At 38.6% G+C, this 72,089-nt stretch overlaps 1 protein-coding gene across 1 annotated transcript; it reads right to left on the minus strand.

The window, feature by feature from the left end:
- Positions 1-462: 462 nt before the first annotated feature.
- LOC127135476 (acidic endochitinase) lies at positions 463-1,377 on the minus strand. Its single transcript, XM_051062169.1, has one exon. The coding sequence runs from the start codon at positions 1,375-1,377 to the stop codon at positions 463-465; it is 915 nt and encodes a 304-aa protein (XP_050918126.1).
- Positions 1,378-72,089: the final 70,712 nt, after the last annotated feature.

Below are 72,089 nucleotides of genomic sequence, written 5' to 3' on the forward strand. Positions count from 1 at the left end.
ATCGACACACAATTATCAGATATATGTGCAGACATAAACGGGCACCTCCAACTCATACCATATACTCTTAGGTAATACTATAGTCTCTAAAGTAATACAAGTAATGGTTTTTCTTTAAAATTTGACTACATGAACATATGGAAATTTTCTCATCAGTATTTATATTTTAGCGTTCCTGACTGAATGAAATGTTCCTAAAGATCGAACCCTATTTACTATCATTTTTATCTGCACAACAATTTTCAGTGCTTTTGATTCAAAAGATTCATTTCTATCTCTATAGCAATTTATCGTTATCTATCAGTGGAAAAAACTTGTTGGCACATTAGTAAGATCATGTTTCTTTAGAAGCACATAACACACGCAAACCACTTGCAACCATGAACAAATTCACAATTTAAAACCTTGCTCCAAACTATACAATATAATTTACATTCACAAACACGAGCAAGCAACTGGATTTCAAACATAGCTTTTAATGGAAGAACTATAACCACTAAGAACATCATAGTACCTAGACCACAACATAACACCCCCATATTTAGCAGAACCTTTAATAGCCGGAAGCACAATTGAAGTAAGATTATCAACAGGTATAAATCCACTCCCTGCCGCCTCTATAGAAGCCGGTAACCCCAAAAATATCTTCTTAACAGGTACATCTAATGTCCACTTCTTCCATGCATCTTCGAAGTTGCTAATTTCACCAAAATTGTATTGACAAGAAGGGTTATTATAGAATTGTACCCAAACATAATCAAAAAGTCCCGAGGAAAGCGCATTTCCTAACCAAGCATCGGGAAACGGACATTGAGGAGCTGCGGTTATGTAAACTTTCTTCCCACTATACCCTTTAAGGAACCTGGCAAGATCACTCCAATGTTGGTTTGATGACCCTCCTTCGATGTCAAAGTCGATGCCATCCAGAATAGCAGGACCGAGAGGACGAGACGATGAGTTTCCGCCTAAATAATTGTTCCAAAGATATGTTGCTACGAGGCTTGCATCTTGTGTGGATTCAAGTGGGTAGCTACCTTTGTCTCCTCTTAAAGAGAGCAATACTTTGATTCCTTTAGATTGACAGAATTTGATGTCTGAGGTTAGGGCAATGCAGCCATTGGTGCTCTGTGGATCACAGTGACCTGCTAAGTTAATCATTGGAATTTGGGTTGGAACAAAGGTTGGTAAGAAGGCTATGATCACATATTCATAGTTGCTTGTAGCACAAGTTTCAGATAAGGTTCCTTCATTACCATTTTGGCCCCAGTAGATCACAATGTTTCCAGCATTTGAACAATTTGCTAGAGCTAACAAGACTAATGAAAGGGTTAAGACTGAGATTGTTGATTTTAGTGCCATTGCTGATTTAGAGAACATCTGATGAAGGAATTAATGTTAGGCTGGTTCTATATATGCCAAGTGTTTGTGAAGAAGGGATTTTCTAAAGTTCATATTTTCCAATCCCTTCCGTTCATTAGTTTCCACATAAAACGTGGCTTGCCAGCCACTCTAATAAAATGTTATAACGATCGATGCTTACTTCGTGTATGGAATGTAATAATTTACCGATCATTTGGCATTATTGATCACATATGATACAATTAAAATAGAAGTCTAATGAAATAGAGTGCCAAACTAGCTAGACATAATTGTTTCTCTCGATAAACTAGACAAAAGAGAAGTCAAGTAAGTTTTAGACTTTTTTTTTAAACATGTAAAAGGGTAATCATATTTTCCTGCGGCGTTTTATGAACTTATACAACCATGTTATTGTTGGGTTTATTTAAGTGGAGCGAGTCACACTATTACAATAAATTTCTTTTATCTCTGATTCGTTGAAAAAGAGATTTTACTTCGGTTTAATATGTGATGTAATGAATGACGTTATGAAAATCTATTATTTTCTCTCTCATGTAAAGTTTCACTGAGGAGAAAAGTAAAACTGATCATGAGTTCGATCTCAGCAATAATATTTTTTAGATTTTCAACGAACGTCACTTCTCCACTAAGTTAGAATTAATACCCGATGGTAAAAATACCATTTTTACATAATTTTAGTTTTAATAAATTTGTTTCGTTTTAATTTGCAAAGTATCAAATTTGTTGACAAATCATGAATCTTCTTGATCATCATCAACAACAACAATAACAACAACAACAATAAATGGACTCACACTTGAGGGGGAGGTTGTTGGTATATCAAAGTGTGAGTTTGAGTCTCACTTTGGATAGAAAAGTGAATGTTGAACATCTTATGAGTGAGAAGACCGATATGCTTAATCCCTTAAGATTTTAGGTTAACATGTGGTGTCTCTCTCACTTGAGTGGTTGTTCCTAAAAATGCCTCATGATCCAACACATTAAACATTTCTAACAAGAAATTAGAAGAGAGCAGATTATAGTAAGGAATCAACCTTGAAATATTTTTCTACTCTTGCAATCTATTCTAGAGAAGGATGTTGTACTTCATGCAACAGATTTCATTGTCATTGTTTTCATTATGTTAAATTTATATTTCATCACCTTGCATTCAAGATGGATAATTGTGGCATTCACCTTCTAATTAACTAGTGAGAGTTTCACCTGAATCACTAATGTATCATGTGGATTGATTAGTTGGATATATCTTGATCGGTGTTACTTTATAAATAGACATAAAAAGTTCGTTACTTAATTTTTTCATCAAGTTGAACAAAAATTATTTACTCAATTGAGACCGACGTAATAAGTCATAAATAAAAAATAAAATAAATACACTTCTTTTCGCCTCAATTGCTAGCTCAACCGAGGTAATAGGTTATACAAAATTTTAAAAAAAAGTTAAAAGGTGCTAAAATGCAATTGTTGAGATTCGAAGATGTGTCTCTTGAATACTTTTCCCCTCTGTTGTCAGCTCAACCAACAAAATAAGTGGTATTTTAAAAAAAATAAAAATGTTACGCGTCTATGGTTTACACCTCGATTGTTTATTGGATGAGGTAAATGCTTTGTAATAGAATGTATTATTTGTAGTACTGTCAATTTAGGATTGGAAGAGAGAGAAAAGAATGCACAAAGATTAGCTTCAAAAGATAGAAAAGATGAGAGAAACCTATTCCCATTTTTCTGCAAGAAGTCTTAATAAATCAGAGATTTCAGATTCGTTAACCGTTGGGCCGAGCTCTGTTTTGGAGGGCAGGTTTGCAACACCTATATCTATCTTTTTTCCGCTCGGATTTTCAAAATAAAGTCTAAGCTGAGAGATATTAGCTTCGCACTGAAGCTGCGAATTTGGGTATTTTCAATTTCTTGTTTCTTATTTGTAAGTTAGTTTGCTTTGTAATTTTGCTGTTAATAGCACTAGTTTGTGAATCACTTTGAGACTATATTGTTCTATATAACAACAAATAGAATAATTCATATCACCTTAGTGGATTTTAAGGGCTCCTTAGTCAGATGTTAGGAATGGTATCAAATTGGATGAGGAACTTTTAGGACTATTTATATTTCTATCTTAGCTAGAGTTTTGGGATACTTTTAGAGTTCCTATCACAAGTTCTGCTCTTAGAGGCGTTATTTTTTAAATAGCTTAGGATGGTATTAGTAATGAGGAGATAAGAAGGAAGACACATGGTTCTTCATCTCAATCTGAGCTACTTGTCACTGAAAATAGGGGGAGAAGTCAAAAAGAGGAACCAAAGGATGGTAGAGAGAGTAACAAAAGCAAGTTGCGATACATGAATCTAGAGTGTCATTATTGTCACAAAATAGGACACATACATAAGTATTATTATTAGTGGAAATGGATAAAAATGGCAAGAATGGTGAGTCTAAACAAACAGATCATGAAGATCATAATGATGACCATGTTATTACTGCTACTAGTGATGATTTCCTTATTCTTCGTGGTCATGAGTTTGTTATTCTTGTATCAGACGAGGACATGTGGATAGTTGATAGTTGTGTTACATGGCATGTTACACCAAGGAAGAAGTTCTTCATATCTTATACTTCTGGTGACTTTGGAGTATTGAAGATGGATAATGATGGTGTATCTAAGGTAATTGGTGTTGGTGATCTTTGCTTGCAAACCAATATGTGAATGCAATTGTTGCTTAGAGGTGCCAAACATGCTCTAGATGTCCTCTTAAATTTGATCTCTGTGCATATGATTGATGATTATGGTTATGTCAATACTTTGGTTATAGAAAGTGGAAACTCAACAAAGGTAGCTTAGTTGTGGCTAGAGAGGAGAAGCTTTAAAAATTGTATTGGACAAAAGCTTTGGTTGTTGGAGAGAGTTCTGGCACTATCGACATGGAAGCATTGAAGGTGAGAAAAATACACAAGAGGGGGTTGAATTGTGTATGTTAATTCTTTTTAACTTCTGAATAACCAACTTCAGAATCTGAACAAGTTCAGAAACTGAACACAGAGTTAGTTTACAGCGGAAAGATAAACAAACATAAGCAGTAAGTAAATCAACACACAAAGTTTATCATGATTTCTCTCCTAAACTATGAGTATTCCAGTCCCCTTCTCACACAAGAGATTTTCACTATAATTAATCGTGATTACAACATTTCTCAATCAATCCAGCAAGAGACTTCACTGCTCAATCAATCCTGGAAGAGACTTTTGCTCAATAACACCTGAAAGATACTTCACTACTCAAGCACACAGGCAAGATACTTCCTTGCTCAAGAAACCTAGCAAGAGACTTCCTCTACTTTAACCAAATTAATTTAGTAGAAATAATTATAATTATACTTTGATAAACAATCATAAGTATATAAGTATTGCAACAACTACAATGTTTCTAAAAACTTAAGATTTATAAAATATACAAAGATAAGAAATCTTAGGAGCTTATGCAAATGAACAGATGAAACTTTAACTCAAAGTTTATTCTCAACGTGTTCTGTTAGTTTGTGTAGTATTTGTGTAACTTTCCTTTAAATTTCTAGCTTCCTTTTATAGAGATAGATAAAAGAGTCGTTGAAAAGTTGTTTGCACAAGAGAAACACTTTTAAATGCAGCAGCTCCAAGAGAGAGTCGTTGGAAGACAAATCATGTTAAGATCTTCAACCAGAGTGTAAAAACATAGTCCATTCCATACTAGGAATAAACCATATGAGGTGGAGAACTAGACAAGTCTCATAAGCTTTTCTTAAGCCTTGCACTAAGGGACTCTAGTTGACTTTTACCCTTAGTCTGGTGTTGACAAGATAGGTCTACTATGGGGACTGAGTACGGACCAGAGGCTAAGATTTTCAAGTTAAGGACTTAGAGTATGAGCTGCCACCAGAGGCAGAAGTATCATGATCAGAATCTGATCCTTCAGAGGCTGCTGATCCTTTTTGAAATCTTGTTCCAACAATCTCCCCCTTTTTGATAATGACAAACAAATGTATTTAAGAACAATGGTTGGTCAGTTTAGTTAACTTGACAACATCAAAGTATGGGGGTTATAAGCTCTCCTTGAGTCTAATAGTTCTAAGATTGGGTTTTGTAATCTCCCCCTAAGTCATATCCAAGTTAATTAAACTTATCTTTATAGCATAAAACATATATGTTCATATTTAAGCAATAAAATAGGTTCTGATGAGGGTTCAGGTAAATAAAAGTATTTAAAAAATACGTTAATCCTCTTAAATACTCGCATAATTTTCTCCCCCTTTTGTCATCAATATAAAGTGAATAAATACATGCTAGTATATATATATATATATATATATATATATATATATATATATATATATATATATATATATATATATATATATATATATATATATAGAGAGAGAGAGAGAGAGAGAGAGAGAGAGAGAGAGAGAGAGAGAGAGAGAGAGAGAGAGAGAGAGAGAGAGAGAGAGAGAGAGAGAGAGAGAGAGAGAGAGAGAGAGAGAGAGAGAGAGAGAGAGAGAGAGAGAGAGAGAGAGAGAGAGAGAGAGAGAGAAGAAATATATGGGAAAAATTAAATCTGATAAAAATAAATAAAAATAGTTTTCTTTTCTCTTTCCAAAAAAAATGAATCAAGATTTTCAAAGGAAAGAGAAATGACTTAGATTGAGTGAAACAATTTCTCCACTTTTCAAGATGGGCAGACTCACGTCTATAAGTTTCCAAGAATATGACCCATCATAAGTAATCATTGCAGTAATGAGCTAGAAGACCTAGAGTATCATTAAAGAGCATATGTTATTTAACCTCCATAGGTAACTTAAGAGACACTTAAGATACTCTATAAAATCACACCTCCATAGTCTGAAATCTCACATCTTCATCCAACTCTTTTCCATCTCAATCAATATGAGCACTCCTTCTAAAGCAGCCAAAATCATTGTCTCATCAGAGACCACAGTGGTTAGAGAAACCAACACTACTGCGGAGCACCACCAACCAACAAATGAGGAAGGCAAACCTTCTAGGTCAACCACATTGAGGGAGGTTCTTAGGGTGAGGGGGGCTTCCAAAAAGAAGAAGACACTCAGGAATAAAAATAAGATGAAGGTGCCAAAGAAGATTGCTTACTTTGACACTAATGAAGGTTCAAATGAGCGAGATATAGACGGGAAGACGAGCTTCTATGCTCGAGGATATTATTCAGATTTAGATAAACTAATGTAAATCAATCCTCTTGTGATTTTCTTCAAAATTAATGAAATATGAATCTTTTCTCAATGATACTTTTTGAATAGTTATATTGTTCCTTATCAAAGATCCAAACATTAGAGAAGAGGAAAAAAAATTCAACCAATTGAGCACAAAGTAACAAAATAGGTTTTAATTTTATCAGAGGATAAAATATTCCCAAATAATATAGTTCACATATAAACATATGAGAAAATGAGAAAAATAAATATATAGTCAATAAGTATTAACATAGATAAGAATTAGTTTCAAGAAGTTGAACACATAAGAAAGTATTATCAATAAATAATATCAGTTCAAGAGAAAGAATAAAGAAAACACAAATTAGGTTCTAAATTCTAAGCGTAAGCTTTCTTAAGAAGATTCATAACGACTTTAAGATCAACACCCATGATTTCTTGTCTGGTATCCATAGACTTCATCCTTTCATTCATTTCAACTTGCTTAATAACCATGGCTTGTTGAATAGCAGCAATAGAGGCCAACTTTGCTTCCAAAAGCTCATGTCTTCTACTAGAAAAGATGACAGATTCTGAAGTGGCATCCTTCATATTCTGAATAATAGATACAACAGAGGTTTGGACAGAATCTCACTTAGCAGTATAGGTTGCTGGGTTAGAAGTATAAGTTCTTCCATCAACAAAATCCCGCATTTTATCAAGAAAGATAGATTTAATTTTTTCCAGGTTAGCTTGGGTAGCAGGTGGAATAGATGAAGTGTTAGTTTGTGAAGGGACAAAGGATTGGTAATATTGGACATTTGGGTTTAGGTGAGTTTCAGGATGGAGAAGGTCAAAAGAGATATGTTGAGATTCAATTCTAGGTTCAGATGCAAATTGAACTAGGGATAGATCCTGAACAATGTGTTCAGTTTCAATATGATGTTCAGATGTAACTTGACCTTGGAGTTGAGTCTGAACAGGGCTTGGTTCTTTATGAGGTGTGGATTTTGGTGTTGGTTGAAGTGGTTGAGTTTCTGATGGAGAAATGGGTTCTAGTTGGGGTAAGGTTGCATGTTCAGCTTCAAAAGTAGAACATGTTTGGTTAGATGGTAAGTTTTGAGGAGAGAAGGTTTTAATAGGGATGGCTTGAATAAGTTTGATGATCACAAGAGAAGGTTTTAAAATTTTAAGGTTAAGGTGAGCATCAAACTAAACTTCATCATATTATGACTCAGAACTAGAAGAAGAAGTTTTCCCACTTGAAACATCTATGGGAGGTTCAAGCATGGTATTAGGAGGTGAGGGTTTTTCAGAAGCAAAAAATTGAATTAACTGATTTTGGACATCAGTGGATTCACCAATAAGGGAGTGAGGTGTGTTTTGGAGAATGATTGGGTGAGGGATTGGGTGAAGGTGTATGAGATTTGTGGTTTAGGGTGGAATAATAAAAATTATCTTCCAAGATACATTTCAAATTTATACCTGTCATCCAGTATTCAGAGTTTCTAAAGTAGCTAGATTTTCTTCTTCAATAGCCTTAGAAAGGACTTCTTTAGGAATACCAGAAGCTTCAGTCTCAACAGACTTTAACCCAGCAATAACTTCAGCAACCTTAACCTCAGTAGTCTCTATAACAATTCAAGTACCAACATCATCTTCCATCATAGTTTTATAGGATTCATGATGCTTTTCTGCATGCTCCAACAGAGCAGAGGCCAAAAATTGGGCACCCCTAAAAAAAGGTTCAACAACATTCTTCTGAACTGCAGCAACTGCATTGACCTTCTATCTCACCAAGGAAACACCAACATTTTCTTCTTCCTCTTCCTATTCAATCTCATCAGGAACAACAATCTTCCTCAATTTCCTCTTCCTTAACATAATATCAATAGAAGAACATTCCTTCTGAGGAGTTCTTTCACTTCTAGTCTTAGAAGGCATGAGCTCAGTAGATGCCATGATTTCTTCAATCTCTTTCTCAATCTCCTTCTTTTTCTTAAAGGGCTTCCGAACTACCTTGTGAGATTCTGAAACAAACTTCTTTCTCTTATTAGAGGATCTGAGCACTTCAACAGGTTTTTCAGGAAAATATTTGTATTTTATAATCACTCCTTCTTTAAATGTTTGTAGAATGTATAATCTGATTACTTTAGGATTGTTCATCTTGGTGATGACAGGATAATCCTCAATATAATTATAATTAGTGCATATAACTAAGAAAGGTACTTTTGAAGTCACGACAACACTTTTCTTTAGAAGCTTCATGTTGGCAAGAAAAGAAGCAGTCAAAATATTCCCATAAATCTCCTTCATATCCTCATTGTCAGGAAAAGTTTTAAGGGCATCAATTAGACGACCCTAATAAAACAGTTCAGACAATAGTCAAATATATTAAGCTTATCTTCATTCTTCAGGTAGAAAATGAAGTGCTTGTGATCCCATGAAATATGATCAGTGCTACCTTCTTTCGAGATCAGATAACTAATAAGAATTTTTAATAAAAGCTTAAAATCCTTTTACATGTTCTTGACCTTTCCAAACTTAGAAGAACATAAATTTCTAGAGTTATCGTACAAGCGTCTTTTGATGCCTTCTGCTTCAGGATTGTTCTCTTTAGTGTTCAAAACAAACCTTCCAGAGTTTGGTACTTTTAAAATCTTAGCAATAGTCTTCTGAGTGATGACAACATCAACACCCATCATTGTTGATATGATTTCTACTTCTTCAAACTACTGCGAACCCATTTCTTCTCTACTCGTCCCTTTCAAGGAATTGTATTATGTACCAATAGACTTAGCTCCGCAGATGCATCATATTCATCAAGTTTTTTAGCTCTAACCCAAGAATATTTTACAAGATAAGGATAAGTTGGTCTATTTAGCATATCAAAGTATGACGACCATTCTTGTACCCTGAAGTAGCTCCATAGGTTAAACCCATTATGATTAAAGGATTCAAAGTCAACAATGTGTTCCACCAAAAGCTTTAGATCATTCTGATTGATGTTCATTCTCTTGGGCTTGATAGTCATTATTTTACCATACTTGACAATCATGTGAGCTTGTTGAGCAGTAGATGAATATTCCATTGTAGAAGGAGTTTTTTTAGGGTTTCTTTTTGAAAAAGGATTTTTCAGAGGAGGTTAGAGAAGACAAGAGTGTGGAAAGTGAAAGAGAGAGAGATAATGCGTGCGTCTGATATGAAGAGTGATTTTGAGTGTAAAATAATTTTAAAAAATATAAATAAAACAAACATGAAAGAAGAATATAAATTGAGACAAACATAATAAAGAACTGATGATTTTTTACCCAAGAACAATAATCCACGTGTCAAAAGACATTCCAGATTTATGACACGTAAGAGGACGGGTGCTAGGGTCATATACAACAATTTTTTACAATAGTGTGCATATTAGAGGCAGTTAACCTTATACTTAGTTTCAGAGGCTGAGATGCTTTAAAGGCTAATATACATCAGATACTGGTTCAGAGCTTGTGATCATAGTAGCTTCTGGACATCATCAGACTATGCTACTGTAAGACCCTAATTTTGACCCTAAGATCCCTCATGGCATCATATCATTGCATATTGCATTGCCTCAAGGATCATAATATCTTGGCTCCTTACCTTTGGGTGGGAACTTTTGAGATTTGGTTTGAGATCACCAAGCATGCTTGAATTGTATATTATTGCTTTTCTTATTTTTATTTTCTAACCAAAAGCACAAAAATATGTCACTAACATCTCTTGTTTGTAGCTTGAGCAGTCATAAGATCCAAAGCTTCTAGGAGATCCCATGTGCATTGTTATGGCCAAGAGAAGATGAAAGCAAGCATGACAATGGTTCACAAGGCTCTCATCCATCAAATATGCCTCCCAAGTGTCTCAATTCACCATTTTGATCAAAGCAAACCAAAGGGTTTGAGGTTTGTTTCCCAAGGAAACCCTAATTCATCTGTGTATCAACTGTGCCTTGCTCATGAAGCAACCTCAACCCATGATCAAATACAATCAAGGGAAGTTATTTAATTCATGATATCATGAATATTTGAACTTATTTGAGTGTCATCAATCATCAATTCATCAAGATATGAGGTTTGGACTTGAGAAGTTGATCAGTCAATTCATTTGACTATTTTGAAATACACTGAGGCCTAACTTTTGATGTGTTTGTCAAATGGAGATGACCCCAAGATAAAAAATGTTCTTACGAACCATATCAACAAATTTAATGTTCATAAAAAATTTATTTGAAGCTTGGAAGGTCATCATCCATTTCAAGACATTATAGGTCATTTTGACTGAAACCCTAATTTTGGGTCAACTTTCCAAGGACATAACTCCTTCATTTTGCATGATTTTGAGGTGGGATTAAATTAATTGGAAATATTAAGATGTCTACTTCAAATGTTATGTTGAGCAAAATTTCAAAATCCTAAAAGAAATACATGTGATAATGCAAAACATTATAGGTCACTTTGGACCAAAGGCATTGAAATGTGAAAAAGTCCAACGTCAAGAGCCCATAACTTCTTCATAAAAAATCCAAATGATGCAAAATTTAAGTCTAAATTGATTGTATTGAAAAGATCTACAACGTTTATGTTGAAGATTTTGTCATTTGAAGCTTGTATCATTGAAACATAAGGGCTTGAACTTTGGCCAATTTTGAAAATCTCACATGTACATGTTTTGCACCCTACACTTCATGACCACTTTTCATCAATTTCCAAGTTTCAAATGGAGTTTTGATCAACATAACAAATGATCCTCATGCAAAAATATTTCCAACCATTACTCATGAGGTGGTGTTTCAAGTTTGGACATGGCATTTTCGAAGACATGAACACATTGGTGCAATTTTTGAAAATCAATTAATTTGCATTGCATGAGCTAAACCTGTACCATTTGCACGTCCAATTTGCATCTATTATTGTTCATCTGCCAAATCCAAGTGGAATTGGGCCCTCCATGCGCCTGTATAGGCCCATGCATGGAGGCCCTTTCCATTCATGCAATGGAATGATCATGCATTTCAGCTGCTTTTTCTATAAATACATTGCTCATGCCTCTCATTTCAACAACCTAAAGGCACCTCAAATGCTGCACAATTGATCCCTCTACCTCACTCAAAAGGAACTCACCATTTTCATTCTCAATTTTCAAATCTGAATTTTAATTTCCTCAGTTGATTTTCAGATCTAAAAGTTCCTAAACCTTGCTACCTAATTCCATAGAACAAACTGCAAGCATTAACACCAAGAGATTATGCCTTCAAACCCTGCTGTCATGCGGTGAACTGACTTTGGTGTGTTTTTGCTTTGGAAAGCAAATGTCGCGGATAGCAAGAGTCGCCACCGACTTTTCTTTTATCCAATAAGGAAAGGTGGAAAAGAACAGGAAAGACCTTAATTAGATTTTGGGTTCGGGAGGTACATTATACAAAGGGAAGGTGTTAGCACCCTTTGTATCCATGGTTATCCATGGGCTCTTAATTGCTTGATCACTTATGTTATTTTTTTCTTGTCTGAAAAAGTGTTTGTGAATTGTTTAGAAAATGTTTTGAAAAGAGAATTTAACTTTGTAATGATTCTTGTATGAATGTATACAAAGTGGTTATCTCGTTTAGTTTTGAAAGTTGTTTAGAAAAATATAACTCGGTAATGATTCTAGTATGAATGTATACCAAGTGGTGATTTTCTAAAAGATGTTTTGAAAGGTGTGAGGTGTGAAAAATGTTTTAGGTTGTGAGTCAGCAATTAAGGGTTATACCTACCCAAGGCCTTTATGGGCATTTCCTATCCTTATGAGGGTAAAACTGTCCTTACTATTGAGAAGTAAGTAGTTTTATCCTTTGGATGTAAAAGGGACATCGTAGGGTCATCGATTGGTCATTGAAGGCAACATTTGTAAGGATACCTTAGCATTCGAAGGGACAATCATCATTTAACCGTGGGCTACAACGAAGGGTCATCGAGGGACAAAATCATATATTCACAGGCAACATCCGAGGGACTATGATTTATTTTATAGGGACATGATGATTTAATCGAAGGGTCTTTGCTAAGTGTGTAACACCCTTCTAAAATACCCCAAATATTTAATTTAAAACAACAAATATATATCAGAGTAGATATGCAATTAAGGGTGTCACACAAACACTTCACACCATTCACCAAAATAACTGTCATGCTCTTTATTTAGTTCAAAACATAAAGCATTGCACAATACGCAGCGGATAGAGATCAAATCAATCATACAAAACATGTAACACATCACATGTAAACTGGTTCAACAACCAACAATAAAACAATTAAAAACATCCCGTCCCGATGTTACATCTACCAGAGCATGACCCACTAAGGAACTACACTAGGCTCCAAGTACTAGCTCCTACTCAATCACTGCTCGTTACCTGAAAAATAGTTGTAAGGGTGAGTTCCTCAATCGATATAATAAGCATTATAAAATATCATGCAATGTTAAGTAATTTAACACATTTCATCACCCTAATCATAACACACATTCAGTAACGGCACATCAACTCAAACATCATACTCAACACCAACATAAAGCACACGTATAATCTCAATTCATACTCAACACCAACACAAAACACACGTATAATATTGGAATACATCCATTCATATTATACGCCATACATACATTATGCAATGAGACTCCATGCATGCGGTACCGACTATTCGTGAACATATAGTTCAACTTCACCGACCAAATCCAGGTACGGCTACCAAGCTCACTAGTCCCACTCATTTGAGACCTAGTGACTCACATCACCAATTCCTCACCATGGGAATTAGCTACCACCCCAAGGGCTATGCTATGCACGCTAATCACCTAGCATGCAAACATCAACAACAGTCCAAAATGACTAACATCACTAATTCCTCACCATGTGAATTAGCTACCACCATAAAGGCCACATTATGCTATGCCAAATCACCTAGCATGCAACATCAACAACAATCCACAATGGACATATGCTCACACTCTAAGCCATAAAACAGTCCATCCACAATTACATACATAATATATACATTCACAACATTATGCATATTTTCACACATCATCAGCATGTTTATCACATAATCATATCATGTCATGCCAATTAATAATCACAGTATTAGCACACTCTACTAATACCTACACTGCTCAAAACAACGGGAAACGATCCCTACTATATCATACATCAGCTAAAATTACATTACTCAGCTGAACAACCAAAAACTGCACAACAACAGCACAGAAAAATCACAATTCTGCCCATACGCGTATTGCCTAGTCCCATACGCGTATGGCCCATTTCTTAGCCAATCCCATACGCGTATTGTCTGCCTCATACGCGTATGCTACGCGTACCACTTCCCCATACGCGTACCAACAGAGACCAAACCACGTTCAAAACATCATCTTCCTCATCCATACGCGTATTGCCTAGTGCCATACGCGTACCAGACCATCTCATACGCGTATTGCCTAGTGCCATACGCGTATGACCAGAAACCAGATTTCCAGATTTCCAGATCTGCTATGGTTTTCTCTACCACGAGATTCTTCAGATCCAACCTCCCACAGTCCAATTTTACACAGTAATCGTTCATATCATCTAACACGAATTATCCCCTATTCGATTTCACAAATTCTAACATTATTACATCTAATTCCTACGAATTCCCTTCAATTATAATCCAAATTTCGTTCATCCAAAAGTTCACAATTTCATCATGCATCATTCTAATCAGAGTCAAATCAATGGTTTATCACTACCCACGACATGCTATCCCATAATACCCATTAAACGACGATAAACCCCCTTACCTGAGTTAATCCGGCAATCCTTTAGCTTCAAGCTTTTCTCTTCTCCAACCTTCGTTCTCTTGCTCTTCCTCTTTGCCCTTTCTCCACTTCTCTGCCGCTTCTATGTTTTCACGTGAAAACCCTCTTTACCAAATGAAACTCTTTTTCTTATTCCAACTTATATATTCCAATAATAAAATCCAATAATATTCTAAATTATTTAATTAAATTAATAAATATAATATTAACTTAAATTAAATAATTATCTTATTTTATCGGGGTGTTACAACTCTCCCCCACTAAAAGAGTTTTCGTCCTCGAAAACATACCTCAAGCGAATAACTCGGGATAAGACTCCTTCATCTGACTCTTAAGTTCCCAAGTCACATTGCCACCTGCTGGTCCTCCCCAAGCTACCTTTACCAAAACAATCTCTTTACCCCGCAACTGCTTCAATTCTCGATCCTCGATCCTCATAGGTGATGTTTCAACAGTCAGGTTATCTCTCACCTGTACATCATCTACTTGGACCACATGCGACGGATCAGGAATGTACCTCCTCAACTGAGACACATGAAAAACCTCATGCAAATTCGCAAGTGACGGCGGTAAAGCGATACGATAGGCTACCTCCCCTATCCTCTCCAAAATCTGATAAGGACCAATAAATCGAGGTGTCAACTTCTTCGACTTCAAAGCTCGACCAACCCCAGTTATCGGAGTAACACGAAGAAACACATGATCTCCCTCTTGAAACTCAAGTGACTTCCTCCTCTTGTCGTGATAACTCTTCTGACGACTCTGAGCAATCCTCATCTTCTCCTGAATCATCTTAATCTTTTCCGTAGTTTGTTGAACAATCTCCGGTCCAACCACAACACTCTCACCGGACTCATACCAACATAGAGGCGTCCGACATCTCCTACCATACAAAGCTTCAAACGGTGCCATACCAATGCTCGAATGAAAACTATTGTTGTAGGTAAACTCAATCAAAGGTAAATAACAATCCCAAGCACCTCCCTTTTCCAAAACACAAGCCCTCAAAAGATCCTCTAGTGACTGAATCGTCCTCTCAGTCTGACCATCAGTCTGCGGATGATATGCAGAACTCAATCTCAGCTTAGTTCCCATAGCCCTCTGCAAACATTCCCAGAACTTCGATGTAAATCTAGGATCTCTGTCCGAAACAATACTCGACGGAATACCATGCAAACTTACAATTTTCTCAATATACAATTCAGCAAATCTCTCTAACGGATAATCCATTCTGATCGGAATGAAATGAGCCGATTTTGTCAATCTGTCAACAATCACCCAAATAGCTTCAAAATTCTTAATCGTCCTCGGTAAACCCGAAACAAAATCCATACTGATACTATCCCACTTCCACTCTGGAATAGCCAACGGTTGCATTAGCCCAGACGGCTTCTGATGCTCAATCTTTGACTTCTGACAAGTCAAACAAGAATAAACAAAACTCACAATTTCTCTTTTCATTCCCGGCCACCAAAATAACTTTTTCAAATCATGATACATCTTCGTAGCTCCAGGATGAATACTCAGGCCACTACGATGTCCTTCCTCAAGAATACTCTTCTTAAGTTCGGTAACATTCGGAATACACACCCGATTACCAAATTTCAAAGCACCATTCTCATCAACTCTGAATTCACCACCTTGACCTTGATTCACTAGAGTTAACTTATCAACCAAAAGCACATCGGATTTCTGACCCTCTCTAATCTCATCCAGAATACCACTCGTTAACTTCAACACTCCCAATTTAACACTATTGTGAGTACTCTCACACACCAAACTCAAGTCTCTAAACTGCTCAATTAAATCCAATTCCTTAACCATTAACATAGACATATGCAATGATTTCCGACTCAATGCATCAGCCACTACGTTTGCTTTACCCGGATGGTAATTCAAACCAAAGTCATAATCCTTCAGAAACTCTAACCATCTCCTCTGTCTCATATTCAACTCTTTCTGATCAAACAAATACTTTAAAATTTTATGGTCACTGAAAACCTCAAATCTCGACCCGTACAAGTAATGCCTCCATAACTTCAGAACAAATACCACAGCTGCCAACTCTAAATCGTGTGTCAGATAGTTCCTCTCATGAACCTTCAGTTGTCTCGAAGCATAAGCTACAACCTGCTTATTCTACATCAAAACACCACCCAAACCCAACAATGAAGCATCACAGTAAACCTCAAATGGTTCCGACGGACTTGGTAATATCAGAATAGGAGCAGTAGTTAACCTTCTCTTTAACTCTTGGAAACCTTCTTCACATTTTGAGTCCCAAACAAACGCTTGCCCCTTTCTAGTCAACATCGTCAACGGTAACGCCAACTTAGAAAATCCCTCAATGAATTTCCTATAATAACCTGCAAGTCCAAGAAAACTCCTTATCTCAGAAACTGACTTCGGAGCTTCCCACTTAGATACCGCTTCTATCTTAGAAGGATCAACAGCAACACCACCTCTTGAAATCACATGACCAAGAAACTAACCTCTTCTAACCAAAATTCACACTTAGACAGCTTAGCAAATAACTTCTTTTCTCGTAGAACTCCTAAAACCACTCTCAAATGTTCAGCATGCTCTTCTTCAGATTTCGAATACACCAAAATATCGTCAATAAACACCACAACAAACTTGTCTAGGTACGGATGGAAAATCCTATTCATATACTCCATAAATACTCCAGGCGCATTACTCACACCAAAAGGCATTACAAAATACTCATAGTGTCCATACCTTGTTCTGAAAGCAGTCTTCTGAATATCCTCAGTTTTCACACGTATCTGATGATACCCCGATCTCAAATCTATTTTGCTGAACACACTCGCACCAACCAACTGATCCATCAAATCATCAATCCTCGGCAAAGGATACCGACTCTTTATCGTCACTTTATTCAGTTGCCTGTAGTCCACACACAACCTCATAGTACCTTCTTTCTTCTTAACCAATAACACTGGTGCACCCCACGGTGACACACTCGGACGAATAAATTTCTTATCCAACAGATCTTCCAACTGACTCTTCAATTCAGTTAACTCAACAGCAGACATACGGTACGGAGCCATCGACACCGGCCTAGTACCAGGTACCAAATCAATCGAGAACTTAACTTCACGCTCTGGCGGTAATTCGTTCACTTCTTCAGGAAACACATCAGGAAAATTACACACCACGGCCAGATCGCAAATCACCAGTTTATCTTTAGCCTCCAAAGTCGCTAACAACATAAACAACTCTGCCCCATCTGCTACTGCCTCATCATAGGGAGTGTAATACTTCGACAACTCTGTGAACTTAGCAGCATACTCAGTAACAGACCGGTTGCCCTGCTTCAATTCTAAGAACTCTATCTCTTTCTTTCCTCTGACATCCTCTGGAAAGTACTTCCTCAGGAATCTCTCTCTGAACACCGCCCAAGTGATCTCAGCACTCTCAGCAGCTTCCAACTCAGAGCGGGTAGCAACCCACCAATCATCTGCTTCCTCTGACAGCATATGCGTACCGAACCTGACCTTCTGGTTATCGGCACACTCAGTCACTCGGAAGATCCTCTCAATCTCTTTCAACCACTTCTGAGCACCATCTGGATTGTATGCTCCCTTGAACATTGGAGGATTATTCTTCTGGAACTCACTCAGTTGACGAGCAGCTCCCAGTCCCACAACATTCGGATTTCCTCCAAGTACTCCAGCTAGCATACCCAGAGCCTCAGCAATCGCAGCATCGTCTCTACCTCTTCCAGCCATCTCTATTCTGAGAACCTAACAAGCTAAAACAATAGGTACGGATAGGGTTACACAACACCTATCACATACAGGGAAACAGAATAATTACGACTCGACTCGACCGACTATGCTCTGATACCACTAATGTAACACCCTTCTAAAATACCCCAAATATTTAATTTAAAACAACAAATATATATCAGAGTAGATATGCAATTAAGGGTGTCACACAAACACTTCACACCATTCACCAAAATAACTGTCATGCTCTTTATTTAGTTCAAAACATAAAGCATTGCATAATACGCAGCGGATAGAGATCAAATCAATCATACAAAACATGTAACACATCACATGTAAACTGGTTCAACAACCAACAATAAAACAATTAAAAACATCCCGTCCCGATGTTACATCTACCAGAGCATGACCCACTAAGGAACTACACTAGGCTCCAAGTACTAGCTCCTACTCAATCACTGCTCGTTACCTGAAAAATAGTTGTAAGGGTGAGTTCCTCAATCGATATAATAAGCATTATAAAATATCATGCAATGTTAAGTAATTTAACACATTTCATCACCCTAATCATAACACACATTCAGTAACGGCACATCAACTCAAACATCATACTCAACACCAACATAAAGCACACGTATAATCTCAATTCATACTCAACACCAACACAAAACACACGTATAATATTGGAATACATCCATTCATATTATACGCCATACATACATTATGCAATGAGACTCCATGCATGCGGAACCGACTATTCGTGAACATATAGTTCAACTTCACCGACCAAATCCAGGTACGGCTACCAAGCTCACTAGTCCCACTCATTTGAGACCTAGTGACTCACATCACCAATTCCTCACCATGGGAATTAGCTACCACCCCAAGGGCTATGCTATGCACGCTAATCACCTAGCATGCAAACATCAACAACAGTCCAAAATGACTAACATCACTAATTCCTCACCATGGGAATTAGCTACCACCATAAAGGCCACATTATGCTATGCCAAATCACCTAGCATGCAACATCAACAACAATCCACAATGGACATATGCTCACACTCTAAGCCATAAAACAGTCCATCCACAATTACATACATAATATATACATTCACAACATTATGCATATTTTCACACATCATCAGCATGTTTATCACATAATCATATCATGTCATGCCAATTAATAATCACAGTATTAGCACACTCTACTAATACCTACACTGCTCAAAACAACGGGAAACGATCCCTACTATATCATACATCAGCTAAAATTACATTACTCAGCTGAACAACCAAAAACTGCACAACAACAGCACAGAAAAATCACAATTCTGCCCATACGCGTATTGCCTAGTCCCATACGCGTATGGCCCATTTCTTAGCCAATCCCATACGCGTATTGTCTGCCTCATACGCGTATGCTACGCGTACCACTTCCCCATACGCGTACCAACAGAGACCAAACCACGTTCAAAACATCATCTTCCTCATCCATACGCGTATTGCCTAGTGCCATACGCGTACCAGACCATCTCATACGCGTATTGCCTAGTGCCATACGCGTATGACCAGAAACCAGATTTCCAGATTTCCAGATCTGCTATGGTTTTCTCTACCACGAGATTCTTCAGATCCAACCTCCCACAGTCCAATTTTACACAGTAATCGTTCATATCATCTAACACGAATTATCCCCTATTCGATTTCACAAATTCTAACATTATTACATCTAATTCCTACGAATTCCCTTCAATTATAATCCAAATTTCGTTCATCCAAAAGTTCACAATTTCATCATGCATCATTCTAATCAGAGTCAAATCAATGGTTTATCACTACCCACGACATGCTATCCCATAATACCCATTAAACGACGATAAACCCCCCTTACCTGAGTTAATCCGGCAATCCTTTAGCTTCAAGCTTTTCTCTTCTCCAACCTTCGTTCTCTTGCTCTTCCTCTTTGCCCTTTCTCCACTTCTCTGCCGCTTCTCTGTTTTCACGTGAAAACCCTCTTTACCAAATGAAACTCTTTTTCTTATTCCAACTTATATATTCCAATAATAAAATCCAATAATATTCTAAATTATTTAATTAAATTAATAAATATAATATTAACTTAAATTAAATAGTTATCTTATTTTATCGGGGTGTTACAACTCTCCCCCACTAAAAGAGTTTTCGTCCTCGAAAACATACCTCAAGCGAATAACTCGGGATAAGACTCCTTCATCTGACTCTCAAGTTCCCAAGTCACATTGCCACCTGCTGGTCCTCCCAAAGTTACCTTTACCAAAACAATCTCTTTACCCCGCAACTGCTTCAATTCTCGATCCTCGATCCTCATAGGTGATGTTTCAACAGTCAGGTTATCTCTCACCTGTACATCATCTACTTGGACCACATGCGACGGATCAGGAATGCACCTCCTCAACTGAGACACATGAAAAACCTCATGCAAATTCGCAAGTGACGGCGGTAAAGCGATACGATAGGCTACCTCCCCTATCCTCTCCAAAATCTGATAAGGACCAATAAATCGAGGTGTCAACTTCTTCGACTTCAAAGCTCGACCAACCCCAGTTATCGGAGTAACACGAAGAAACACATGATCTCCCTCTTGAAACTCAAGTGACTTCCTCCTCTTGTCGTGATAACTCTTCTGACGACTCTGAGCAATCCTCATCTTCTCCTGAATCATCTTAATCTTTTCCGTAGTTTGTTGAACAATCTCCGGTCCAACCACAACACTCTCACCGGACTCATACCAACATAGAGGCGTCCGACATCTCCTACCATACAAAGCTTCAAACGGTGCCATACCAATGCTCGAATGAAAACTATTGTTGTAGGTAAACTCAATCAAAGGTAAATAACAATCCCAAGCACCTCCCTTTTCCAAAACACAAGCCCTCAAAAGATCCTCTAGTGACTGAATCGTCCTCTCAGTCTGACCATCAGTCTGCGGATGATATGCAGAACTCAATCTCAGCTTAGTTCCCATAGCCCTCTGCAAACCTTCCCAGAACTTCGATGTAAATCTAGGATCTCTGTCCGAAACAATACTCGACGAAATACCATGCAAACTTACAATTTTCTCAATATACAATTCAGCAAATCTCTCTAACGGATAATCCATTCTGATCGGAATGAAATGAGCCGATTTTGTCAATCTGTCAACAATCACCCAAATAGCTTCAAAATTCTTAATCGTCCTCGGTAAACCCGAAACAAAATCCATACTGATACTATCCCACTTCCACTCTGGAATAGCCAACGGTTGCATTAGCCCAGACGGCTTCTGATGCTCAATCTTTGACTTCTGACAAGTCAAACAAGAATAAACAAAACTCGCAATTTCTCTTTTCATTCCCGGCCACCAAAATAACTTTTTCAAATCATGATACATCTTCGTAGCTCCAGGATGAATACTCAGGCCACTACGATGTCCTTCCTCAAGAATACTCTTCTTAAGTTCGGTAACATTCGGAATACACACCCGATTACCAAATTTCAAAACACCATTCTCATCAACTCTGAATTCACCACCTTGACCTTGATTCACTAGAGTCAACTTATCAACCAAAAGCACATCGGATTTCTGACCCTCTCTAATCTCATCCAGAATACCACTCGTTAACTTCAACACTCCCAATTTAACACTATTGTGAGTACTCTCACACACCAAACTCAAGTCTCTAAACTGCTCAATTAAATCCAATTCCTTAACCATTAACATAGACATATGCAATGATTTCCGACTCAATGCATCAGCCACTACGTTTGCTTTACCCGGATGGTAATTCAAACCAAAGTCATAATCCTTCAGAAACTCTAACCATCTCCTCTGTCTCATATTCAGCTCTTTCTGATCAAACAAATACTTTAAACTTTTATGGTCACTGAAAACCTCAAATCTCGACCCGTACAAGTAATGCCTCCATAACTTCAGAACAAATACCACAGCTGCCAACTCTAAATCGTGTGTCGGATAGTTCCTCTCATGAACCTTCAGTTGTCTCGAAGCATAAGCTACAACCTGCTTATTCTGCATCAAAACACCACCCAAACCCAACAATGAAGCATCACAGTAAACCTCAAATGGTTCCGACGGACTTGGTAATATCAGAATAGGAGCAGTAGTTAACCTTCTCTTTAACTCTTGGAAACCTTCTTCACATTTTGAGTCCCAAACAAACGCTTGCCCCTTTCTAGTCAACATCGTCAACGGTAACGCCAACTTAGAAAATCCCTCAATGAATTTCCTATAATAACCTGCAAGTCCAAGAAAACTCCTTATCTCAGAAACTGACTTCGGAGCTTCCCACTTAGATACCGCTTCTATCTTAGAAGGATCAACAATAACACCACCTCTTGAAATCACATGACCAAGAAACTAAACTCTTCTAACCAAAATTCACACTTAGACAGCTTAGCAAATAACTTCTTTTCTCGAAGAACTCCTAAAACCACTCTCAAATGTTCAGCATGCTCTTCTTCAGATTTCGAATACACCAAAATATCGTCAATAAACACCACAACAAACTTGTCTAGGTACGGATGGAAAATCCTATTCATATACTCCATAAATACTCCAGGCGCATTAGTCACACCAAAAGGCATTACAAAATACTCATAGTGTCCATACCTTGTTCTGAAAGCAGTCTTCTGAATATCCTCAGTTTTCACACGTATCTGATGATACCCCGATCTCAAATCTATTTTGCTGAACACACTCGCACCAACCAACTGATCCATCAAATCATCAATCCTCGGCAAAGGATACCGACTCTTTATCGTCACTTTATTCAGTTGCCTGTAGTCCACACACAACCTCATAGTACCTTCTTTCTTCTTAACCAATAACACTGGTGCACCCCACGGTGACACACTCGGACGAATAAATTTCTTATCCAACAGATCTTCCAACTGACTCTTCAATTCAGTTAACTCAACAACAGACATACGGTACGGAGCCATCGACACCGGCCTAGTACCAGGTACCAAATCAATCGAGAACTTAACTTCACGCTCTGGCGGTAATTCGTTCACTTCTTCAGGAAACACATCAGGAAAATTACACACCACGGCCAGATCGCAAATCACCAGTTTATCTTTAGCCTCCAAAGTCGCTAACAGCATAAACAACTCTGCCCCATCTGCTACTGCCTCATCATAGGGAGTGTAATACTTCGACAACTCTGTGAACTTAGCAGCATACTCAGTAACAGACCGGTTGCCCTGCTTCAATTCTAAGAACTCTATCTCTTTCTTTCCTCTGACATCCTCTGGAAAGTACTTCCTCAGGAATCTCTCTCTGAACACCGCCCAAGTGATCTCAGCACTCTCAGCAGCTTCCAACTCAGAGCGGGTAGCAACCCACCAATCATCTGCTTCCTCTGACAGCATATGCGTACCGAACCTGACCTTCTGGTTATCGGCATACTCAGTCACTCAGAAGATCCTCTCACTCTCTTTCAACCACTTCTGAGCACCATCTGGATCGTATGCTCCCTTGAACATTGGAGGATTATTCTTCTGGAACTCACTCAGTTGACGAGCAGCTCCCAGTCCCACAACATTCGGATTTCCTCCAAGTACTCCAGCTAGCATACCCAGAGCCTCAGCAATCGCAGCATCGTCTCTACCTCTTCCAGCCATCTCTATTCTGAGAACCCAACAAGCTAAAACAATAAGTACGGATAGGGTTACACAACACCTATCACATACAAGGAAACAGAATAATTACGACTCGACTCGACCGACTATGCTCTGATACCACTAATGTAACACCCTTCTAAAATACCCCAAATATTTAATTTAAAACAACAAATATATATCAGAGTAGATATGCAATTAAGGGTGTCACACAAACACTTCACACCATTCACCAAAATAACTGTCATGCTCTTTATTTAGTTCAAAACATAAAGCATTGCACAATACGCAGCGGATAGAGATCAAATCAATCATACAAAACATGTAACACATCACATGTAAACTGGTTCAACAACCAACAATAAAACAATTAAAAACATCCCGTCCCGATGTTACATCTACCAGAGCATGACCCACTAAGGAACTACACTAGGCTCCAAGTACTAGCTCCTACTCAATCACTGCTCGTTACCTGAAAAATAGTTGTAAGGGTGAGTTCCTCAATCGATATAATAAGCATTATAAAATATCATGCAATGTTAAGTAATTTAACACATTTCATCACCCTAATCATAACACACATTCAGTAACGGCACATCAACTCAAACATCATACTCAACACCAACATAAAGCACACGTATAATCTCAATTCATACTCAACACCAACACAAAACACACGTATAATATTGGAATACATCCATTCATATTATACGCCATACATACATTATGCAATGAGACTCCATGCATGCGGTACCGACTATTCGTGAACATATAGTTCAACTTCACCGACCAAATCCAGGTACGGCTACCAAGCTCACTAGTCCCACTCATTTGAGACCTAGTGACTCACATCACCAATTCCTCACCATGGGAATTAGCTACCACCCCAAGGGCTATGCTATGCACGCTAATCACCTAGCATGCAAACATCAACAACAGTCCAAAATGACTAACATCACTAATTCCTCACCATGGGAATTAGCTACCACCATAAAGGCCACATTATGCTATGCCAAATCACCTAGCATGCAACATCAACAACAATCCACAATGGACATATGCTCACACTCTAAGCCATAAAACAGTCCATCCACAATTACATACATAATATATACATTCACAACATTATGCATATTTTCACACATCATCAGCATGTTTATCACATAATCATATCATGTCATGCCAATTAATAATCACAGTATTAGCACACTCTACTAATACCTACACTGCTCAAAACAACGGGAAACGATCCCTACTATATCATACATCAGCTAAAATTACATTACTCAGCTGAACAACCAAAAACTGCACAACAACAGCACAGAAAAATCACAATTCTGCCCATACGCGTATTGCCTAGTCCCATACGCGTATGGCCCATTTCTCAACCAATCCCATACGCGTATTGTCTGCCTCATACGCGTATGCTACGCGTACCACTTCCCCATACGCGTACCAACAGAGACCAAACCACGTTCAAAACATCATCTTCCTCATCCATACGCGTATTGCCTAGTGCCATACGCGTACCAGACCATCCCATACGCGTATTGCCTAGTGCCATACGCGTATGACCAGAAACCAGATTTCCAGATTTCCAGATCTGCTATGGTTTTCTCTACCACGAGATTCTTCAGATCCAACCTCCCACAGTCCAATTTTACACAGTAATCGTTCATATCATCTAACACGAATTATCCCCTATTCGATTTCACAAATTCTAACATTATTACATCTAATTCCTACGAATTCCCTTCAATTATAATCCAAATTTCGTTCATCCAAAAGTTCACAATTTCATCATGCATCATTCTAATCAGAGTCAAATCAATGGTTTATCACTACCCACGACATGCTATCCCATAATACCCATTAAACGACGATAAACCCCCCTTACCTGAGTTAATCCGGCAATCCTTTAGCTTCAAGCTTTTCTCTTCTCCAACCTTCGTTCTCTTGCTCTTCCTCTTTGCCCTTTCTCCACTTCTCTGCCGCTTCTCTGTTTTCACGTGAAAACCCTCTTTACAGAATGAAACTCTTTTTCTTATTCCAACTTATATATTCCAATAATAAAATCCAATAATATTCTAAATTATTTAATTAAATTAATAAATATAATATTAACTTAAATTAAATAATTATCTTATTTTATCGGGGTGTTACAAAGTGTATCCCCACGTTCGCGGGACATGACCATAATACCGTAATATCGTAAGGCAACAAAGAGAGGTCCAAAATCACATATTCAAAGGCAATATTTTACAATCGATTAGGTAGTTGTAATCAATTAGGTAATTAGGTCCATATTATAATCAATTAGGCAATTCCAAATATGTCTCTATAAGGGTATCCCACAAATAAAGTGGAATACCTAGCAGACCGTTTCTTCGGGAGTATGTAAGCCCTTACAAGATTCAGCAAACAGGTTAGAATATCGAGACAAAGTGCAATTGAGAATTGCACTACAAAAGAAACACAACAGTAGTAATAATGCATGATTATAATGAATCAGATCAGGTCGGCACAAAGCAGAACAGAAAAATTCAGCGACTGTCATGTTCGCTGCTGCCTCGCCTAGCGAAGGCTTAGCGAGTGCTCGCTACATGCTCGCTTAGCGATGTGCTAGCGAGCGGCTACGGGTTTTGAGTTTGATAGCAGTATAATTTCCGGAACTCCGAACCCTATGGCATTCAATTACAGAAATAACATGGTCAAACATTCAGGATATTCAGGCATACTTAAACTCACATGCAAAATCTAATTACATATCCAAAAATTCAGTCATGATGCATTAGGTATTTAGAGATTACAGGTTGGAAGCATAAAACAGTAGTGATGCACAAACCTGTTTGCAATTGAATTGCAACGTTGAATTGGCAGATCACTTTTGATATCGGATTGAGTTGGGCGGAGGTAACCTTTGTGCGGAGGTAACCTTTGGAAGATTATTGAACACTAGAATGCCCCAAAAATTTGCACTCGTTAGTCAGAAGTTATTCCTGATGGAGGTGGGCTTTAAAGATGCCATCCAGACAGTTTGATGATGAAAGATCAGAGTGGATCATACGCTGTTGGGGATAAAGGATCAGAATGGACCATATGCTAGATCGTATCTGAGTAGCAGAATGAGTTATCCATTAGGCGGGTGACTTCGCTGGGGATGCAAGATCAGAATGGATCGTACGCTAGATCGTATCTGAGTTGCAGAATGAGCCGTACGTTAGGCTGTATCTGGAGGTAGAATCAGAATGGATCATACGCTAGATCGTATCTGAGTTGAAGATCCAAATGGGTCGTACGTTAGACCGTATTGGAGTTGCAGAATGAGCCGTACGTTAGGCTGTATCTGAAGAAGAAAGTAGTCGTACGCTAGACTACACCTCGGAATGTACCGTACGCTAGGCAGTATCTGAGGATTTGAAGATCCAAATGGGTCGTACGTTAGACCGTATTGGAGTTGCAGAATGAATCGTATGTTAGGCTGTATCTGAAGAAGAAAGTAGTCGTACGCTAGACTACACCCCGGAATGTACCCTACGCTAGGCAGTATCTGAGGGTTTGAAGATCCAAATGGGTCGTACGCTAGACCGTATTGGAGTTGCAGAGTGTCAGAATGGATCGTACGTTAGATCGCATCTGAGTTGAATGACTCATATGTTGAGCTGAATCAGAATGAACCGTAGTTAGGCTGTATCTGATAATATTTGTTGTATTTGCAATGAATATCTGGGGTGGGCTTAAAGATGCCACCATCAGAGTGCTCGTCGGAATAAATGCCCATATGGATTGTATCTGAGAGATATAATTAAATCTCGAATGTAATTGATAAAGATGTCCGTCCAAATGGACCTTTGTTTTGACTGTACCAGGAGGATAATTAACCTGAAAAATAAGGTTAGCTTCATGCCATGTCATGATGCATGAGATATTTTATGCTTATGAAAATAAATGTGAACAATGTATGCATGCGGATGCTGTGAAATGATGTAATGAATGAATTATGCGTCTGAAAAGTTTTTTCTGGCGACCCCCTGGGGAAAATAAATCCCCATCTCCTGGTTGGAGATACTTGTATTGATGACCCTTTCTCATCTAGGGATACTTGATTTCTGTCTGATGGTAGAAATATTCAACAAGAGCCTGGCTGGGGGTGGAAGAGATGACCAATTTGTCTAGTAATGCCAATTGCTTCTGGGGAATAACTGGCTTTGCTGGGGAATAGAATTAGCAACGGATTCATTGGAAAGCATGGTTAGACCTTCTCCTTGATCCTGAAGTCTTGTAGTAATCGCTATTTCTATTTTATGCATGCATTTTTGGTACACATCGATCATATTCAAATGCATATATTAATTCAAATTAAATCAATGGACGTTTACGCAAATAAAACAGAAAAAGTAAAACAAAAGCGTCTTTTTGGAAATAAAATTATATTGATTTTGAAAGAGGGCCTATAAACAGGCAATTTGTGTACAAGGAGACAGAAATCCTAGTCAGAGGAAATCGTCGAGACAACAAAGAAAAAGCTATGAAAAAAAAAGGGTCCTATTGATTTTAATTCTGCCACTGTCATTATGTCTTCAAGCATCTCATCTCCTGTCGTCGGATAGAAGTGACTGGCTTGTTCAGTCCCTTGAAGTTGGATGAAGCTGTCTGAGAACGGGACATAGTCATACGCTTTTAATCCCTAATTTTTGCCTGGACCGCCTTTTCAGGTTTTCAGTCCACCAGGATACCCCTTTTTGCCCAAGCCGCCTTTTCAGGTTTTCGACTCGCCGGGTGTACATTTTTATATGTTTATCCCTAATTTTTGCCCGAACCTTTTTGGTTCGCCGGGATGCCCTTACTTTTGCCTAGGTACGTCGACCTAGCGGGTCTCTTTTATGCGTAGTATTTTTTGACTATGTTTGCGTTCACAGGATGTGGGAAGTCTTCGCCATCCATCGTAGCAAGTATCATGGCTCCACCAGAGAATACCTTCTTAACTACAAATGGCCCTTCGTAGGTGGGAGTCCATTTGCCCCTGGGATCACTTTGTGGTAGAATGATACGCTTGATCACCAAGTCGCCAATTTGATACACCTGTCTCTTGACCTTTTTGTTAAATGCCTGGATCATGCGCTTCTGATATACCTGCCCATGGCAAACAGCCGCAAGTCTCTTTTCATCAATCAAGTTTATCTGATCGAGTCGATTCTGAATCCATTCATCCTCGTCTAAACCTGCTTCTTTCATGATTCTTAGAGAGGGAATCTGAACTTCCACTGGTAAGACGGCTTCCATTCCGTAGACTAAAGAGAAAGGAGTTTCCCCTGTCGAAGTTCGTACTGAAGTGCGATAACCATGCAGAGCAAATGGTAACATTTCATGCCAGTCTTTGTACGTCACTGTCATCTTTTGTATAATCTTCTTAATATTCTTATTAGCAGCCTCCACGGCGCCGTTCATCTTTGGCCGGTACGGGGAAGAGTTATGGTGTTTTATTTTGAACTGCGTGCAGAGTTCAGTAATCATCTTGTTGTTCAAATTGGTGCCATTGTCCGTGATAACTCTTTCGGGGATGCCATATCGACAAATGAGATTATTCTTGATGAATCGTGCCACCACATTCTTGGTGACAGAAGCAAATGAGGCTGCCTCTACCTACTTTGTAAAGTAATCAATAGCAACAAGGATGAAACGATGTCCATTAGAGGCAGTAGGTTTAATCTCTCCGATCATATCAATGCCCCACATTGCAAAGGGCCAAGGGGCTGTCAACACGTTCAATGGAGCAGGAGGCACATGTACTTTATCCGCATAGATCTGGAACTTGTGACAAGTTCTGGAGTGATGGTGGCAATCAGCTTCCATGGTAGACCAATAATACCCTGATCTCAGAATCTTCTTGGCCATTGTATGTCCACTAGAATGAGTCCCAAAAATACCGTCATGCATGTCTCCCATAATCTTTTCTGCTTCCTTTTTATCCACACAGCGAAGCAAAGTCGAATCATGATTACGTTTGTATAATACTCCATTACTCGAAAGGAATTTAGCGGAAAACTTCCTCAGAAATTTTCTGTCATTGATGGATGCCCCTTCAAGGTATTCCTGAGTTTCTAAATATCTCTTTACTTCGTGGAACCAAGGTTTCTCTTCTACTTCATCAGCATTAAGTTCATAACAGTATGCTGGTTCATCTAATCGTTCAATGGTGATCATGGGAGCTTCATTGTCCCATCTGACTCTGAACATAGATGACATGGTAGCCAACGCGTCTGCCAACTGATTCTCTTCTCGTGGAATATGTTCGAATGTAATCTTTTCAAAGTATGGGATTAATGCCAACACCCGCTCTCGATAAGGGATGAGATTCGGATGTTTAGTGTCCCATTCTCCTTTGATCTAACTGATTACTAAGGCTGAGTCTCCGTATACTCTTAAAAACTTGATTCTTAGGTCTATAGCAGCTCTGAGTCCCAAAATACATGCTTCATACTCAGCCATATTATTGGTACAATCAAAACATAGTCTAGCAGTGAAAGGCGTATGGCGACCCTTGGGAGAGATGATTACAACACCAACACCGTTGCCCAATGCATTAGAAGATCCATCAAAAACCATAGTCCATCGGGATCCCAGTTCGGGTCCTTCATTCGGTCCAGATTCTTCATAATCAGTAACAAGCATGACATCCTCATCTGGGAACTCAAAATTCATAGATTGGTAATCATCCACTGCTTGATGAGCCAAATGATCAGCTAGCACGCTTCCTTTGATTGCTTTTTGGGTAGTATACTGGATATCATATTCTGTTAACATCATCTGCCATCTTGCTATTCTTCCGGAGAGGGCAGGTTTCTCGAATATATATCTGATAGGATCCATCTTAGAAATCAATAAAGTGGTGTGACTCAACATATACTGTCTTAGTCGGCGAGCAGCCCAGGCCAAAGCACAGCAAGTTTTCTCGAGCAATGAGTATCTTGTTTCACTTTCGGTAAACTTTTTGCTAAGGTAGTATATGGCATGCTCTTTTCGACCAGACACGTCATGTTGCCCCAACACACACCCCATTGAATTTTCTAACACGGTCAAATACATGATTAGAGGTCTTCCTTCAACTGGTGGCATCAGAATTGGAGGTTCTTGGAGGTACTTCTTGATTTTGTCAAAAGCTTCTTGACATTCATCATTCCATATCATCTCTTGATTTTTCCTCAGTAACTTGAAGATGGGTTTGCAGGTAGCGGTCAAATGGGAGATAAACCGGGCAATGTAATTCAAATGTCCCAAGAAACCTCTGACTTCTTTATCTGTACGGGGAACTGGCATTTCTTGAATAGCTCTCACCTTAGCCGGGTCAACCTCAATTCCTTTACCGCTGACAATAAATCCCAAGAGTTTACCGGATCTTACTCCAAAGGTGCATTTGTTCGGGTTCAACCTCAGCTTGTATTTCTTCAACCTCTCAAATAATTTGTACAAATGGTCGAGATGTTCTTCTTCAGTATGAGATCTGGCTATCATGTCATCCACATATACTTCTATTTCATGATGAATCATATCATGGAACAAAACCACCATAGCACGCTGGTACGTTGCCCCGACGTTCTTTAAACCGAATGACATTACTTTGTAACAGAAAGTGCCCCATTGCGTCACGAATGTAGTTTTCTCCATGTCTTCAGGTGCCATCTTAATCTGATTATAACCCGAGAATCCATCCATGAATGAGAATACCTTATGTTGAGCGGTGTTATCTACCAGAACATCAATGTGCGGAAGTGGAAAGTCATCTTTGGGACTCGCTTTATTCAAATCTCTGTAATCTACACACATTCGCACCTTACCATCCTTCTTTGGCACTGGTACCACATTAGCAACCCATTGAGGATAAGAAGTAACAGCCAGAAAACCTGCATCAAATTGTTTCATAACCTCGGCTTTGATTTTCTCAGACATTTCAAGACGCATGCGGCGAACCTTTTGCTTAACAGGACGACAATCTTCCTTCATTGGCAAACGATGCACTACTATATCAGTATCCAATCCTGGCATGTCTTCATAAGACCAAGCAAAAATCTCTACATAGTCATGTAACATCTGAATCAATCTTTCTTTGATACTGTTTTCCAAGCCTGCTCCTATTTTGACTTCTTTCTTGTCTACTTCGGTGCCCAGATTTACAATTTCAATTGATTCCTCATGCGGCTGTATAGACTTTTCTTCTTGCAGTACCAGTCTGGCAAGCTCTTCAGGTACTTCACAATCTTCCTCACTTCCATCCTCGGTTTGGTAGATCGGATTTTCGAAGTCATAATTAACAGTAGCAGAACTATTATCAACAGGATCCGGAGTGGGTGTGGATCTGCAATTCGTTACGTGAGTGTGTGTAAGAAAACATAGCTTGTTTGAAAGATGACAGGAAAGATAAAGAGCGCAATATTTGAATGCAAAAAGGTCCATTGATTTATTGAATATGAATATGCATATGAAGATGACAAAACCCTTAACAAATTAGCTATTGTGCCCCGGGCACAGACACAATGCTTTCAAGAAGTTCAATTGTAAAAATTAAAAATTTACAAAAATAGGAAATAACAATTACTCCTGACTAAAGGAAATCGGGATAGTGTCTTCAGCCTTCCAATTATTGAGTCCGTCACCAATTGTTGGGAAAATCCAGCTATCCAAGTCACAATCGTTATCAGCATCTTCTACAGCATTAACAGTCTTGTCATGATTAGGCAGAGGAGCGGTGATGACATTAGGGGTCTCCGGAGGATCAGAGGTAGCCGCCTGTATCTTTCCACTTCGAATGCCGCTTTCAACATGTTTGCCTGTTAATAGAAGTTCAGTGAAACCCGATGAGGAACTTCTCAATAGATGGTTGTAGAATGGGCCAGTCAGTGTACCCATGAACATGTCCACCAATTCTCGATCAGTCATAGGGGGTTTGACTCTGCCAGCCAAATCTCTCCATTTTTGAGCATATTCTTTGAAGCTTTCCTTAGAGCCCATAGTCATATTCTGCAACTGTAGCCGAGTAGGCGCTAACTCAGAATTATACTGATAATGCTTGTAGAAAGCTGTCGCTAAATCAGTCCAGGTGTGGATGTTAGAGCTCTCGAGCTGATAATACCACTCCAACTGTGTGCCAGACAGACTCTCTTGGAAGAAATGGATCCATAGCTTCCTATCAATGGTATACGATTGAATCTTTCTCACGTAAGCTCTCAGATGCATCTGAGGACAAGATGCCCCATCGTATTTAGTGAACCTGGGGATCTTGAATTTGCGAGGAATGACCACATCAGAGACTAGACCCAAGCTTTCGAAATCCAGACCGGGCGCCTTCTGACCCTCCATAGCTAGCATACGTTCTTCCAGCAGTTTATACTTATCATCTTTTGGAGAGTACTGTTCATTCTCATAATCTTCATCTTCGTCCTCATGGTCGAGAGGATCAGCATTCTCATCTTCCGAATCATTTTCTGTCTCCTCTTCTTGATCCTTCGGAAGTCTAATCTTGACTCCTGCAGCCTGTCCTTTAAGCCTTCTTCCCGGGTTAATGTAACTCACAGGTTTCTTGCCTTTCTTCTTCTCGAGCAAGAGAGCCTTCAGTTCTTCCTGCCCCTTGGATAAGCTCAACATCATCTCCTAGAATTGAGCATTCTGAGCTTGGAGATCTTTGACAGTTTGTTCGAGGGCCATTTTTCTGTTTGCAATAGGAAGACCGTGAGAACATAGATCCTTTAGAATACCTGTTATGCAATGTTATGTCATGCTATGCAATGTATGAAATGTTTTCAAGGACTTTTGGAATTTAACTTTGCGTGAACCACCAAGAAAGGACTTTTATTAATAATTTTTAATCAATGTTCATTACAATAAATAATAAAATACAATAAAAGCTCAAGTCTCCTAGGGACGGCTTCTTTTCGGACGAAGATATGTATTGAGTCTTCGTTCCTCATTAAGCTGGCTGGTGAGTTCTAACACTTTCTTCCTTTCAGCACAGAACTGAGCTTCAAAAGTATCCCTTTCCTCCCTCAACTGGATCCAGGATCTCTTCAACTCTTCAACATCGGTAGGCATATCTGGATAAGGAATGATCTGAGAAGTACCTCCTTCAACTTCTGGTTCAACAATCAGCGGTCCGACTGCAAGATATGGCATGCCAAGTTCACGAGCTCTTGCGCGTACCCATCTGAGATAAGGTTCCATAGGAATAGAGTTTTTCTGTCCTAAAGTACTTCTTTTCACCATGTCCCAAGCTCGTACAAATCTTTGACGGAGACCTTGGGAATCGTTGTCATAGTCAAACACCGTGCCATGGATAATTATTTCATGTGGACCATCTCTTCGAGCATAACCAAACTGGCGTAGGGCTAAAGTTGGGTTATAAGTAATACCTCCTTTTATCCCCAGGAGGGGTACGTTAGAGAATTCTCCACAACGGTCAATGAGGATAACATTTTCTTCGGGATGAGGACACCAACGGATGTCTAGATGGGAGAGTGACATTATCCTTTGAGACCATTTCAAATTCTGCTCATTCTTCAAGACTGATTGAGGAAGGTGCGAAATAAACCACCTAGATAATAAAGGTATGCAGCACATGAGAGTCCCTTGCCTTTTCATAGTACGGGTGTGAAGGGAATGCAAAATGTCTCCAAGCAAGGTAGGCACAGGGTTATGAGTGAGAAATATCTTAATAGCATTCATATCTATGAATTGATCCGGGTTAGGAAATAGCACCAAACCATAGATTAGTAATGCTAGAACATCTTCGAAAGCATGGACATTCATATCTTTTAAGAACTCTCGGGCCTTATTTATCAGAAACTTGGCAAGTAAACCCTTAACTCCACTTCTTGTTACCCAATTAGTTTCAATATCGGACTTTGTCATGTGTAAAGCTGCGGCAACTTCTTCAGACTTCGGAATCTTTTCTAAACCACTGAAAGGTGTTTGATCAAGAATAGATATCCCAAGCAGCCTGGAAAATTCTTCTAATGTGGGTACCAACTGATAATCTGGGAATGTGAAGCCATGATGTTTAGGATCGAAGAACTGGAATAGGACTCTCATCATATCTTCTTTGAAACCAGTGGTAACCAAATTGAGGAGAGAACCATGTTTCTTGATGAACTGAGCCTGATCGGGAAGTTCGGACACTAAATCCTTGAGTTGAGGAGATATGGCTACCAAATTGATCCGGATGGTCTTCCTGGGAGTCATAGCCTTACAAAATAGAGCAACGTTAAATCCCTAAGTCCTTGAAATGGTTAGTACAATGCCATGATGTTATGATGTTATGATGTTATGATGTTATGATGTTAAATAAGTAACAAGCACAAACAAGTCACACAACAATCATTCTTAGGTTTTAAGGCTTGCATGCGTTCCATAGGTAAGTACCCTCCCCACTGAAGTTTGGTTGGTTCAACCTGTCCTAGAATAGTAACCGGGTTCTAGAAGGATCTCAAATCATTTACCTTCCTTTAAGTCCACCTCAGTGCAACACCAAGTGGTTGACCGAAGCTTCCCTAAAGTCCAATCTCAAAGAGTGTAGTATCGAGTCTCAACCAACCCCAGTCGGAACCGAAGTCAGTTATCTCACTACTTTCTAATGGCTAGGATGAGTCAATTAGGATTCTAAAGGTCTGGTTAATGCTTTGATGACACCACGCGGAAGCCAAATTTTTCCTCAAGTAAACATGAGGAACATCAGGACATCCAAAGTGTCACATTAACCGTAGCCATCATTTTGACCATTCCAGTATACGCCGGATAGTCGCGATGATCTATTGCTACTTACCTAAGGTACACTAGATCCGGGTGTAGGATCTTTCACTCACGCATAAAATACCCAAGCAATCCCTTAAAATTAAATCAGACAATTTGAATAAGTGATCTTGTTTTTTAAGGTAACCTCTCTTTTTAAGTCCCCAGCAGAGTCGCCAGTTCTGTCATGCGGTGAACTGACTTTGGTGTGTTTTTGCTTTGGAAAGCAAATGTCGCGGATAGCAAGAGTCGCCACCGACTTTTCTTTTATCCAATAAGGAAAGGTGGAAAAGAACAGGAAAGACCTTAATTAGATTTTGGGTTCGGGAGGTACATTATACAAAGGGAAGGTGTTAGCACCCTTTGTATCCATGGTTATCCATGGGCTCTTAATTGCTTGATCACTTATGTTATTTTTTTCTTGTCTGAAAAAGTGTTTGTGAATTGTTTAGAAAATGTTTTGAAAAGAGAATTTAACTTTGTAATGATTCTTGTATGAATGTATACAAAGTGGTTATCTCGTTTAGTTTTGAAAGTTGTTTAGAAAAATATAACTCGGTAATGATTCTAGTATGAATGTATACCAAGTGGTGATTTTCTAAAAGATGTTTTGAAAGGTGTGAGGTGTGAAAAATGTTTTAGGTTGTGAGTCAGCAATTAAGGGTTATACCTACCCAAGGCCTTTATGGGCATTTCCTATCCTTATGAGGGTAAAACTGTCCTTACTATTGAGAAGTAAGTAGTTTTATCCTTTGGATGTAAAAGGGACATCGTAGGGTCATCGATTGGTCATTGAAGGCAACATTTGTAAGGATACCTTAGCATTCGAAGGGACAATCATCATTTAACCGTAGGCTACAACGAAGGGTCATCGAGGGACAAAATCATATATTCGCAGGCAACATTCGAGGGACTATGATTTATTTTATAGGGACATGATGATTTAATCGAAGGGTCTTTGCTAAGTGTATCCCCACGTTCGCGGGACATGACCATAATACCGTAATATCGTAAGGCAACAAAGAGAGGTCCAAAATCACATATTCAAAGGCAATATTTTACAATCGATTAGGTAGTTGTAATCAATTAGGTAATTAGGTCCATATTATAATCAATTAGGCAATTCCAAATATGTCTCTATAAGGGTATCCCACAAATAAAGTGGAATACCTAGCAGGCCGTTTCTTCGGGAGTATGTAAGCCCTTACAAGATTCAGCAAACAGGTTAGAATATCGAGACAAAGTGCAATTGAGAATTGCACTACAAAAGAAACACAGCAGTAGTAATAATGCATGATTATAATGAATCAGATCAGGTCGGCACAAAGCAGAACAGAAAAATTCAGCGACTGTCATGTTCGCTGCTGCCTCGCCTAGCGAAGGCTTAGCGAGTGCTCGCTACATGCTCGCTTAGCGATGTGCTAGCGAGCGGCTACGGGTTTTGAGTTTGATAGCAGTATAATTTCCGGAACTCCGAACCCTATGGCATTTAATTACAGAAATAACATGGTCAAACATTCAGGATATTCAGGCATACTTAAACTCTCATGCAAAATCTAACTACATATCCAAAAATTCAGTCATGATGCATTAGGTATTTAGAGATTACAGGTTGGAAGCATAAAACAGTAGTGATGCGCAAACCTGTTTGCAATTGAATTGCAACGTTGAATTGGCAGATCACTTTTGATATCGGATTGAGTTGGGCGGAGGTAACCTTTGTGCAGATGAGTTGCCTTCAGGGTTTCCTTTAGGGTTGCTCTGAATTCTCTTGGTTAGCCTCCAGGGTTTGATTGCTAGGGTTCCGGTTCGTCCGCCTCTTTCCCGTTTTCCTTCCGTTTTCGTTCCCCTTTTCCTGACTGAAGTTGTGGTATTTATAATGCTCTTTTTATGACCTAATGGGCTCAGAATGAAGCCCAGAATTTTCTGGTATTCGCAAGCTTCGCTAGGCGAGTGGCGTAGCGAAGGGTTCGCTAGGCGAAGGAATTGCTCGCCTAGCGAGCAAACCAGTTTAGGCCATTTTCTGGATTTTGTCATCCGTGTGCTGGGTCCTTGTTCTTTTAAGATCAATGCCTTGAAGAATAAGTTGGAGTGCCTTAGAAATGCCTTGTAATATTAACGGGCAAATTTTGGGGTATGACAGCTGCAAATCAGAGGTTCACTTCAATTTTTATTTTCTTCGAATTAGCTAATATACTGCTTGTTTCTTGCTGTTGTTGTGTGATCTGAAGTCCTCTGCATAAAGGCAATTGTTTTGAGCTTCGAATGTTCAAAATCTAGCAAGTTCAGTTGGACACCATAGAAATTCCATCTCTGATTTCTCTCAATGTAGAAACCTAGAGTGGATTTGGTTGGTATAGGGGTGATGTACATCACCCCAGCTTTCGATTGGTACCAAGATCGTGGCATTTGGTTAACATTTTTTTTCTCTGCAAATTTGAGCCTCGCCGGAAGCTGGCCGGAGAAAACGGTGGCGCTAGTCACCGTCTGGTCTCTAAATTGAATCCGAGCCATCCATTGCTTTTTCCAGATTTAATCCAGGCCACTCTTTGTTATGACTTGTTTTAAGGCCATGTGTGTTTCAGTTGACTGGAGTGTATGGTGAGTGCGCGCCTCCTGGCCACGTGATGATCCACATCAATTAATGAGATTCCATCAGACGCTCCACGTTTTTCCAATTATTTTAATTTCTGATTATATTTTCTTTTATTTCTTTTAATTCCATTTCATTTTAAAAATTTATATCTCCTTCATTATTGGTCCAAAAAATATGAGACCAGTTGCATTTTTCTCCTTTTAATTTCTAGTTTCTAAAAATGATTTTTAATATTTTTTATTTTATCATTTGATATTTTTTAGGAATTTTCTCTTTTCTGCTTTTTTTAATTCATTTAAAATAGTTTTTGATATTCAAAAAATACAAAAATATTTTTCCAACCTCTTTGAATGATGATAGGTCTATGAAAAATATTCTCATCAATTTTATTTGAGATTTTAATTCAATTAGGTTATTTTTATGCATTTTTAATTGATTAAAAATAGTTTCTGACTTCTAAAAATGTTGAAATTTTTTTGTCAAACTTTGTTTGACCTTGTTGAGCTTGGGATAATTCACTTGGACTTTTCAAAGTTGATTTAAAGTGAGTTTGAAGTTTGACCTTTCTTTATTATTTTAATTCAAGTTTTATTTTAATATTGAAAAATACCAAAAATATTTTATTTGTTTCTTGACTTCTAATCTTCATTTTGCTTTTGTTTGACTTTGATCTTCTCTATCTTTGGTCAATGCCTGTTGCTTATTTCATTTCATTTTCCATTAATGCACTTTAATATTCATCTTCTTCTTCTTCTTCCTCTTTTTCTTTTTTGATCAATGAGTTAGAGTTTGGTGGTTAGCCTTGATACATAGAAGGTTTAACCTTCCTCGATTCAAATCTAATTCAACTTGATCATGGATCAAGTGAATGGCTTTGCATTAAAGGATAGGTTGCTTCCTAATCAAGCAAAGAACCTAAATCAATACAAGATCATTTCTCATCTTCTTTTTGGCATGGCAAGTTGTAGGAGTTTGATTCACTAATCAAAATCTCTAACTTGTGTTGTTGCCTACACTATTATTGACCGACCTCAGATAGTTGTGACTTCTACATAGGTCCAATTACGATTGCTTAACATAGCGCTAAATTGCCTTAATGGCACACTAACTCTAACACTAACCATTAACAATTAACATTTAATTCTTGCTCTTTACATTTATGCAATTTACTATTCTTGTACATATTATTCATTTGCTTTTTCTCTTTGCTCATTTGAGCACATGTTTATGTTAATGCAATTTGCCTTTTGTTCACTTGAGCACATAATTGTGTATATACTATTGTGCTTGTGTTTTGTTTTGATTGTTGTGGACCAAATGCAAAAAATGGACAAATGGACTTAGATTCTAGGACATTCCCTATGCAAATTGGAGTAAAAATGCCTTAATGTTGAAGATGGATTAGAAGGACCAAATCTCTAAACTCACTCTTGTTCATTCTTGATTTACTTCATGGAACTATTTGATGTGTGTGCTTTTGTGCTAGGGAATACTATTTGAGCCAAATTGAAGAACCATTGCCATGTTCATCCGAAGTGAGAGATACAAGAGCCATTGGGGATCTTCTAAGAGCTTGCTTGATTATTTTGATTGCTTAAGCTTACACTTATTTGCTTGCTTATTCCAAAGGATGAGAGCTACTTGGATCATCAATATGATCTCAAGAGAGGAACTCCATTTATGGTCTTGTTTCTTATCCTTCATCTCTTGTATGATTAGTACTTTATCCATTCTTCTTCTTCCCTCCACTCTAACCCAAGCCAAAACTTTTGTGCAAACATTTAACACTTGTTTTTAAACATTAGAAACCTAAGCATTATGCTTTTGATTTTCAAACTTTCTTTTCATAACACTTATTTTGAATTGAATCTTTAAGTCAACTTTGACCATATTTTGTAAATACTTTTCATTGGTAAATATAACTCATTCAAATACTTTTGTGGTTTCAATGGCCACTTCCTTAATCAAAACTTTTCATAACCTTTAGCTCTTAGGTTTGAGTTATCCTTGAGGTAGATGTAATACTCACCTATATCCTTAGTGATGGACAATGAGTCTTCCATGCTTATTATAGGGTTAACCCCTCACTAGCATGTTGAAGCTATCCTCACATGGTGGATTTCTGGTTTTAGGTTGAGTTTTCTCCCTTGGATAACAAAAGACCTTAAGGCTTTTGGACCAATTAATTCACCAATTCATTTTGAGATTTTTACCCCGAACTACGAGGTTTTGATCATAATCTTTTTAAGATGGTAAGTAGGCAATGGGTTTATCCATCCAAACACAAAATTATAAATAACTTGTATATTCTATTCTCATCTCTTTAATCATGTTTGCACAAACAAATTTTTCACAAAATACCAACCTTACAACAAGTGTGAAAAGGGCTCCCTAGGAGTACCTAGGATGTTTTGGGTGCTTAAAACCTTCCCATTGCATAACCAACCCCCTTACCCCGATCTCTGACATTTTTACTAGTTTTTTATTCGATAAAACTTTTAGGTTTTTGTTCGCTTTCTAACCATTCCTTTGGATAAATAGAAGTGCGGTGGCGACTCGACTTGTATGGTTTACCTTGGATTTAGTCAATATCTCTAATGGTAACGAATACCCCGCTACAGAAAAGTGGCGACTCTGCTGTGGACATTTGCCTAGTGGGTTTTGCCTACTTTTCATATTTTGTTGTATTGTATTGTATATTATTTTGTGACATATTTTTGTGTAATTTGGGATTACTGTATTGTATGTAATGATTGAATTGCTTGAATATTAATTCCTTGTATGCTTGGTGATCTTGGTGAGATGAGTTCTATACTCGAACTTGAGTGCACTTAGGATAGGAGAATGGCATAGTCTTGTCAACTTGTGTGGAGTTATTCCTTAGCAAGTTGACTTGCAAGCCCATTCACTTGGTGGAGGTCATGTTGGGATCAATAATGTCATACGAGTAGTCGTGGTTAGGCATTACTCTTTCCAATATAGACCTTAGAAGCCAAGGACCTTAGTTTACCAAGCCCATCTTGGCCTATTTTTAGGATGTAGTGCGAAGGTCGTTCAAGTGTAAGATTTGATACGATTGTTACGCGATACTACACTCATAAGAGTCTCTCTTGAGAATATTTTTGGAATACGAGTAGTCGTTTATCTGATAGATGGGATGATGACTATGGGATGATGGTTTAAACCCTAGTACACTCCCTTTGGGTGGTTCTTAACCGAGACTCCATGCTCGTGACTTGCAACAAACCCTTGATTCATGGTTGATCCGTTCTTGTATCCTTAATATCAATGGAACTTGGGTGTTGATAAGGTGTAAACCATAATCCACCAAAATGGATGATTGATATTAAGGATGACTTGATCCATCCCATGACCTTTGTGTGGTGTGCTTTGCTCGATCCTTGAGTGTGATTGTTGCATCCATGCATTCATGCACCCATTTGCATCCATATCATCAATAATGAGAAAATTTTCAAAGGAACTTAAGAGGTCTATTTGCAAATTTTCAGACATGGAAAGACAAAGAAGGAATACGAAGAATAACAGTTTCAGACAACCCGACTTGAAAGAGCTAAGGAATTTGACACCCTATGTACTAGACCCCTTGGGTTTCAAGGCTCGTTATGGGAAGCTTCTATCTATTCTTACTACTCAGGTGGACGAAGGTTTGATGAGTGTATTGGTGCAGTTCTATGATCCCTTGTACCGTTGCTTCATATTTTCGGATTTCCAGCTTTTGCCCACGCTTGAGGAGTATGCCTATCTTGTGGGTATACCTATCTTAGACCAGTTGTCGTTCAGTGGCTTAGAGAGGATTCCTACTTCTCAAGAGATAGCTGATATGTTGCATATAGATGAATCTCTGGTTGGTGCTCATATGACTACCAAAGGTGGAATTCATGGTCTTCCTTCTGAGTTCCTCATCGCTCAAGCTACTATGTATAGGAAGGCCATGAATGAGAACGCCTTTGAGGCCATATATGTACTTCTCATCTATGGGCTAGTGTTATTCCCCAACATCGACAAGTTTGTGGATGTGAACGCTATTAGGATTTTCTCTACTCTTAATCTCGTTCTGACTCTGTTGGGTGACACTTATTTCTCTTTGCATATGAGGAATGCAAAGGATGGTGGTACCATTGTGTGCTATTTGCCTCTGCTGTACAAGTGGTTTATTTCGCACTTGCCGCAGACGTTCGCCTTCAAGGAGAACAAAGGATGTCTACGGTGGTCCATGAGACTTATGTCTCTAACTAATGATGATATCTTTTGGTACAATCGTGTATATGATGGTGTGCAGATTATCGACTCTTGTGGTGAATTCTCCAATGTGCCTCTTCTTGGTACATGTGGTGGGATTAACTACAACCCTATTTTGGCACGTCGTCTGCTTGGGTTCCCCCTAAAGGACAAACCTAATAACATTCTGTTAGAAGGTGTATTCTTCCAAGAGGGTAAAGATCCCTAAGGCTTGAAGGGCAGAATGGTTCGCGCTTGGCGCAAGATCCATAAGAAGGGAAGGAAGGAGCTGGGTCCAAAGAACTGTATTGCTTTGGAACCCTATACCTCTTGGGTTAGGAAGAGAGCTTCCGAGTACCTGATGCCTTATGAGTATCCAAGACCTACACCTTTGGTTATGGCTGGGCCTTCAACCCTCCCTGGCCAAGGAGTAGAGGAGTTGAGAGACGAAGACCGTTCACGTGCCTGGATCCGTGAACGAGAGGAGTTGCTTCAGCAGATTAGAGAGAAGGATGCTTTGATAGAGTTCCTTGAGAACCAGGTTATTGATGAGCCTGATGATGCATTGACTTCTCTTCTTCCTCAGTCTTCCAAGTTCTGGAAGAGGAAGTATGATCGACTCACCAAAGAGAAGGCAAATATGGAAGCAGCCTATGAGAGGGAGGTGAAGAGGCTTCGTGCAGCTTATCTTCCAGTCTCCAGAGCTTTAGATGATTGTTTCTAGGGTTCCATAGGATGTTCATTTTCCTTCTCTCTTGTATTCGGTTACCAAGATTGTACTTCTTTGGTGTAAAAATATTTTCCAGATATTATTGATGTGATATTTCCATATATGTCTAAATGATTAATATTTTTAAATATTTGCAAATAGGACTCTAAAGTTCCCCTTATAAATAAAATAAAGCATATGCACAAGCATTGCATGCATCATGTGCATAAGTAGGTTTTGCTCCAGGCTTCTTGTTTTATGGTCTAACTCTGTGTTCTTCATTTATTTTGAAGACAAGATAACTCACCGGTACTACACCCGAGCCAACTCTGCAAGACTAATGGATCATCTAGAGCAAGAGAACCGTGAACTCAATGAGGAAGTGGCCAGATTGACTGTCCTGATGGAGTCTTTCATGGCCGCCCAGAGCCAGTCGTCTCCGACGCCTTCAACTCCTCCCTAGAGGACAATCATCTCTGAGATTGCCTCTTCAACGGTGCCTACAGCCACGCCCACTTTGCACCAACAGCTATGCCAGCCGGGTTTCCTTGGGGGATGCCACCCAACTTCGTTCCTGAGGGTCCTGCCCCCATATTTTCTTCTCTGCTGGCATCTAGCCCGGTCCTCGCCGTTCCACCTCCTGTCGTGCATACTATGCCTAGAGTAGACGACACCATCTACCACTCTGAGCCGTCTGAGGGCCCAGATGTCTATGAAAAGATGGATGCTGTGAATGATCAGTTTCTTGAGCTCCACAAGCAATTGAAAACTCTCAGAGGAAAGGAACTCTTCGGCAAGTCTGCTGCTGAACTCTGCTTGGTCCCAAACGTCAAAATCCCTGTAAAGTTCAAAGTACCTGACTTTGAAAAGTACAAGGGAAATACTTCCCCTCTCAGCCACCTGGTCATGTACGCGAGGAAGATGTCGACTCAGACCGACAACGATCAACTTCTTATTCACTATTTCTAGGACAGTTTGTCTGGCGCTGCCCTAAGATGGTATATGGGCTTGGACAGCGCGAACATCCGATCCTTCAATGACCTTGGTGAGGCCTTCGTCAAGCAATACAAGTATAATATGGATATGTATCTCGATAGGGATCAATTGAGGGCCATGTCCCATAAGGACAAGGAAACTTTCAAAGAGTACACCTAGAGGTGGAGAGAGTTAGCAGCATAGATTGTACCTCCGCTGGAAGAGAAAGAATGACCAAGATATTCCTGAAGACCTTGAGCGTATTCTATTATGAGCGGATGATTGTCAGTGCTCCTTCTGATTTCACCGAGATGGTGAACATGGGGATGCGTTTGGAGGAAGGAGTCAGGGAAGGGCGCTTGACCAGAGAAGAAGGCTCTTCTGCCAAACGATATGGGGCGTTTGGAAAGAAGAAGATGGCGAGGCACATGCTGTGACCTCCCATGTTAAACCAAGAAGACCCTCAGTAAGGAGGAAGACCGTGCGTCCTGCCGATAATCAGCATCAGGTGGCTCACATAGCACCTGTTTTCATAGAAAACCAGCAATATCAGCATCACAATAATAACCAGCAACAGCAGCATCAACAATATCAACAACAACAGCACTGTCCTCAACAGCAGGCCTACCAGCCTCGAAACAACAATCAAACTAGTACCAACTATGAGAGGAAAAGGGTCACCTTCGATCCTATTCCTATGACCTATGCAGAGCTGTATCCCTCTTTGATAGAGAGGAAGTTGATTACTCCACGAGACCCACCGGCTATACCTACCAACCCTCAGTGGTGGTATAAGCCCGAGCTACATTGTGTTTATCATTCCGGTGCCCCCGGACACGACGTGGAAAACTATTACCCGCTGAAGACCAAGGTTCAAGACCTTGTGAGATGTGGTATCTTATGTTTCGAGGACGTAGGTCCCAATGTGAAGAAGAACCCATTGCCCGAGCATGGGAAATCCTTTGTCAACATGGTCCAGGGCTGCCCTGGTAAATATAAAGTCAAATATGTCAGCCATATTCGACAATCTTTGGTCGAGATGCACAGACTGTTGTGTGAATACAGTCATTACGAGCACGACCATGACATATGCCGTGTTTACACTGTCAATCAAAGGGGATGTCGCCAAGTCCATAAAGACATCCAAGAAATGATGGATGAAGGTGTAATTGAGATACTTCAGAATCGAGATGTTGATGATGATGATGAAGTCAATGTGATATCTCTGGTATTTCGGATCCCCAAGCTTATTGTCATCCGATATGATGGTAGCAAGCAGAAGGCTTCTCCCTCTTTGATTATTAAACCAGCTGGCCATGTGTCATACTCTTCTGATAAAGTGGTCCCCTATCTCTACAATGCTGTGGAATTGGAGGATGGGAAGGAGGTACCCCTTCCCTCTACTTCTGTTGTTAATATTGCCGATGTCAGCGGCCTGACCCGTAGAGGTCGTGTTTTCTCGGCTCCGCCGAAACCCCAAGCTGATGTCCGAAGGACTGATGTTGCTGATTGTGTTGTGCGCCCGGTTAGGAATGCTGTTAATGCTCTGAATCCGGCACTTGTCGCCAATAAACCTGCCTCCGTTGTAAAAACTCCTATCTCTGCTGGCCAGAGTGGCACCGTGAAAGAAGACTGTGATGAGATGCTGAGGCTCATCAAAAGGAGTGAGTATAACGTTGTAGATCAGCTTCTACAGACGTCATCAAAGATCTCTATGTTATCTTTGTTGATGAATTCGAAACCACACCGTGAAGCTCTGCAGAAGATGTTGGATGTGGCGTATGTAGATCATGATGTCACAATAGAATAATTTGACAGTATTGTTGCAAACATTACCGCTTGTAACAATTTGAGTTTTTGTGATGCTGATCTCCCCAAGGAGGGAAGAGACCACAATTTGGCACTACACATATCTATGAGATGTAAGGATGATGCCATGTCTAATGTGTTGGTAGACACTGGAGCATCATTGAATGTGCTGCCAAAATCCACTCTTGCTAGATTGTCATACCAGGGGCCTCCCATGAGGCAGAGTGAAGTAGTGGTTAAAGCTTTTGATGGATCCCGTAAAACTGTGATTGGAGAGGTTGAACTCCCAGTCAAGATCGGACCAAGTGATTTCCAGATCACTTTTCAGGTCATGGATATCCACCCATCATATAATTGTCTGTTGGGCAGACCATGGATTCACGAGGCAGGCGCCGTGATATCCACCCTACACTAGAAATTGAAGTTTGTCAAAAACAAGAAACTGGTGGTGGTAGGGGGAGAGAAGGCTTTTCTGGTTAGCCATTTGTCTTCCTTTTCTTACATAGATGTTGAGGGTGAAGTTGGAACGTCGTTCCAAGCTTTATCTATTGCTGAGCCTACTAAGAAAGGAACTTCTTTATTTGCATCCTACAATGATGCTAAGTTGGCCATCGAGCATGGCACAACTACCGGTTTAGGACAAATGATCAAGCTGGAAGACAATAAATCTCGGGTTGGCATAGGGTATTCTTCTGGTGCTTTCAACAAGCATGGGCTGTTTAAGAGTGGTGGATTCATCCACACTGTTCAAAATGAGGAAGCTGCTGCTGTTGTGGAAGAGGAGGCAGAGGAAGATTCTGGCAACTTTGTCATCCCTGGAGGGGTCTGCAATAATTGGGTCGCTGTTGATATTCCAACAGTTGTCCATAAGTCAAAGTAATGTTCATTTTTTTCAAAAAAAAACCCTCCTCCCATGCCAAAAGGAGGAGTGATGACATTGTTGGCTCATAAATACAATGATATTTTCATTCAATAAATTCATGTTAAATGTTTGTTTTTCCAATTATTTTCACTTTTTGCTTTTTGCATGAAATTGATGATCACATAAAACCTTAAAAATAGAATAAAAACAATCTTTTCATCTGCATAATGATTTTCCTTGTTTGAATTCTAAAATCTCTTTTATATCCAAAATCATTATGCAGGTTGTTCAAACCCATTGAACATAATGATCCAACACCATCTCCCAACTTTGAGTTCCCTGTATTTGAGGCGGAAGAAGATGATGTTGAAGAGATTCCTGATGAGATTACACGTCTACTTGAGCACGAAGAGAAGATCATTCAGCCGCATCTTGAGAATCTGGAAACAGTCAACTTAGGGTCTGAAGATTGTGTGCGAGAAGTGAAGATTGGGGCACTCCTGGAAGAATCAGTTAAGAAAGGGGTTGATTGAGTTGCTACGAGAATATGTCGACGTCTTTTCCTGGTCATATGAAGACATGCCTGGTCTGGATACTGATATCGTGCAACATTTCCTGCCTTTGAAGCCTGAGTGCTTGCCTGTGAAGCAGAAGCTCAGAAGAACTCATCCTGATATGGCAGTGAAGATCAAAGAGGAAGTTCAGAAGCAAATTGATGCAGGGTTTCTGGTGACTTATACATATCCTCAATGGGTGGCCAATATTGTGCCCGTGCCTAAGAAAGATGGAAAAGTCTGAATGTGTGTGGACTATAGAGACTTGAATAAAGCTAATCCGAAAGATGATTTCCCTTTACCACATATTGATATGTTGGTAGATAATACAGCTAAATTCAATGTCTTCTCGTTTATGGATGGATTTTTCGGATATAATCAGATTATGATGGCACCCGAGGATATGGAGAAGACAACATTCATCACACCTTGGGGAACATTTTGTTATCGAGTGATGCCCTTCGGTTTGAAGAACGCCGGAGCCACGTATCAACGAGCTATAACTACATTATTTCACGATATGATGCACAAGGAAATCGAGTTATATGTTGATGATATGATTGCAAAGTTGAGAACGGAAGTTGAACATGTTGAGCACTTGTTGAAGCTTTTTCAGCGTTTGAGGAAGTATAAGCTTCGTCTGAATCCTAACAAGTGTACATTTGGAGTCCGTTCCGGTAAGTTATTGGGCTTTATTGTCAGCAAAAGAGATATTGAGGTTGACCCTGCCAAGGTCAAAGCAATACAAGAGATGCCTGCGCCCAAAACCGAGAAGCAAGTCCGAGGTTTTCTTGGCCGCTTGAATTATATTTCCAGATTTATATCCCACATGACTGCCACATGTGCGCCGATATTCAAGCTCCTCCAGAAAGATCCGTCTCATGATTGGACCGAGGATTGCCAAAAAGCCTTTGACAGTATCAAAGAGTATCTGTCCGAGCCGCCGATTCTGTCTCCGCCTATGGAAGGGAGACCCTTGATTATGTATCTGATTGTTCTTGAAGACTCAATGGTTTGTGTCTTTGGTCAGAAAGACAAATCGGGGAAGAAAGAGTATACTATATACTACTTGAGTAAGAAGTTCACTGATTGTGAGTCTCGATACTCGATGCTTGAGAAAACATGTTGTGCTTTGGCTTGGGCTGCTAAGCGCTTACGCCAGTATATGTTGAATCATACGACTTGGTTGATATCCAAAATGAATCCAATCAAGTATATCTTTGAGAGCCTGCTTTAATTGGGAGGATTGCCCGTTGGAAGATGTTGTTATCTGAGTATGATATTGAGTATCGAGCTCAGAAGGCTATTAAAGGTAGTATCTTGGCTGACCACTTGGCACATCAACCAATCGAGGATTACCAGTCAGTTCAGTATGACTTCCCAGACGAGGAGATTCTGTATTTGAAAATGAAAGATTGCGATGAGCCTACGCTCGATGAAGGGCCAGAGCCTGGTTCCCGATGGAGCATGGTATTTGATGGCGCTGTAAATCAGTATGGAAATGGTATTGGGGCAGTGATTATTACTCCTCAGGGCACACATTTTCCTTTTACAGCAAGGCTAACTTTCAAATGCACGAATAATATGGCGGAGTATGAGGCCTGTATTATGGGGTTAGAAGAGTGTATTGATCTTAGGATCAAGCATCTTGATGTTTATGGTGATTCGGCCCTTGTTGTTAATCAGATTAAGGGTGAATGGGAGAAGAATCAGCCTGGCCTCATCCCATATAGAGATTATGCGAGGAGGATTTCCACGTTCTTTACTAAGGTTGACTTCCATCATATTCCTCGAGATGAGAATCGGATGGCAGATGCGCTTGCTACACTTGCGTCGATGATCGTGGTGAGACTCTGGAATGAAGTTCCCAATATCACTGTGATGCGCTTGGACAGACCAGCTCATGTATTTACAGTAGAAGAAATGAAAGACGATAAGCCATGGTATTATGACATCAAATGTTTTCTTCAGAGTCAGATTTACCCGCCTGGGGAATTTGTGAAAGATAGGAAGACTTTGAGGAGATTATCAGGCAGTTTCTACCTCAATGGCGATGTGCTTTATAAGAGGAACTTTGACATGGTTCTGCTCAGATGCGTGGATAGACACGAAGCATACATGTTAATGACTGAGGTCCATGAGGGTTCATTTGGTACTCATTCCAATGGACATGCCATGGCTAGAAAGATGTTGAGAGTAGGATACTATTGGCTGACAATGGAGTCTGACTGCTGCAAATATGTGAAGAAATGCCACAAGTGTCAGATTTATGCGGATAAGATTCATATTCCCCCGACACTTCTGAATGTGATTTCATCACCATGGCCTTTCTCCATGTGGGGAATTGACATGATTGGCATGATAGAGCCGAAAGTGTCCAACGGTCACAGATTTATTCTCGTAGCAATTGATTACTTCACCAAGTGGGTTGAAGCAGCGTCATATGCAAATGTGACCAGGTAGGTGGTTGTGAAGTTTATCAAGAATCAACTCATATGCCGTTATGGTGTGCCAGATAAGATCATTATTGATAATGGATCTAACTTGAACAACAAGATGATGAAAGATCTGTGTAGCGAGTTCAAGATTGCACATCATAATTCTTCTCCTTACAGACCCAAGATGAATGGGGTTGTTGAAGCTGCTAATAAGAATATCAAGAAGATTGTCCAGAAGATGGTTGTTACGTACAAAGATTGGCATGAGATGTTGACATTTGCTTTGCATGGATACTGTACATCTGTCCACACTTCAACAGGGGCAACCCCTTTCTCTCTTGTTTACGGCATGGAGGTTGTGCTCCCAGTAGAGGTGGAGATCCCATCAATGAGAGTCTTGATGGAAGCCAAGTTGACTGATGCTAAATGGGTTCAGAGTCGCTATGACCAACTAAATTTGATTGAAGAGAAGAGATTGACTGCCATGTTCCATGGTCAGTTATATCAGCAAAGGATGAAGAAAGCTTTTGATAAGAAGGTCAAACCTCGTGTGTTCCGAGAAGGTGACCTTGTGCTCAAGAAAGTCTTGTCTTTCGCTCCCGATTCCAGGGGCAAGTGGACTCCAAACTATGAAGGTCCATATGTTGTTAAGAGAGCCTTTTCAGGCGGTGCTTTGATACTTACAACTATGGATGGGGAGGATTTCACTCGTCTTGTGAATTCAGATGAAGTCAAGAAATACTTCTCCTAAAATAAAAACAGAATAGCTCGCTAAGTTGAAAACCCGAAAGGGAGGCTTAAGCAAAAATGAGCGTCTCGGTGGATTGAAAACCCGAAAGGGAGATCCAGGAAAAAGTTAGAGACATAAAAAAATGAATATGTATCCCACTAGATTGAGTACCTCACCCTGGGGCAATCTAGGCAAAAATTATGGATTTGGCAAGTAACTGCATCCTGACAAGACTTTGTTCTATAGCTGTCATCTGTCAGAGGTTCTCGCTCAGTCACCGTCAACTGAAGCTTCAAATACATCAGATTCAGAGTTGGTAGAGAAATGGTCATTATGTTCAATGTAGCCCTTTTCCAATATATATCACCAATTTCAAATTTGTAAAGATCCATGGAGTCTTGCCATTTGCAGACTACCATTCCATCAAATAAATTTGAGCCTTTATCCAATCCTTTGCACTCTTATTTGTTTCTATTCAACAAATATTTTTGCATGTTTTAATTGAAAAATATCATTGTCTGAAATAAATAAAAAAATTCATAAATTGTATTTAAACAAAGTGAACATTCACAATGACAAAAGGATACTTGGGACGTCTTTAGTGTTCTCCCCAAGGATGGTATGATTCCCAAAAGGGTAAGACATTTATTCATATTCCCAGCATACTTGTATCCTCTTCATTTGTCTTTCAGGTTGTCTCCTCCGCGAGCACAAAAGAAAGTTGTACATCCCACCAATTCCTCGGAGATCTTGGAGTTTTGGGTGTGATCCCCATCTTCTAGACCCCCAGTGAGTCTGGATTTAGCATTTGTGCTATCAATTATATGGTTGTCATCCCTTGCGTGGATTGACCTAAAATCCCTTATAGATTGAGAAATTGAATATGCTAATCTTTCCGAAGGAATTGGTTTGCCCTCACTTCAAGTCAGAAATTTCTCCGCCAGAGTGAGCCGGAAATCCCCCAGCATAAGCGGAGTCATGATCAAGTTTGATTTGTAGCTTTTCCCCTGTGGACTTGTCTACTTTTGATCTCTAGCAAATTTTCTCCTCGACCATCTTCAGCAGGGTTGATCCCACTTTTACTCCCCATTATGGTAACTAGCAGGGTATCCCCAGTAGATTGCCTACGGGTAATCCCCGATTCGGTCATCAGCAGTATTTCCCCTGGTGGAATTGTCTGATCAGAGCCCGTTTGTATTTTCCTCCTGGGTAGAGTGGTTGAAGAAGATGTTTATCTTTCCATTCCCCAGCGGAGTAGTGTTCTCTTCTCCTCTGCAGATATGATTTCTGTAGCAGTGCAAGAAGATGTGTTGGTTTTGAAACTTTTTGATTGGTGGTTATTCCCCACAGAGTTTCATCTCCCTCTTCGATAATTTCCCCAGTAGAGTTGCTTCTACAACGGATTTTATCTGTGTTTAGATTCCTCAGCCGAGACTTTGCCTGATTGTAGAGTAGCGTGGGAATTTATGAGGAAGATGTGTTGATACTTTCCCCAGCGGAGTGACTAGTTCTCCTTTCCCTCCGGAGATCTTTTTTTCCTGATATCTTTTGCCCCCATCAGATTGGATGTTCTCCAGTGGGCCTGGCTTTCTCTCCTGAGATGTAGTACCGGATGTTTGTCCATTGATTCTTGGACCTGTTTGTGTTAGATATGTCTGTTTGTCAGCATTCATCATACATAAACCACACATATATGCATAATCTTAACATTCAGATATTCATGATGCATTCTTTGCCATATATATCTTTGATTGTTGTTTCCTGCTATTTGGTGATACATATTTCCCCAAGCAGATGTTTGTGTCTGATCTCTCCATAATAGAGTCAGCCCCATAGGCAGAAAGTGTCTTCCCTTTCTTCCATATTCCCTACTGAGTTATGTCCTCGTGGATGGTTGTTATTTCAGTTTCCTCCCCAACATGTGTAGGGATGGAGTTCTCCCCTGAGATATATCCTCATTGGGTTGAGTCTTGTTTCGGTGCGTCTCTTTAGCTCGTTCCTAGATCGACTTCTTTTGTTATTTCCCTTTGCACTTCCCCGTAGTTTAGATGAATGAATGCTCAATAACCGGTAATTGTCCATCTTTTTTCCCGGCGGAGTCTGTGGCCTTCTACCCTCATACCGGTAGTTGTAAGTCCTATTTCCGTGGGTTTCTACCCTCATACCGGTAGTTGTAAATCCTATTTTTATCCCCTTGTAGAGTTAACCTTATTTTTCATCCTAACCGATGGCGGTTACTCTTCCGTGGTTTTCTACCTAGTATCTGGTAGATGTAATCCCCTCTTTGTCGGTTATCTTTATCCAATATTCAGTATCGATATTCCTTCACTTTTGAGTATATCTCCCAGTAACCGGCGATATATCTCCTGGATCATTGCCTTTGTCAATGTACCCCCAGCGAGTCATCTTTCATTTACCCTTGGTTGGTAATGATTGTTTCTCCCTTTGTTTGGTCATCATTTTATACCTAGTATTCGGTATCCCGATGTCCTTCCCTTTGCGGTCGATTTATCCTTTATTAACCCAGTAACTGGTTGTGGATAATCTTCCATGCGAGTATATTATCTATGTTCTGACGGTAATATATAATATATCTCATGCGCTCTTCAGTCGAAGTCTTTTGTTCTTCCCCAGTCGAGTAAGATTCGTATCCCCTTTGCGGAGTCGAATGCCCATCCTGTAATCGAGTTTGCTTTTTCAGCCCTCCCTTCAGATGATGAGTGTCTTAGAAATATTCCTCAATTCACGCTTGGTTGGTCACCTATTATATGCCCAATAACCGGTATCCCTGGTGTTCCTTCCCTTCTGCTCCCTATTATGACTTTTTGTCCTCTATGGATTCAGATTTCCTGAGTCGAAGTATACCTTTTTAGTTTTTCCTCAGATGTTTTTGGGATGTTTGATATCTCTCACCCTTATACCGGTCTTAGATATTCATTCTCCTCGAGCGTGTTATTCTCTCACCCTCATACCGGTGTTTTGATCACATGTCTCCTTGAGCTTATTACCCAGTAATTGGTAATACATCATCCTGTTGTTTCCTTAGATGAGTCCGGTTTGGACATTTCCCAGTAAACTCCTTTAGTGGATTTTCCCCATCTGAATCCGGATGTTCATCCGAAGTATCCTGTGTGGATAGTTCTCGCTGTATTGGCATATTCCCCAATACATGCATCTCTGAGTCAGCTCGAATCTTTCCATTGATTTATTTTCATGGAATTCCCCTCTCGTCTCTCGGCAAGTCTTAAGTTGTGACCTGCTCACGCATTTTATTCCCTTTCTTATCCCCATTAGAATCCCCAAAGTCTCTGTCCCATTGAGTGTATTACTCATATGGATCGTCAGTTTATCCTGATCTCTTTTCTCTTTGTGGACACATATCCCCACAAAGTATTACCTTTTGCATACATACATTGGCATCATGAGGTCTCTTAGGAACCAAAATTCGTCTCTTTATTACTATTTAAGCCCATTCTACCTCGTCGAGACGAAGATTTTAACCTTCACTTCTCCGACTAGAATGTCCTTAAATAGGGGCATCTGTAAGACCCTAATTTTGACCCTAAGATCCTTCATGGCATCATATCATTGCATATTGCATTGCCTCAAGGATCATAGTATCTTGGCACCTTACCTTTGGGTGGGAACTTTTGAGATTTGGTTTGAGATCACCAAGCATGCTTGAATTGTATATTATTGCTTTTCTCATTTTTATTTGCTAACCAAAAGCACAAAAATATGTCACTAACATCTCTCGTTTGTAGCTTGAGCAGTCACAAGATCCAAAGCTTCTAGGAGATCCCATGTGCATTGGTATGGCCAAGAGAAGATGAAAGCAAGCATGAAAATGGTTCACAAGGCTCTCATCCATCAAATATGCCTCCCAAGTGTCTCAATTCACCATTTTGATCAAAGCAAACCAAAGGGTTTGAGGTTTGTTTCCCAAGGAAACCCTAATTCATCTATGTATCAATTGTGCCTTGCTCATGAAGCAACCTCAACCCATGATCAAATACAATCAAGGTAAGTTCTTTAATTCATAATCTCATGCATATTTGAACTTATTTGAGTGTCCTCAATCATCAATTCATTAAGATATGAGGTTTGGACTTGAGAAGTTGATCAGTCAATTCATCTAACTATTTTGAAATACACTGAGACCTAACTTTTGATGTGTTTTTCAAATGGAGATGACCCCAAGAGAAACACTGTTCTTAAGAAACATACGAACAACTTTAATGTTCATCAAAAATTGATTTGAAGCTTGGAAGGTCATCATCCATTTCAATACATTATAGGTCATTTTAATTGAAACCCTAATTTTGGGTCAACTTCCCAAGGACATAACTCCTTTATTTTTCATGATTTTGAGGTGGGATCAAATGCATTTGAAATCTTAAGATGTCTAATTCAAATGGTATGTTGAGAAAAATTTCAAAATCCAAAAATAAATACATTTGATAATGCAAAACATTATAGGTCACTTTGGACCAAAGGCATTGAAATGTGAAAAAGTCCAACTTCAAGTGCCCATAACGTCTTCATAAAAAATCCAAATGATGTAACCTTTAAGTCCAAATTAATTGTCTTGAAATTATCTACAACTTTGATGTTGAATATTTTCTCATTTGGAGCTTGTATCATTGAAACAGAAGGGCTTGAACTTTGGCCAATTTTGAAAATCTCACATGTACATGTTTTGCACCCTACACTTCATGACCACTTTTCATCAATTTCCTAGTTTCAAATGGAGTTTTGATCAACATAACAAATTATCCTCATGCAAAGAGCTTTCCAACCATTACTCATGAGGTAGTGTTTCAAGTTTGGACATGGCATTTTCGAAGACATGAACACATTGGTGCAATTTTGGAAAATCAATTAATTTGCATTGCATGAGCTAAACCTGTACCATTTGCACGTCCATTTTGCATCTATTATTGTTCAGCTTCCAAATCCAAGTGGAATTGGGCCCTCCATGCGCCTGTACAGGCCCATGCATGGAGGCCCTTTCCATTCATGCAATGGAACAATCATGCATTTCAGCTGCTTTCTTCTATAAATACATTGCTCATGCCTCTTATTTCAACAACCTAAAGGCGCCCCAAATGCTGTACAACTGATCCCTCAACCTCACTCAAAAGGAACTCACCATTTTCATTCTCAATTTTCAGATCTGAATTTTAATTTCCTCAGTTGATTTTCAGATCTAAAAGTTCCTAAACCTTGCTACCTCATTCCATAGAACAAACTGCAAGCATTAACACCAAGAGATCCTGCCTTCAAACCCTGCAAATCATAGGTTCACTTCAATTTTTATTTTCTTCGAATCATCTAATATACTACTTGTTTCTTGCTGTTGTTGCGTGATCTGAAGTCCTCTGCATAGAGGCAATTGTTTTGAGCTTCGAATTTTCAAAATCTAGCAAGTTCAGTTGAACACCATAGAAATTCCATCTCTGATTTCTCTCAATGTAGAAACCTAGAGTGGATTTGGTTGGTACAAGGGTGATGTACATCACCCCAGCTTTCGATTGGTACCAAGATCGTGGCATTTGGTTAACATTTTTTTCTCTGCAAATTTGAGCCTCGCCGGAAGCTGGCCGGAGAAGACGGTGGCGCTAGTCACCGTCTGGTCTCCAGATTGAATCTGAGCCATCCATTTCTTTTTCCAGATTTAATCCATACCACTCTTTGTTATGACTTGTTTTAAGGCCATGTGTGTTTCAGTTGACTGGAGTGTCTGGTGAGCGCGCGCCTCCTGGCCACGTGATGATCCACGTCAATTAATGAGATTCCATCAAACGCTCCACGTTTTTCCAATTATTTTAATTTCTGATTATATTTTCTTTTATTTCTTTTAATTAATTCCATTTCATTTTAAAAATTCATATCTCCTTTATTATTGGTCCAAAAAATATGAGACCAATTGCGTTTTTCTCCTTTTAATTTCTAGTTTCTAAAAATGATTTTTAATATTTTTTATTTTATCATTTGATATTTTTTAGGAATTTTCTCTTTTCTGCTTATTTTTAATTCATTTAAAATAGTTTTTTATATTCAAAAAATACAAAAATATTTTTCCAACCTCTTTGAATGGTGATAGATCTATGAAAAATATTCTCATCAATTTAATAATTGATTTGAGATTTATTTGAGATTTTAATTCAATTAGGTTATTTATATGCATTTTTAATTGATTCAAAATAGTTTCTGACTTCTAAAAATGCTGAAATTTTTTGTCAAACTTTGTTTGACCTTGTTGAGCTTGGGATAATTCACTTGGACTTTTCAAAGTTGATTTAAAGTGAGTTTGAAGTTTGACCTTTCTTTATTATTTTAATTCAAGTTTTATTTTAATATTGAAAAATACCAAAAATATTTTATTTGTTTCTTGACTTCTAATCTTCATTTTGCTTATGTTTACTATTGTTTGACCTTGATCTTCTATATATTTGGTCAATGCTTGTTGCTTATTTCATTTCATTTTCCATTAATGCACTTTAATATTCATCTTCTTCTTCTTCTTCCTCTTTTTCTTTTTTGATCAATGAGTTAGAGATTGGTGGTTAGCCTTGATACGTAGGAGGCTTAACCTTTCTTGATTCAAATCTAATTCAACTTGATCATGGATCAAGTGAATGGCTTTGCATTAAGGATATGTTGCTTCCTAATCAAGCAAAGAACCTAAATCAATACAAGATCATTTCTCATCTTCTTTTTGGCATGGCAAGTTGTAGGAGTTTGATTCACTAATCGAAATCTCTAACTTATGTTGTTGCCTACACTATTATTGACCGGCCTCAGATAGTTGTGACTTCTACATAAGTCCAATTATGATTGCTTAACATAGTGCTAAATTGCTTTAATGGCACACTAACTCTAACACTAACCATTAACCATTAACATTTAATTCTTGCTCTTTACATTTATGCAATTTACTATTCTTGTACATATTATTCATTTGCTTTTGCTCTTTGCTCATTTGAGCACATGTTTATTTTAATGCAATTTGACTTTTTCTCACTTGAGCACATAATTGTGTATATACTATTGTGCTTGTGTTTTGTTTTGATTGTTGTGGATCAAATGCAAAAAATGGACAAATGGACTTAGATTCTAGGATATTCCCTATGCAAATTGGAGTAAAAAGGCCTTAATGTTGAAGATGGATTAGAAGGACCAAATCTCTAAACTCACTCTTGTTCATTCTTGATTTACTTCATGGAACTATTTGATGTGTGTTCTTTTGTGCTAGGGAATCTTATTTGAGCCAAATTGAAGAACCATTGCTATGTTCATCCAAAGTGAGAGATACAAGAGCCATTGGGGATCTTCTAAGAGCTTGCTTGATTATTTTGATTGCTTGAGCTTACACTTATTTGCTTGCTTATTCCAAAGGATGGGAGCTACTTGGATCATCAATATGATCTCAAGAGAGGAACTCCATTTGTGGTCTTGTTTCTTATCCTTCATCTCTTGTATGATTAGGACTTTAGCCATTCTTCTTCTTCCCTCCACTCTAACCCAAGCCAAAACTTTTGTGCAAACATTTAACACTTGTTTTTAAACATTAGAAACCTAAGCATTATGCTTTTGATTTTCAAACTTTCTTTTCATAACACTTATTTTGAATTGAATCTTTAAGTCAACTTTGACCATATTTTGTAAATACTTTTCATTGGTAAATATAACTCATTCAAATACTTTTGTGGTTTCAATGGCCACTTCCTTAATCAAAACTTTTCATAACCTTTAGCTCTTAGGTTTGACTTATCCTTGAGGTAGATGTAATACTTACCTATATCCTTAGTGATGGACAATGAGTCTTCCATGCTTATTATAGGGTTAACCCCTCACTAGCATGTTGAAGCTATCCTCACATGGTGGATTTGTGGTTTTAGGTTGAGTTTTCTCCCTTGGATAACAAAAGACCTTAAGGCTTTTGGACCAATTAATTCACCAATTCATTTTGAGATTTTTACCCCGAACTACGAGGTTTTGATCCTAATCTTTTTAAGATGGTACGTAGGCAATGGGTTTAATCATCCAAACACAAAATTGTAAATAACTTGTATATTCTATTCTCATCTCTTCAATCATGTTTGCACAAACAAATTTTTCATAAAATACCAACCTTACAACAAGTGTGAAAAGGGCTCCCTAGGAGTACCTAGGATGTTTTGAGTGCTTAAAACCTTCCCATTGCATAACCAACCCCCTTACCCCGATCTCTGACATTTTTACTAGTTTTTGATTCGATAAAACTTTTAGGTTTTTGTTCGCTTTCTAACCATTCCTTTGGATAAATAGAAGTACGGTGGCGACTCGACTTGTATGGTTTACCTTGGATTTAGTCAATATCTCTAATGGTAACGAATACCCCGCTACAGCTACTCCAACCATATGTAAGTACATATTAACTTGCATTAACATTGGAGAAGTATAATATTCTCTGTGATTTTGATAGAAGCGGAATTAATATAGTGAAGTGTAATTCTTATTTCATAAAAGAGAAGCTCTTCTAAAACAGATTAGAACCTACTGCATAAAATCACAGGGATAGTCATACCTTTCTTTACTCATTTTATATTGAGATTGTTAATTTAGAAATAGGCTTGTTCCAACAATACTCTTCAGAAAACCATCGGGAATCTTCTTAGATTCCAAAGAAGCTAGATGAACTTCGGAGATGAGTCAAGAGTCTGAAGCACCAACACTATAGGACAACCTTAGTTTTCCTAGTACCAGTAATCTTGTCTTACTGGTTTCTTCCAAATTCCATATATCCTTCCTCCTTAAAATTTAGGATTTAGAATAGAGGCCCTTTTTCTTGTTGTAGTTGTAAGCAACCATTGTCCTAGGATAAGATCGGTTGCTTGGCCTTTTCCCTTTAGCACATCTGCAGCAAAAATAATTTCAATCTTTGGTACCCATTTTCTTATGGGTCTTTTGAGGTTAGTTTTACAGGGCTTCCTATTACTTTGAGGTTTAGCCTTATAGTAGGGCCTAGACTCATTCCAGAATTTTTGTTTAAAAACATTTTGTCTTGGATAGGTCTTGACCTTGACTTTTGATCCTCTTGGAACCTTTGATTTAACAACCTTGAGTTCTAAATTTTTTAGAACCTCTTACTAGAGAGTCTTAGGTTCTAGTTTACTTATAACTTTTTACTTTTAAGTCTGATATTCTGATTTCTTCATAACGTGTGAGTTATCCATCATAGGTTCTGATGGGTTCAAATTTTTACCATTTTCAGCAACATGCATAAAGTAAGCATTTAGCTCCTTTTAAGCAGTGCTTGAAGAAGAAGGATTTGATGATTTTATCAAGATATCAGTCCTTGGATTATAAGGTTTTTTATTAAAACCAGTCAATTCTCCTTTGCTCTTACTTACACCATAGATCATGGATGTAAGTTTGATTATGTTGTATCCAGATATAACAAACTCTTGAAGAGTTGACTCATATTTATCAAGAGGTTTGTTAGACATGTATTTTATTAAAGCAATATGATATCTTTCAAGTTTTTCAGTTTTGTCTTTAGATAAATTTAGTTCATCTCTTATAAGACCATATTTCTATTTTATAATTTTCATAAGATTGGGTTTCTGATGGCATCTTTCCATAAGGTCTTGACACAAAGTAATTATATCAGATTTAGAGAGTTTAGAAAATACCACCTCGGTGTCTTCTGAATCAGAGTCAGAACTAACTTCTGATTCATAGTATGAGAAAGTTGATGCCATCAAAGTAAGATTGACTTCTTCTTTATCAACTTCTTCTTCATTGTCAAGTTCTTCCCTTGTTGCCATAAGACTTTTCTTGAACTTTCTTTTGAATTTATTCCTCTGGAAGCTTTCTTGTTTGTTTTTTCCCTTCTGCAGATCTAGACAATTGGCTATGTAATGGTCAGGCTTCTGACGTTCGAAGCAACCCTTCTGATCATCTTTATCACTTCTAGAACTAGACCCTTTGAATCCACCGCTTCTACCAGAGAATATGTTCTTCTTCTTGGTTAACTATTGAAATCTTTTGATAATGAAAGCCATTTCATCATTATCAGATTATTCATCAGAAGCTTCATCATGAGTGGCTTCTTTATGCACCTTAGTTTGAGAAGATTTCTCAAATCTCCCAACAGAATTTAAAGCCAATATTTTAAATTGCTTTATAGACTCATCTCCATTTAGTTCCATCTCATGACTTTGGAGATTGCTAACAAGACTTTTAAGACTTAATGTGTTTGAGTCTTTATCCTCTTGAATAACTGTAACCTCAGGTCTGTATTTGGCTGGAAGACTCCTAAGAATCTTCTTGACATGATCAAATGTAGGGAAACTCTCGTTCAAGACTTAAAGTCCATGTAGATGTTTGATTGGCTGCATTTTATGGTAAAACACTAACTGGACTCGAATGTCTTGACTGATGTCGTGACATGCTGTGGAGATGTTTGATTGACTGCATTATGTGATAGATCATCTAACTGTACTCTGATGTCTTGGCTGATGTCATGACATTCTGAGTAGTATACTGCAGGTTTAGCTAATACAGGATTTATTGAATGTCAAACTGGATGTTATGACATTCATCCCTGTCAGCAGATACTGAGGAATAGAACAGTTGGTGTTCTGCTATAACTCAGTATTTATATTCAGTCTGTTTATCAAGAAAATAACAGACCTGGCATAAGGCCTACTGTCTGAATGTCAAACTGGATGTTATGACATTCATCAGCGACATCATATACTGAATAATAGGCAGGTTGGTTTTCTGCTTCAGTTCAGTATGTATCTCAGTCTGTTTATCAAGAGAATAACAGACCTGGCATAAGGCCGTTGTGTAAATGTCAAACTGGATATTTTGACATTTATTACTGTAAGTTGATATTGAAGTATAGACAGATTGGTCTGCTACAGTACAACATTTAGCACAGTCTGTTTTCAGGAAAATAACAGACTTAGCATATGGTCTATGTTCTGGACGTCAAACTGAATGTTGTGACATTCATTCCTGACAGCATATGCTATTTGTGGAGGTCTTGAAGACTCAATCAGAATAAACAGTTTCTAAATATGGAGATATTTTAGGAACTAAATGTGGAGATATTTTAGGAACTAAATATGGAGATATTTTAGGAACTAAATATGGAGATATTTTAGGAACTAAATATGGAGATATTTTAGGAACTAAAAGATTGAAGACCTTGATTGTAGCAGAAACTTTCTGCTGGCTTTGTAACAACAAAGGAGAAGTTTGCTGCGATTTCTGAAGGCCCAAATCCAGTTGGGTGCTTAGGTTATAAATAGCATAGTGTAACCTAGGTTTTGTAAGCCTCTAAGAATGAAAAATTAAGGGTGTGCGTGAGGTAAACCTCCCAACTTGTGGGAAGGTTACCAGGTGTATCTCAGTGCTAGAAAGCATGAGATTATGTTGTAACTCAAAGCCTGTAGGCAAGAGTTATTATGTTCTTGAACGAAGCTGTGAAGCAAGTTCAAGTTGTTTAAACATTATAGTGTAATTGTAGTGATAGGAATGGAAACTGGAGGTTTCTATCTAGGAGTTCCTAGGTATAGATTGCATTGGGTAGGGATTAAGTGAAGAGTTGTAAACGGGGGAGTTTAACTCTGAATTAATACTGCTGATAGTGGATCTTCTTCCTGGCTTGGTATGCCCCCAGACGTAGGTGAGTTGCACCGAACTGGGTTAACAATTGCTTGTGTTTTTACCTTCTGCACACTATATTTTGTCTGTTATAACTCAGTCTGGTTTTAGTCTGTTTATGAAGGGAATAACAGATATGACACATAGCCTGCAGTCTGAATGTAAAACAGAATGTTATGACATTCATCATTGACTGCTGATGGACTGGTTGGTCTGTTACAGTTCACTCATCTGTAATGTTGGGACAGGTGATGTTCAAACCAATATTGAGACATCATGCTGATAACTGGGCAAGATAAATAAACATAAGGGCTATGTTTGATCTCTACTGTGTGTTTGCACTAGATGGACAGAACTGGATGTTCTTCTTTCCATGGTGGTATATTAGCAGATGTTGTAACATCTGTGAATGTGTGCATATGAGTACTGGATCATAATTTATATAACTGTCTTGCTGTATTTGCAACAATGTTAGATCAGATGTCATGATATGGAGTAGAACATCTGAACTCTGACTACACCAGAATTTCAATTGGTATCAGAGCGGACATCCTGTTCTGTTTCTGGATGAGATCCATGGGTGATACTTTCTGGTATCTTGCAAGGAGTTATGTTAGTACTGATGTTGGAACCTGTGGAAGGTTCTGTGATTTCCCTGAATGGTCCCTTGAAGTAGGTGGATGGACTATTCATGACAGGAACTGTGTGTACCTGTCTCTGGAGGTTGGCAATTGGCCTTTGTGTGGGACAGCTGTGCTAGTATTGAATCATATTCAAACTTGGTATGTTCTTGGAGGCTGATCTGTGAAGTGTGAGTTCATAGGTTGAGTTGTATTATGATTTCCACTGCATAATACCTGGCAAAACTCAAACTCTGATGTAGTTTCCCCTCATGTGGATGAAAGGCTGCTATATTCAAGATTTCATCATAATCTACTGAAGATGTCAAAGATACTTGAGTCTCCTCAAGTCCACTCATCATGACGTTCTCACTTCAGGATGGTAAGAATGACCTGATCACTAATTCATTTACTCTCTTGGGTAGTGTATATGAAGACCTTGAATACTTTCAAGAAGGGTTTGTTCCAAGGAGGTGGAACTAATGTTCTATGTGATGTTAGAACATGTTGTTCAACAAGTATGCAACTACTGGTTGAAGAGCAGATGTTATTAGGTGTCAAACAAAGGGATACTTTTGTTTGGAACCTACTCCTGACCTGGAAGAGGAGACATCTGTTTGTGCTAAGTTGACAAGGGTAGGGTCAATTGTGTGTGTGCTCAAGAAAGTCACTTTTAGAAGTCTGATCTCTAGAAGTGGAGCTGGTTGAGATGTGACATTGTGCAATTTCCTGCTGGTTGTCTTATTCCTGTAGATTGATCAGGGTGGGATAGTTGTTCCCTGAAGTACTATGTTGTGTTGGAAGACAAGTCCCCTGGATGTTAGAAGTCAATAATGGGGTAACCTGATTGCTATATCATTTAAGAGGATTGGGACCATGAATCTTGTTATTCAAACACCACGCTCAGAAGTGGCAGTTCTTTCAAGGAGTGAGAATATGAAGATTCAGAAGTTGGTTGAGATAGTATGCTCTGGCAATGCATATCTACTATTGACTGGTGTTGTTTTCATTCATTAGTACGTATGGTCAGCTGGAGTCTGATTGGTGTGATTGGAGTATGTATAGGTATAACTCATAGAGTTAGTTGCCACTAGTAGGGATGGTGTATGTCATGTTGAGACATTTGTGTACAATGCATGGATATTAGTGTGGAGCTTCCATGATTGTTAATTTGAGGGGGAGTTTTGGTTAACCTCCTCACGTTTGGTCAGCCTAGGGTCTGGTTGGCTGCTGACCTGTGTCACATGGGTTCTGGTGGTTGTGTGACACATTTGCAAGGAAGGATTCATCTCTCACATTCCTAAGGGTGAATTTAATCTGGGAAGTTTTTCAAAACTGTTGAGGTGCTTGCAAGCAGAAGATGTTGACACAAGAAGAGTATTTTCAAAGTACTCTTATGGTGGAAGTATCTGAAAGGAATATTGGGAAAGGATTTAAGATCAATGGCTACTTGTACCAAGTACAAGTATTTAATTGATTATCCTTGGAGCTCAAGATTACTGATGTTTTTAAAGAGGTTGGAACATCTCGTCTTCAATACCCTGTGCAGAATCACAGGAAGGATAGTACATTGGCTTATGATCTATCACTTTGGTGGCAGCAAAAGCATATGATCACTGAAAAGGTTTCCTGGCAAGAAACATGTTCAGCCTTGGTGTGTACAAGAAGAAGAAAACGTCATAGTCCTGATGGTGGTTACTTGGATCAGTTTACTTCTGATCTAGGTAAGGAAGTGCATTGGCTAATGCACACTGTGAAGTTAAGAATAAGTGGCAGCATTCTTAACATTATGGAAACAGCCTTGCCTTAGGAAGTGGAATCCTTGGTACAGCTGAAGGGACAGTTTCTAACTAGTCCTTCTGAAGACTCATACATCAGAGTGTCTGATGTCTTTGGAGAAGAAGCAGGGATTCATCAAGGAGTGAGCTTGGATGACTTAACTGCAAACCTGCAGGATGGAGGTTGTTTACTCAAACTTGGTTCCACAATCAAGTCTATGAGAGCATTGAACTCTTGTTCTGTGTAGGGAGGAAGTTCTTTCAAGTGGCAGAAGAAGGAGCTGAATTCTACAGCTGGATGTTAAAACACAATGTTGTGACATTTGGTTCAACATCAGAATCTTAGTTGGTGAAGTGGCACATCAACTTAAGATAGAAGGGTCTACAGGGTTGTAGATTGGATACTTCAAAAAGGTCGTTCTCGTTACAGTTCTTTGGAGTTGCTGGATAGAAAGGTGTTACATGTTCATGTCTTAGAAAATCTAAGTTTTGTTCAACATGTAGCTTGAAGTTCAAGTCTCACTTGGAAGATCAGAATATCTTTGGGAGAAGTCTGATAAACATGGAGAGGTCAAAAATGGCATTTGATTTTTTCATATGAGGATTCATGAAAGAGGTAATCAACAGTGGCATTTGGTCTATCTCAGAAGTGAGTTCGAAGAATCAAGATAATCAACATATGGCAGCTGATTATGCTTGAGGAAGGTCTGAGACAAGTTACTTTGAGCAGAAAAGTAGTAAGTTGAAGACATAAGGAGGTGTTTTCTATTCATCTCTTGGAGCTTGTGGTAGGAGTTCTGAGCTATCTATGGAAAATTATCTCGTGTAATGGGATGATAACGTATATGTCCCAATTTGTGTCTGGTTCCTTTTGGATCAAGCTGGTGACCCAGTGATATCTGAGGATTATCAGATGGTGTTCTTTGGATGTCCTAACTTATGTTAGAACATTTTGGTTCTCTGCTCTGGTTAGAAGAGAGATTGACACAGAGTGTGGATGTGTTCAGCCAAGAGGGTTGGTCAGAGGGTGTGCTCTTGAAGACATGAAGATGCGTCTTATGTTTTCCATTCATCAAGTGGTCTGGGTTCTCTTTGAATCAGGAAGTATGTGAAGGTCCAACTTTGGGGTGTTGGATATGTTCATGTGTGATCTCCAAGTTTCAAGAGGAGAGTTGGTTGTTCATGACAGGGGGAGTTCTGTCTTTGTGCTGCAAGTAATCATCAAGCTTGTGGTCTATATGTTCTCAGATAACAAGGTATGGCACCTGGTTAGTTATTGGGATGATTTGGTGTGTGTCAAGGCTGAGTGAGCAGAAGAATGTCTGACCGGATTGTTATTTCCTTTTGAAACTTATAGTCATAAGGAAATATGGATGTGGTATGTCTTATTATGATATATTAGAATGAGCCTGTGTGTTACAGTTGTGTGGTACAGGTGCTGGAGTTACTGTTATTTGATGTATGCACAGATTTAGGGGGAGGAGGAGTACCCTTGTGGATTTATGTGTCTTACTAGTTGCATCCTTAACTAGTAATTCTGTTTTGGTGCACAAATTTAGGGGGAGGAGAAGTACCCTTGTGCATGTGTGTATTACTAGTAACTATAAAGCTAGTAATTGTGTTGCTTCTGTTGTTGTTTAAACTACTGTTATGCTGTTTAACTGTTGATAGTTTACCTTGTGAACAAAAAGGAAAGACATAGGCAATTTTGGTACAACAAAGAGTGTTCACAAGCTGTTATGTGTGATGTCTTAACATAAGATATCCTATGTACCTGCTGGAGTTCAAAAACATGGTCATGCAGTATTTGTTGGTCTGTAATATTAACTGTTGCTTTGGCAACATTTTTGACAAAAAGGGGGAGTAACACCTGTGATGCCCCAGGGCAACAAATTGTTTTGCTAAACAGATATTCAGGACAGATATTCAAGATCCTCTAATCCAGAGGTCATGCTGCAGCTGTGTTCCACTTCTATGAGTGTGAGTGTGTTTATGTGTGCTGCAATTAGAAGTTTTTATTTAACTTCTGTATGTGTGCTGCAATGTGAAGTTTTTATTTAACTTCTATCTGTGGTGAGTGTGCTGATGCTTAGAGTGTATTAGCTAGGTTGATTTCCTGCTAGATGTGTGTTTTCCGCTGCTATGGACTCTGTTGTGATGCCAAGTTGTTTTAGCCAAAAATTTGCCAAAGGGGGAGTTTGTAGATGTTTGATTGGCTGCATTTTATGGTAAAACACTAACTGGACTCGAATGTCTTGACTGATGTCGTGACATGCTGTGGAGATGTTTGATTGACTGCATTATATGATAGATCATCTAACTGTACTCTGATGTCTTGGCTGATGTCATGACATTCTGAGTAGTATACTGCAGGTTTAGCTAATACATGATTTATTGAATGTCAAACTGGATGTTATGACATTCATCCCTGTCAGCAGATACTGAGGAATAGAACAGTTGGTGTTCTGCTATAACTCAGTATTTATATTCAGTCTGTTTATCAAGAAAATAACAGACCTGGCATAAGGCCTACTGTCTGAATGTCAAACTGGATGTTATGACATTCATCAGCGACAACATTTACTGAATAATAGGCAGGTTGGTTTTCTGCTTCAGTTCAGTATGTATCTCAGTCTGTTTATCAAGAGAATAACAGACCTGGCATAAGGCCGTTGTGTAAATGTCAAACTGGATGTTTTGACATTTATTACTGTAAGTTGATATTGAAGTATAGACAGATTGGTCTGCTACAGTACAACATTTAGCACAGTCTGTTTTCAGGAAAATAACAGACTTAGCATATGGTCTATGTTCTGGACGTCAAACTGAATGTTGTGACATTCATTCCTGACAGCATATGCTATTTGTGGAGGTCTTGAAGACTCAATCAGAATAAACAGTTTCTAAATATGGAGATATTTTAGGAACTAAATGTGGAGATATTTTAGGAACTAAATATGGAGATATTTGAGGAACTAAATATGGAGATATTTTAGGAACTAAATATGGAGATATTTTAGGAACTAAAAGATTGAAGACCTTGATTGTAGCAGAAACTTTCTGCTGGCTTTGTAACAACAAAGGAGAAGTTTGCTGCGATTTCTGAAGGCCCAAATCCAGTTGGGTGCTTCGGTTATAAATAGCATAGTGTAACCTAGGTTTTGTAAGCCTTTGAGAATGAAAAATTAGGGGTGTGTGTGAGGTAAACCTCCTAACTTATGGAAGGTTACCAGGTGTATCTCAGTGCTAGAAAGCATGAGATTATGTTGTAACTCAAAGCCTGTAGGCAAGAGTTATTATGTTCTTGAACGAAGCTGTGAAGCAAGTTCAAGTTGTTTAAACATTACAGTGTAATTGTAGTGATAGGAATGGAAACTGGAGGTTTCTATCTAGGAGTTCCTAGGTATAGATTGCATTGGGTAGGGATTAAGTGAAGAGTTATAAACGGGGGAGTTTAACTCTGAATTAATACTGCTGATAGTGGATCTTCTTCCTGGCTTGGTATGCCCCCAGACGTAGGTGAGTTGCACCGAACTGGGTTAACAATTGCTTGTGTTTTTACCTTCTGCACACTATATTTTGTCTGTTATAACTCAGTCTGGTTTTAGTCTGTTTATGAAGGGAATAACAGATATGACACATAGCCTGCAGTCTGAATGTAAAACAGAATGTTATGACATTCATCATTGACTGCTGATGGACTGGTTGGTCTGTTACAATTCACTCATCTGTAATGTTGGGACAGGTGATGTTCAAACCAATGTTGAGACATCATGCTGATAACTGGGCAGGATAAATAAATATAAGGGCTATGTTTGATCTCTACTGTGTGTTTGCACTAGATGGACAGAACTGGATGTTCTTCTTTCCATGGTGGTATATTAGCAGATGTTGTAACATCTGTGAATGTGTGCATATGAGTACTGGATCATAATTTATATAACTGTCTTGTTGTATTTGCAACAATGTTAGATCAGATGTCATGATATGGAGTAGAACATCTGAACTCTGACTACACCAGAATTTCAGTCCAGACACAAGAAAACTGAAATCTTGAGAACATTTTTTCAATGTTCTCATCATCTTTCATTATGAACAACTCATATCCCTCAACAAAAATATTTTCTTTAGCTTCTTGAACTTGTTGATCACCTTCATAGGTAGCACATAAAGATTTAAATATAGTTTTGGAAGTTGAATTATCAATATTCTTTATGTACTCAGAATGAGGCAAGACATCAACAAGAATACCCCTAACTCTATGATGTTTTATGTATATCTCTTTATGATCAAGAGTGAGAGACTTTATGTAAGAACCCATTCCAACATTATTGACTTGAATGTCAACGCCATCTTTTAGGATATCTTATAACTCATCATCCATACCAAGGATGTGAGTGTACATCTTACTTTCCACCATTCAAACTCAATAGAGTCTACACTGAATATTGGTGGTCTAGAAATATAGTTGTTTTGACAAAATATATTTTGATCATGGTTATTATTACCACGAGAAAAGCCACTATCAGAACTATTTAGGACCATCAGACATGATGAATGAAGTATTTTTCCCAAGATCTTTTATGCACCACTGTTAAGTGTTATAGTACCCACGGTGCTCAGATGCCAATTGAAGGTGAGAAAAATACACACGAGGAAGGGGGTTGAATTGTGTATGTTAATTTCCTTTTAACTTTGGAACAACCAACTGCAGAATCTGAACAAGTTCAAAAACTGAACACATAGATAGTTTGCAGTGGAAAGATAAACAAACAGAAGTAGTAATTAAATCAACACACAAAGTATATCTTGGTTCCTCTCCTAAATTGAGAGTAGTTCAGTCCCCTTGTCACACAAGAGATTTTCATTATAATTAATCCTGATTACAACTCTGCTCAATCAATCCAGAAAGATACTTCACTGATCAATCAATCCTGAAAGAGACTTCCACTCATGCAATTCTGCAAGAGACTTTTGCGTAATCACACCTGAAAGAGACTTAACTGCTCAAGCACACAGGTAAGATACTTACTTGCTCAAACAACCTTTCAAGAGACTTCCTCTACTTTAAAAAATATATTTTAGTAGAAATAATTACAACTATACTTTATTACACAATCAGAAGTATAGAAGCATTGCAATAACTACAATGTTTCAACACACTTAAGATTTCTAAGATATACAAAGATAAGAAATATTAAGAGCTTATGCAAATGAATAGATGAAACTTTAACTCAAAGTTTATTCTCAACACATTTTGTTAGATTCTGTAGTACTTGTGTAACTTTCCTTCAAGTCTTCAACTTCCTTTTATAGAGGTAGATAAAAGAGTCGTTGGAAAGTTGTTTGCACAAGAGAAACATTTTGAAATGCAATAGCTCCAAGAGAGTGTCGTTAGAAGAAAAATCCTATTAAGATCTTCAACCATAGTGTTAAAATATAATCCACATCATACTAGGAAAAAACCATGCGACAGGGCCAACTAGACAACTCCCATAAGCTTTTCTTGAGCCTTGCACTAAGGGACTCTAGTTAACTTTTACCTTTAGTCTAGTGTTGACAAGATATGCCTTATATGGGTATAGAGTATGGACCAGAGGATGAGATTTTCAAGCTAAGGACTCTAGAGTCTGAGTTGTCACTAGAGGAAGAAGTATCATTGCCAGAGTATGATCCTTCAGATTCTGATCCATTAGAATCTGAGACATTCAACTTGCCAATAAATGCTTTCAGCAGGGTCAATTCTGAGTAGACTTTAAGCTTTATGATCCTACACACATGAACATAGGTTAGTATAACTAATTATTCTTTAAGTACATTGTTATCATCAAAACTCAAGGGATATGAATAAATCTTGTTCCAACAAGCATCTATGTGGCATCGAAGACTTAGTCATATTAGTGAAAAGGGATTAATGTTTTGACCAAAAAGCATGTTCTTCCAAGATTAAAGAATGCATATTTGGAGAAGTATTCTCATTGCATGAGTCGTAAATAGACTAAATTATCTTTCAAGAGACATCTTCCCTCAAGGAAGTAAAAGTTGCTTCAATTGGTACATTCTGATGTTTGTGGTCTAATATGTTGGAACAAAATTGGTTTCTACCTTATCTCTAAGGTTTTAATAATAACAAGGTATTTAAATAATAATAGGTTATAGTAACAAATAAAACCTAGTATTGGTACTGAGAATGGACATATAAAGAGAAGCTAAAGATTTGGATTCTGGAAGATCAGAGGCTGAAGACCAGCTCTAAATGACACCAACCTATGAATGACGTTGGCCTCTGAAGATCCAGACCCTTAAGATTCAAACTCTGAAGCGCCAACCTCTAGAGATTTAAACTCTGAAGATCAAGTCAACACAAGGATCAAGGAGATTCTGACAGGTCACTATTAGAATCTGAGGACATTTCATCTTCATTTGATCACGTGAAGACTTAAGCAAAAATTTGGACAAGACAACTAAGATTTGAGAAGCTTGATTCAGAGACATTGAGACTTCAAATTATTCAACGATATAAGAGTCGTTGAAGAGTTTTCCCAAGAGAGTCTTTATGTGTTGTATTTTGTCTACACCTATGATTGTATATCAAGTGTAGTTTTCACAATCTCTTAACTAAGTTAGAGTTTAAGAAGTCTCTTGCTTATGTGCTTCAACATTAGAAGTCTCTTATGTGTGTGTTTGAGCATTATAAGTATCTTGCATGTGTGCTTGTGCATTTGAAGTTGTCATACCCCAAAAGTTTTCTACCTTCTTTTCACTTTGCATTTGACATTTGTTCCTTAATTCATCTGCATACTCATGCCATATTCATTCATTTACAATTGCATTTCTTAGATAAGCATCATGGATTCAAAGTTTGTTCATGGCATAAGTGTTTAACAAGTCTCTTTTTATGGTGTTCTTAATATTCAAGCCTATGTTATTTTGATGCTACACTTAATTATGGAATTAGATCTGATTATGGATTTCAAGTGTGATTGGTTAATTTCTTCATGGATTTGGTCATTTGGTATGGATTCAAGACAAGGAATTGTAAATTAAAATCAAGTCAAAGAAATCAAGATCCACTCAAGCTCATTCAAGTACAAGTTCAAATGCTCAGACTAAGACTTGGAGGGAAAGTATTCTTCCCAAAAACACAAGAAACAATTCATTTCAAAGGGGCATTTCATTACCAAAAAACATTCATTTCATTACACAAAAGAATCCAAAACAATTACACAATTTTGCATCATTTGGCCTATGTAGCGGTAAATTCATGATCATCAAGCTATGGATAAGCTAGACATCAAATAACAAGAGTCGCCACCACGCTTTTATTGTTTCCAAGGGAAAAGGGAAAAGTACGAACAAAACCCAAAAGTAAGAAGTTTTCAAATCAAAACTAATAAAATCTCAGAGATTACAAGTAAGGGGGTTGGTTACACAGAGGGAAGGTGTTAGCACCCAAAGTGTCCTAGGTACTCCTAGGGAGCCCTTTCTTGTGCGC

This window comes from Lathyrus oleraceus, chromosome 4 (genome assembly GCF_024323335.1).
Source record: "Lathyrus oleraceus cultivar Zhongwan6 chromosome 4, CAAS_Psat_ZW6_1.0, whole genome shotgun sequence".
In the NCBI taxonomy this organism is placed as follows: Eukaryota; Viridiplantae; Streptophyta; class Magnoliopsida; order Fabales; family Fabaceae; genus Lathyrus; species Lathyrus oleraceus.

Excerpts from the sequence above, each read along its gene's own strand:
- LOC127135476 (XM_051062169.1), bottom strand. The coding sequence starts at position 1,377 with ATGTTCTCTAAATCAGCAATGGCACTAAAATCAACAATCTCAGTCTTA.